Below are 72,089 nucleotides of genomic sequence, written 5' to 3'. Positions count from 1 at the left end.
ACATATATGAACTTGCTGTCAATAAGTAAGCCGTAGGAGAGGGATTACAAGTTTTTAATAATAATTGTGTGTTGTCAAGTCAGTTCTGACTTATGGTGAACCTTTTCAGGGTTTTCCAGATAGAGAACATATTCAGAAGTGGTTTATCATTCCCTTCTTCTGGAGGCACCCTTGGATTGTGCAGTTTGCCCAAGGCCACATAGGCTGGCTGTACTCCCAGGAGGCAGAGTGTGAAATCGAACTCCTAACCGCTGGCTGCACAGCCAGACACCTAAACCATTGAACTATCCAGCTAGCTTACACGTTTTTAGAATGGGAAAAAATCCATATGGAACCTTGGCGATCAGCAAACAATCTGTCTGGAGAAGGGTGTGTGAACATCTGGACACATCGAAGAGATGGACTGGGGCTCAGAGAGGGTCATATTTGGCTCCGGGGCCTAAGATTATCTGCCTCAGGATTAGAAGTTTACCCAAGCAGCTGTAGTGTTTAAAGAATTAAGGCTGTGATCCGATCTTATCACCTTCCTTTTGGGTAGGGCAGTGTTTATTTATTTTTAAAAGGGATCCACTAGTAGGAGAGATCCATCCTGTGATTTGCCACAGTTGTATTACATAAGCAGAAATGTCTCATTTAAATGCACGGTGAGTCATGCTTTATAGACAATCCCTGTCTGTGAACACATCTGAGAACGACGTAAGAAAGGCTTAGCTGTGTTTGAAGGAGCCTGGGAAAATCTGCAGGTGCTGGCAAAGGAAAAGACTGAATGATAGACGCTTCCTTTTCAGCGGGGTGGTGGTGGTGGTGGTTGGTGGGGGTTAGGGGTGGGGGGGTTGGATGTGTGCGTGGATGCTTCCCTCTCTTCTTCTTGGCAAATTCCAAATGTTGCACTTGGCGGTTTCTCTACAGGGGGAAGGGAGGGATCAACCAAATCTAATTAAAGCATCCTGGGATGAATGGCTGGTCTGTGTGATAACCCTTGCTTGCTCCTCTTCAGGTGCTTTCTCACTGCTCCTTTGCAGACGTTGATGCTTATCAACGGTGCTGGTGGGGACGGGGGGGGCAGCTGGAGCAGCTGGAGCCAGCCTGCCTTAGTGTCTGGCTAGCAAGTGCTTGCTGACATTTATTTCGTCATCCTCAGTTTGTTGGCCTCGGGTCAGACCCAGGCTCCCCTTGGGAACCATTGTAATAAAAAGGCCCTTCACGTCCTCCGTGCAGCTGTACAAACTGCAGCCACCTTAGCTGCTCTTGTCTCCTCTGGAATGCAGCTGGGATTCGGGAAGCTGTGTCTGAGCACAGCCTTTCGGATTTTGCCTTTCGAGAGAGGCCGGGTGATTCCTTTTAGTCTTGCTTATCTGATCTCTGCACAGGATTAGGTCTCCCCTTTCAGGTGGTGCGAAGCCCGGCGCAGACCTTCTGGCTTTAGGGGGTTGAATGGAGTCACTTCAGTACTTCTAATTTCTGCTGTTAATGGTGGGAAAGGGTGAGGCAGTCGCCTTCCTGGGCCCCCATTTGTTGCCTTGTGTGTCGCGCTACACCCGGGTCACATGGTGACCCACTGACAACAGCATGGGGGCTGAGTAGCCAAGCATCGCCCTCTCTTTTTGCCCTGAAAAGTCCTAATGTCAGAGATCCCACTTCCCATCCCCAGTTTTTGTTTTTATTTTGGCTTAACAATAGGAGGTGGCGGCAAGGGAAATGCAAGAGGGCTGGCCAAGTTATTTTGGTAGTTGAGGCAGAAAATCCCACAAGGCAGCAAAATTACTATCATAAGAAATAACCATGGTGCTGGTTTTCATGATACTTCCAATCTGGTGCCCTCAGCCTGTCTCACGGTAAGGCTGGCCATGCACTGGGTGTGGTGTCATACCAGAGAGTCATCTCTTTGCTTCTGAGGAAGAAGGCCCACCAGAAATAGATGGACTATACTTTTTAAAGAGCAATCCCTGAAGGCCTCTATACTAGCAGGCCTTCAGTGAAGAGAAAATGGAAAGACCTTGTGGGGGGGGGCAGAAACTAGGACGAGGCTGAGGGACAACCTGAGATGTTGTTCATATAGGGGCTGGAAGTTCTGGACATCAGCATTCAGACTCACACCAAGCTGTGAAGGTTCAGGCTTTATGTGCCACTGTTCGTTCCTTGACCGAAGCCCCTGGACAAATGGCCTTTGCCTTCCCAAACACAAATGCAAAACCCGGGTTACTTCGTCCAGGTCTTTCTAACAAACCTGGCCCAGATCAAAGAAGGAATCTGCCAGAAGTCTTAAGAGTATGAGCTAGGACAATCCTGACTCTTTTGCGGGCATGTATTCATGTTTCTTTAAAGACAGATGTACCTCTGTCTTCTAGGAAGTTTTCATCAACAACGGTGTAGTGAAGGTACCTGAATGCAGTGCTGTTTCCTACATCTAAGGAAATGGAGGCTATGAAACAGATCCAAGTGTCCCACAGGCCAAAGTGCTCAGGCTTAAGCTTAGTGTGTTCTTCTATGGTGGACTCCTGATACCCATCTATGCGAGACCACACCTTGGAAGCAACTCCCTTTACGAACATATTACTTTTCTAACAATTTACATTTTGTTGGAACAAAGTTACTTTTTTGCCTGCAATGACCATGAATGTAATTTGCTATTTTTTATGAGCACAATAATTATGTGGTTGCCAGTTACTGGGGAATTTACTGTTACTGGGGCCATAATTAACCATTGATAGCCAGACCTCCAGGATGAGAAGGGTGGGTTCTTGTTTGAGGCTACAGGCATATCCTATCATGCACACTATGAGTCACACACTGAATTCAGTGGGATTAGTTTCTATATGGACTTGATAGGATGCAACAAAGCATAAAGGCTCTCTTGCCCACAAAGTTGTCTGAAGTAAAGTCAGGTGTTTTGCTTAGTTGGCGATATTTGCTTGCCAAGAAGCATCTTGACATTTGCAAGAGAAGGCTGTGTCAGGAAAGGGCTGGTTTTATTTAATTTACTAATTTGTTGTATTATTTGTTAATGTTGCTAATATTGTATTTGTACCTTTTTACAGCTAGAGATGGAAAAGATGGTTACAGTGTTTTCTGGAGAGAAGCAAAGAGCATTCTTCTGCATTTTTCAGTGTTTCAACAACCACAACAATGTTAACACATTCATACAACAAGCAAAACAAGAGTGTTCTGCTCATATACTGTCCCATAGCGTTTAAAGCACTCTTGGGGTGACTTGCAATTTAATTATGCTGGCTACACATTGAGAGCTGAGTAGTTGGTTTACTGACTTCAGAAGGATGGAAGGCTGAGTCAATCTTGAGCCCAGGATTGAGTTCAAGTTAGGAGCAAAGTCTTCACTGGTGTACTGCAGTTTATCCACTGCACCATGAGGCTCCTGCAGTGCAACAGACTACATTTCCTGAATGGCAGTAACACTCACAAAAAGGTAAAGATCCAAAGCTTGAGCAAAATAATGAGTAGGACAATTAGGTCATCTCAGAAAGTTATATTTTTCTAATCACTATGTGAGACCAGTAAGGGAAACAGGGCTTGCTTATTCTTAGGGCAAACCCAGACATTAAGATAGTCTGTGATGGTTGGTGCAAGAGGTTTTCTTACCTCTGGGAATACATACATTTGCTTGTTTTGCTTGGTGACTGGATTCATCATGGATTCATTGAAAGTCTGATTTGCAAATTTGACAGACTCTCTCAGTCACTTGTCTCTGATACGCTTCCACCTCTAATTATGGGCTATCTACAGTATAATGTCTCTCCCTCTGGCTTTAGCTGCATGTTGGAGCAGGGGGTGGCACAAAGGAGCCTCCTGGTAAACCTTTGAGAGAATTGCTATAAATCCAGCCAGGGTTCCTGACTTCCTATTTGTTTAACAACATCAGCCGTTAAAATACTTTGGAGGAAAGCAGGCCGTCAAGCTTGAGAGAAAATGAGGAGGATATTTTTGTTTGAAGAGTCTGTGAGCCTAAATCTGGTACTGAAAACAATTTTTTGCTTTTGCTTTCAGCTGAAGAGACACTTAGAGGCATGTGGCACATTCGTTCTTAGCAGGCGCGGTCACCTGAACCACTGTTTTGCTCTAGTTATCAGACCACCGGGTTCTAGGAAAAGTAGAGATCCCACAAGATGGTTGTCCACCCCTCAGGGTGCTCTAGTTCTTCACTAGCAGGCTGTTTTGACCAAATGGACATAAAACTAACAGGTCAGAAATGGCTCAATAACCAGAAAGAGTCCATTTTAGTCTCTCACTCAGCCCACTACATCACAGACCTGAAGGCTGCCTTTCTCCAACAAAAGGATTTCAGTTTTCAGCATGAAACCACTGAACTCAGGAACTCAGATTTTCATTTGTTTGCTTTGGGCTTGAATGACAAGAATGCTTTCATATTCCAAAACAGTAGGTATTTACTGTTGCCAAAAAGCTAGCATGATTGTATCATCATCATCTGCAGCTGTTGTAAATGGTGACTTTGCATATATGTGTGTGTATACAGTATGTGTATATGTATATGAACATGTACCTTCCTATATGTCACAATAACACATCACCTATCAGATGGGGCCTATGAAAGCATCAACTGTAGTAAATCTGTTTGCCTTTGAAGTGGCACACAACGCTTGTTCTCACTGCAGGAAACTTAGGATCAAAAACAGGGCTATCACAAGAGCTTTGGTGTGGATGGATCACAAGCTAAGCAGCTTTACAAACCATCTTATAACAAGGAACCATCAGTTGTCCTAATCCTGCCTTTATAGCATAGCACCTTCAGAGATGTGTGTGTGTGTGTGTGTGTGTGTGTGTGTGTGTGTGTGTGTGTGTGTGTGTGTGAGAGAGAGAGAGAGAGAGAGAGAGAGAGAGAGAGAGAGAGAGAGAGAGAGAGAGAGAGAGAGAGAGAGAGGGCGAGAGAATGCAAGAATGCTGTAAAATGTGATGTGCTTTCTAGGAATGGCTAGCTAGGTGAGTTAGGTGTCTGGCTGTGGTGCCAGAGGTTGGGAGTTTGATTTCACACTGTGCCTCCTAGGAAAAGAGGCAGCCTTTATAACCTTGGGTAATCTGCGCAGTTCCAGAGCACCTCCAGAAGAAGGGAATGGTAAACCCCTTTTGAGTACTATACTGTATATACCTAGAAAACGCTGGAAAGGATCAGCATAAATTGGAATTGATCTGGTGGCACTCAATTACTATTCCTCCTCCTCCTCCTCCTCTGTGAATTGCATCAGTGAATTGTAATGTCAGATGTCATGGTATAACCGGCTGTTGGTGCTGGGGGCAGAATCCAGGAAGCTCGAGAGTCTTCTCCCATCACATCTGTGCCTTTTAGTGGACAACCCATGTCATGATGCAAGTGATAGAAGGCTGCTGCTTTTTGCCAGGGAAAATAGGGCCGTTTGCTTCCTGCATTCCTGACCTGGTAAGGAATGTCTACAAATGAATTCAAAGAATTTCTGGAAGAATTTAAAGTTGTCTTCACTTGAACAGCTGCACAGAAGTTTAATAGATGGTCACTGTCAAACACAAACTGTAAATTTTCCTACAGAACTGGGACTGAGAGTCTGAGCCATTTCCATTCTCTTTCAATTTGCCCTTTTTTGCTCAATTTTTAAAACATTTTTATTTCAGCAGAGTTGCTTAAAAATCAGCTAATGACTTAATTAGATATCTAAAGAGCCATATTTAGTAGATCTTTGATTTGTTTATATATTTATTTCATTTCCCCTACTTTTCTCCCGGTTCTGGGAGCTAAGGTGGCTTACGAGATAATATAAAGTCAAACATTAAAAAATGCACAATAAGTTATAAATGGACCCAGAAATAGCCAGTGGAACAGGGAAGCTATACACTTGCCATAACTGGCCCTGTGAACAGCTTGAGCGCAGCATTTTGGACCAGCTTAATTTCCTTAACGGTCTTCAAAGGCAGTGCCCCACAGAGTATCCTATGGTAAGCTAGGCTCTTTTCTCCGTTTCTTGTTTCCAGAAACAAATTTCCATCAGTTTTTCAAAATTCTGTTTTATGAATATTTGTGTCAAATATTCTCCATAGCCCTTTTGAACATAAAACATTTTCCACACATTGTCTGAATATTGACAATTTGTATTTGGTGTCCAGCTGTATTTGGTTTCTTAATCTGATGTCTGGTAGTTTGGTATTTTTCAGTATCTGAGAGATAACATACACTGCAGCATTTTGAATTTGGCACTACTGTTTGGCTTGAAGATAGTGCTTGTCTAATGCAGTACTATCTTGTACTCTGACTCCACAGAAACCTGTTTTGGTTAACAGTTTTATGAAAGTTTTACATGAGCCTTTCTTAACATGTCTTCATACTCAGCGGTAGGGCTCTGTTGTTTTCATTTGGAAGGAAGAGTAAAAGTCACATCTTTAGGTAGAGACTATAAACATCTCCCTCCCTCCCTCCCTGTTACTTGTTGGTAAGAAGTAAGGGAGAAGGAGGAGTCAGATAGGGCTGGTTAGTCAGAGAGAGAGGGGGTATACAATCAGTTGATAGCAAAAGGGGAAGAAAGTCACAAATCAAAGGCTTCTGTCCAAGAGGGTTTCAGGAATTTATATTGGCTCATAACCCTCTGAGAATCAGCACCCAAAGCAAGTTGGCACCACATGAGAAAAATACACTGATAGTGCAGTGCCCTTTTGCATTTCAGAGTGAGATCACTATGTACTGAGGGAACTGTGCCACCGATCACCAATTAATCATCTTTAAAGAGAATCACAAGATTCTTAGTAACATGGCAGTTTAGTTTAACAGGTTCCTCTTTCTTAAAGAGGCAGAGAATAGTTGACAAATATAGAGAGGAAAGAAGCAGAGACAGGCACCACCTAATCAAGAGGATGGGTGTTTCCTCCCCCCTTTTTTGGCAGTTTGAATCTTATTATTCTGATTCTTGTTTTTATATCTGTCAAAAAATGTGTAGGCATACAACAGGGTAGCAAATGTGGTTTCACAGAATTTGGTGTCAGAAGACATGGTACACTGCAGTCCCACCTTGACTTATATCCCTGGCTGCTTTCATAAAACTGGTGAACGGGCCAGGTTCTACCGCTAATGACATTTTAGAAACCAGCAACAGAGAGGGCTGCAATGGTAAAGTTGGAGCAGCAAAATCAAATGTGCCTTTCTCAGGAAAAGGAGGAGTCCTGAGGATTCACTTATGGGCTTACATCTCTTTGCACTTAGAAACACAGAAAGATTCTGTATGCCTCGAGATGAAAGCTAATATTGCCAGCAAACCTCTAGATGGTTTGTTCTTTAAGTTTGCAATCCCCATCTTGTAACTTTAGCTTAACTCGAGATCTGGAACCCTCAGTATTTAGACAGGATGGATTTGGGTTCTTCTGTTCCCCCTCCTGGCCTGATCTTAGAGGACGGGCAGGCTCATATGGAAGAAGGCGGTCCTTTAGGTAACCAGGTCCTAAGTCATTTAGGGCTTTATATCTGGGGCGTCATCATGTCCTGCTGGGGATCTTCTTTAACATCCACTCGGCTGTCCTGATAGAAGATGTCCCCACCAAGGAGGAGGACTTCAAGTGAGTTCCTGGTGCAGCTCTGGGTCCGGGACCTTCCTTCTGCTCCCTGGGGCAGAGCAGGGGGAGGTGTTTGAATAGTGCTGCTGGAGAGCCAGGGGTTCCCCCCTCTCCCTCTTCTCCCTGGGGCCGGCGCCATGTTCCCATGGGAATCCTGGCCCCTGGAAGGCAGCCCATCTAGGAGAAGGAAAACTCCGATTTCAAACCTCCACTGCCTTGTGGCTATATCCATTCATGGAAAAGGCTTCAGGAGTTAACCTAGAGGCAAAATCCGGAGCTGGAGTCCCGAAGGCAGTTTTTGTCGTTCTGCCAACTCCTGCGACGTTGCTGGAACCAGTTGTATTGGCTATTGCCTTTCCATTGGACCATTCCAGCAATGTGGAGAGGGGGGATCTGCTGCTTGGGTAACAGGCTATCCTCCATATTACTTTACCCAGGCTTCATGCTCTGGAGGGGACACTCCTCAATTCAAAGCATGTTACCATAGTCTTTCGAGACTGAAGGATGCCTATGTTCCCCCTCCAGACAGCTCTGCAATGTCCAGTCTGATAAAGCGTCTGGCATGAATTAAAAAGTTGCCTGTGGTGGTATTTTAGTGGATTGCCCCCTCAACCCTTCACTAGTGTGAGAGAGTGCCCCTGAGTGCCGCCGCCCTTTGTGCATATGCGTGAGAGTGCATGGGTGTGTGCACCTGAATGAGCGAGGGCCCACTCCTTTGCGCATTCGCATGAGTGCAGGGGGTGCCCCAATGTGACGATCGCCCACATCACTCATGCCATTCATATTCATGAGCTGATTTGTATGAACCTATGAGAGGACTGGAGAAGCGGAGCCAGCAGCTACATGAGGTTTGGCGGGAGAAGGAGGAGTCAGATAGGGCTGGTTAGTCAGAGAGAGAGGGAACAGATACTGACAGAGATAAAGCTGGTTAAGAAAATAGGTAGAGAAGGTGGTAATATAGCAAGAGAAAACAAGTATGTACTGAGAGAACTGTTGATCATTTGCTTGTGTATAATGTTTACCTGAGAAACCTCTGTTATTTTTCAATCTGCTTCACTTTAATAAATAAGTTCTGTTTCTGTTCACAAGTCAAGTGTTCAGACAAACATTATTTATATTGTAGATTGAGAATCCACTGGTGGCAGTGAGAGGAAAACGTGATGTGAGCCTTTGTGAGGGAAAGACCAGCAGGGGCCACAAGGGCGAACGCCACACCTGCTTTCCCCAACTGGTCCGTGGAGTTAAAACTGTTGGGGGCCACTGGTCTACAGGATACCCTCTTGTGTTCACTACCATTCACAAGCCAAGCAAGAGGAAATCCCAGAAACAGACTCATTTTTTCATCAATTAAGCACCAAGCAATTCTCACGGCTGTTTTTCAACAAGTGTGAATGGTAGTGAGCACAAGACAGTACCTTTTTTCAGATGGAATGAATTGATTTGCAAGACAGTGATAATCTCAGAAACATTTACATAGAAAATAGTCTGTTAGGTTTCTATTCTGGTCTACCAGATATATTTATCAACCTAAGGAAATTTGCTACAGGTATGTTTACAGTCTTTGGCACCACATATGTCTGTGAACAAACTTTTTCCAAGATGGACATTGTAAGATCCAAATGTCAATTAAGACTTATGGATAAACATTTATATGACTTTTTAAGGGTGTCTGTCACAAATCTTGACTTGGACATTAATGCCTTGACTAAGAGAAAACAGTGAGCTAGATAAAAGGAGCTGGATAAAATGAGGCCACAATAAAATAATGTTCCAAAATGAGTTACGTTCAAGTTAACATTGCCTCACTGACCTCTGAATTTTTATGTTTGATCTAAATCCAAAGGTTAATAATTGTTACATTTAGATTTATTATTTGTTATTTATTTATTAGATTATATGCGTTGCCTCCGACGGATTTTTGGCATCACCTGGCAGGACAAAGTTCCAAACAGAGGAGTCCTAGAACGAGCTGGAATATTCAACATGTATACATTACTGAAACAGCGACGTCTACGTTGGCTTGGGCACGTCGTGAGAATGGCTGATTGTCGGATTCCAAAGGATCTCCTGTATGGAGAATTAGTGCAGGGAAATCGCCCCAGAGGGAGACCACACCTGCGATACAAGGACATCTGCAAGCGAGATCTGAAGGCCTTAGGAATAGACCTCAACAGATGGGAAACCCTGACATCTGACCGTTCAGCCTGGAGGCAGGCGGTGCATCACAGCCTCTCCCAATTTGAAGAGACCCTTGTCCAGCAGGCCGAGGCAAAGAGGAAGTCACAAAAGCAGCAAAACCAGGGAGCTTGACAGGGGACAGATTGGATTTGTCTTCAGTGTGGAAGAGATTGTCACTCTCGAATTGGCCTCTTCAGCCACACTAGATGCTGTTCCAAGTCCTCCATACAGAGCACGTCACCATAGTCTTTTGAGACTGAAGGATGCCTAACTAACCCCGCCCATCTAGACCAAAGTCTACTCTGGGCGGCTAAGAATAAAAATGGAATAAAAACAATATAATAAAATAAAAAAATAGTAATATAGTTCAAGATGGGGAAAAGAAGAAGCTAATGTGATCCCCATGTTCCAGAAGGTTGGGGACCCTTGCCTTACAAAAATGTGTGCGAATTCCCCGGAGATACATGGCAAAATGTCCTCTTCTGGAGGACTGTCACTCCATTACTTCCCCCCCCCAGCAATCCTGTTTTGGTTTTGTGGGGTTTTTACTCTTTAAAGAAAGATTTTTCATTGCCTTAGAGCAGGGGTCTCAAACACGTGGCCCACAGGCCAATTGCACCCCGCCAGGCGATAGTTTGTGGCCCCTACTGAGCCAAATTCAAATCACTTTCACACCAAGAGCCAAAGATCAGTTTTCAAAAAAAAAAAAAAGGAAGGAAAGAAAGAAAGAAAGAAAAAAAGAAAAGAAAAAAAGCGGAGTGTGTGTGTGGGGGGGAGGAGGAGTGATGAGAAACTGAGCGAGTGAGTGAGAGACAGACCGAGACATAGGCGCAGCAGAGTCAAGGGGAAAATAGCTCTGCTGAGCTCAGTGGCCGCGCTGCTGCTGCTGCTTTGGCTCCGGCAGCTCCCATCATGGCTGCTCCTGTGGTGGCACCCCCGCCAGGCCCCTCAGCTGCTCAGGTCAGGTTACAGTCCTGGGGCTGCCGCCAGCGAGGAAAGAGGCGAGTCCTGCCCAGAGGTGGCTGAGAGGTCATGGCAGAGCAGCTGAGATGCCCACCTTGCCCTTTGTGGGTGACAGGAGGGAAAGGGGCAACTCGGGGAGTTGGCGGGAGCCCCGCGCGCAGAGCCGCTGCCGCCACCCCTGCCAAGGAGACTTGGCCCAGCACTGGCCGCTACCCGGCCACTGGCCAAGTGCCATAGCCTGAGCCCTGGTCCCTGCTCCTCCTCCTCCCTCTTCCCCCCACAACACACAGCCCGCAGTGGCAAGAGGCTCTGGGTTCCCCTCCCCCATCTTGCAAGGAGCCACAGCTTTAGCGGCAGCGGTGCCTGTCAGTCCCTCTGTGACAGACCATCATTGTCCCTCTCCTTGGCTCTCACTCTCAGCCACTCGCTCCATATCTCCCTCGCTGCCAGTCAACTTCATTCACTTCGCTGCATCCTCGGCTTGGAAATGGCAGGCCAAGCTGCAGCCAGCCAGCAAGAGGTGCCAACAGCCTGGCTTCAGCTGGAGGGGTTGGGGGTCCGGGGAGCCGCCAGAGCTGTCGCCCGGTCCTCTGGCATGCTTGCTCGGAAGTAAGAGTCCCACAGGGAAGGAGGGGGCTGAATCCTTCCAGGGGGCTTCCATGACCCAGGTAAGGAAGCCGGCGCCCCGGAAAATCTGCCATTGTGACATTGCATGACGGACAGACAGACGGACGGACGGACAGGGGCTGGCTTGGGCAGAGATTGTTGTTGTTGTTGTTGTTGTTGTTGTCATTGTCATTGTCATTGTCATTGTTATTACTGGTTTATTTATTTATTTTCTTATTAATTCTTAATTTGTTTATTTATTTTTTAATCTTATTTTGTGTTAAAATTAAAAATAAAGAGATTTGAGAACATTGAGATTTTTTAAATAAAGCTTTTCTTGTGGAAAACCTGATGCGGCCCAGCTTCACCCAGCTTCTGCCTCCAGTGGCCCCCAGGTAAATTGAGTTTGAGACCCCTGCCTTACAGCTTTCCTTGTCCATGAAGCTGGAACAATGTATCTATTTTGCAATCCTCTTACTGGTAAGTTTGTTCCATGCATGCTCAGTTTACAACCAAGTTTTCCAGCTTATCCCTTTTGGAAGGCCTTTTTCACTCAACCTTTGTGTTGTGTGTGACACTAAGCATGGAGAAAAGAGTGAAGTGTAAAGTGTTGTCTGTTGATTTGAGAGAAAAAATTGTGGAAAAACATTGACATTCTCAAGGCTACAAGTCCGTCTCCAGATATCTTAATGTTCCTGTGTCCACTGTGTGCAATATCATCAAGAGGTTTATAGCCCATGGCACTGTAGCTAACCTCCCTGGACGTGGATGGAAGAGCAAAATTAATGAAAAATTATAATGAAGGGTTGTTCGAATGGTGGATGCAGAACCCAGATTAACTTCCAAACAAATTCAAGCTGATCTGCAGACACAGGGTCCCACAGCGTCAGCTTGCACTATCCATCACCATCTGAAGGAAAAGGGACACTATGGTGGGTGACCCAGGAGGACACCACTGCTGACGGAAAAAAGCAAGACTGGAGTATACCAAAACTTATGTGACAAAACCACAATCCTGGGAGAATGTACTGTGGACGGATGAGACAAAAGTAGAGCTTTTTGTTCAAGGACATTATGGCACTGTTTACAGAAAAAGAAATAAGGTTTTCAAAGAAAAGAACACAGTCCCTACAGTCAAACATGGTGGAGGTTCAAAGATGTTTTGGGGTGCAACATAGTGGCCAGTGCCAGAAAGCTGCATCTCCACCAGAGGTCATGGGTCTTCCAGTAGGACAATGACTCGAAACACACTTCAGAAAGTACTCAGAAATCGTTACAAACAAAGCACAGGAGAGTTCTGAAATGAACAGCAATGAGTCCAGATCTGAATCCCATAGAACACCTGTGGAGAGATCTGAAAACAACAGTTTGGAGAAGGCATCCTTCAAATATGAAGGCCCTGGAGCTGTTTGCAAAAGGAGAGTGATCCAAAATTCCAGCAGAGAGGTGTAAGAAACTCATTCATGGTTACAGGAAGTGATTGGTTTCAGTTATTTTTTCCAAAGGGGGTGCTCCCAAATATTAAGTTAAGGGTGGCAATAATTTTGGCCAGTGCATTTTTGGGTTTCTGTGTGGGATTGTATCAGATTTGACTTTTCTTCTCTTTTTGTGTGTGTGTGTTGTACCAACGCAAACCAAAGAAATGAACATGTGAGTACCAAAACATGTTTAACTGCAACCATTTTCTGAGAGAAGGGTTGCATTTTCTGACAGAAGCAAGGGCGCCAATATTTTTGGCCATGACTGTATATTATTTTGTCACAAAGCACAAGTGCTTAGGTGCACTCCTTCCTTTCCCTGGTAGCCATTTAAATAACTAACATTTTCCCTGCCTGTTTATGACACCTGAAGTCTGCTGCCTGAGGTGACTGGATCGCTCTACCAAAAAGTGGGTCCAGTCGTGATGAACACACTAGGTGCCATACTATGCCAGTCTTGCTCTCTACCTTTGTTGTCTGCTTCCTGCTTAATGATTAAATAACCCAACTGCATTTTCTCTACTTCTTCCTTACTTAATTCTCCAAACTCATAAAGTTTCAGACCCCTAAAATGTTCAAATGCAGTTCTCCTGTATCTGCTCTGAAATGTCCCAACCATTTCAACCATCCTTCACAAAGGAGATTGCCTATTCCCTTGGCATTTTAATTATCTTCCCAGGATAGTAAATGTAAGTGGTATAATTTAAAGGACAGCAAATTATCATTGGTTTGGTTTAGTTTGTTGTAGGGAGGCATGGGGTGGCTTTTTTGCATTCCCTGCTTCAGACAGCAAAGTGTCTTGGGTTGTTTCTTCCTGATCTCTGGACTAGATCTTATAGCAAAGCTTAGACTCCCTAATGCTGGAAAGATACATCCATTTTTATCTGGTGGAGGCATGCAAGATGATATTGCAAACTTTCCAGTAGACCTCAGCAGATGTCCAGTTTTTCTTAAAGAACATGAGTATAATTAGGATGTGTTAGCTACAGAGACAGTTTTCTCGGGGCACCCACACAGACTGTGCATTCAAGGAAAAATACGCCGTGTACTTCTACATACATGAATGGTACTCTTTAGGAACAGTCTGGGCATTTTTCCTGCCAGCGCGGCTGTTCTGTCAATCGCAGCACTGAGCTTAAACCAGCTCAACATGACAAATAAAACAAACAAGGAGAAACAGCTCATCTGCGCTGGACACTCTATCACAGAGATCTTTCATGGACCAGCAGTCCTGAAATGGGGGAACATTGGCTTGCCCTCTTTTCCTTTCTTCTGTAGGTAGCTCAGAATTCTTTTGGGAAAGAAATTATGTGATAATTCCATTTGGAAAAAAACACACAGGAAAATAACAACCAAGTGCATGTCTTTCTGATTCAGGCTTTCAAAGCCACTGAATTCACTGAGAGGTAACACTGGCAACTGTGATGACAAGGTGAGAAGTGTCTGTTTATTCATCCTAACTGAGCATAACTGAGTGAACATTACTCTTAGCTTTTGATGGCACTTGATGCATTCATAAGCACACTTAAGAGCCCTAGTTGGGTTTCCACATTTCATGGAAGTGGATAAGTATCTCCACACAATTATCCAGACACATTGCAAATTGCAGATTACATTTTGCGTGCAGAGAAACTGAGCTGTTTGGTGAAGGTCTGACAACCACCTACAAAAATTGTGTGTGAGAAAAACATGGCCACTTTCCATATTTCAATGTTTTTAAAACTTTAAATTTCAGCAAGGAAAATGTTTGCCTACAAGGCATCATACTATTGACTAGAAAATTAGCAAACATGGAGCAGTTAAAGAACAAGAAATTATTGCAACAGAGATTTTCTTTCTTTTTAAATATTTGTAAACTATGCTATCAGTCACATTTTACTACAGTGGGGTCTCAACTTACGAACGGCTCGACATACGAACGTTTCGACTTACGAACCGCTCTCATAGGAATATATGGACTCGACTTACGAACTTAGATTCAAGTTACGAACTCTTTTTTTCCTTTTTTTAAAAGCTAAGTCATCTTAGGTTAAAAGGAAAAAAGAAAAATATCCCCCTCTAGTGGCAGAAGGCGGAATAGCAGCTTCCCATTAGTTTCTATGGACGAAAAGAGCAGATACGGATTAAATGATTTTCAATGCATTCCTATGGGAAATGCAGATTCGACTTAAGAACTTTTCGACCTGAGAACTGCCTTCCAATACGGATTAAGTTCGTAAGTCGAGACCCCACTGTACTGTTGAGCGTAACTCTCAAAAGAAATGGAAAAGGGTACATTAAATAAATACTGAAGGACTGTCACGTGGAGCATTTAATGCAACTGCACACCTGCTTAGAAGCCACTTCTTCTACTTAGACATCAATCCTACTGAATTCAGTGAGACTTACTCACAGGTAAATACGTATAGGACTGCAGTCTGAGAAAACCTTCCTTTATGGGAGGCAAAAACTAAACAAAAATGAAAAAATAAAGAGGCCAAAAATGTTGTGGCACCTTAAATATTAACTGCTATATTTTAATGCAAGTTTTAGTGGGCAAGTCTAAAGAAATGGACTTGTCCATGCAAGCTCACATTAAAATATTTAAGTTGTCATAACATTTTTGTCTTCTTTATTTTTTCACGTTTGTTTTGTTTTTGCCTGACATGCTAGCATAGGCTAACATGGCTACCTCTTCCTTTATGGGATCGCCTTCTCCACAAATACACTGTGGAGTGTTTTCATTTCAGCTTCGAGCTGATTTAGAGGAGGCCTGAACTGATTTATTCTTGGGTTTCTGCAGATATTTGTTTGTTTCTGTATGTTTCCCAATCTCAAAGAAAAATCCTGAAAATATGGGAAAGGAAGAGATATTACCAAGAATGTAAGGTGCTCTGTAGCACCATGAACTTTGGGAATGTGCTGGACCTTCAGTTTGTGGGCAAAACTCCTTCCTTCCTTCCTTCCTTCCTTCCTTCCTTCCTTCCTTCCTTCCTTCCTTCCTTCCTTCCTTCCTTCCTTCCTTCCTTCCTTCCTTCCTTCCTTCCTTCCTTCCTTCCTTCCTTCCTTCCTTCCTTCCTTCCTTCCTCCCTCCCTCCCTCCCTCCCTCCTTCCCTTCCTTCCTTCTGTCCCATTGCCCAGGGAGCTGTGCTTAAGGAAAATATGTATTAGGGGTATGGATGATGTCTCTTTAGTGTCTGCAACCAGCAGTCTGGTTTATCCAAGTGTGCCTATTCACTGCCCAGCCTGAATCTTCTACATTTGACACCCATAGTGGGGCAACCATGAGGGATATCCTTGGTATGAGCACTATAGGAGATGCTGTTACACACTATGGGGAAAAACAGCAGGCAAATAAGTTCAGGCACATGGTTCGTTGGTGGCACTCATGCAGGATGTGCCTCAAACAGTAAAGACAAATAATGAGGGTGACAAGAGTTTTACATGACATGTTCTTACAGGGTGACAGCTCTCAAACCGCCACGTATCTGCTCTGGCACTGTACAAAAATCCCTGTCTCATCTTGTTTGGACACTCCCCCCCCCCCCAATAGCTGGTGTACACCCTGCTGGTCACATTATAACACGACTGGTGCCTTGCTACAGCAATTTGCTATGATAGGTTGTGTAGTGTAACATAAATATGCATAAATCACCAACAGGATTTTGGCAGTTATTAAAATTAATGTGGCTTTAACTGGTTATGATTGATGTTGAATTCACTGTGTTCATTCTAAATGCGACTAAATTGGCATCCCAATCATAATTTATGATCTCAGGATTTCAGAAGCTTAGCTGCCAGCAATAATAATGGCAACATCTGTAGCATTTTTAAAATCAAACACAGAAAATCTGTTTTCTCCTCAGCAGCATTGCAGTGAACCACCCCTATCCCCAAATCTTTAGATGAAAACCTTCTTATTCTCAAATCTTGTGGCATCCTTACATAAGACTTATTTTCTTGTTCCAATTTGTGGTGTAAGAAGAAATCATGGATCACTTGAAGAGCTGCACTTGATCTTAAAGTTGCTTTTTTCCACTTTTGATCCAGGATTACCAAGACTGAGCAGTTCCAGCAGACAAGGCTTTCATTGTACAGTACTGTTGCTCTGCCTCATTCATTGAGTCTTATGAAGTGGGGTTGGAGATGGTCCTCTCAGGCTTTCCCACAGTTCCTTCTGCCTTTCCCCCCCCCCTTACTGAAGAAAAAGGTGCATCAGTGGGCACATGTTGCAGGGGTTATGGGGGTTAATCAGACAGACAGACAGACAAGACAAGACAAGAGAAGAGAAGACAATTCTGCTTGAGAAGAGGAGGTTAGAAAAATCACAATTTTCTCTGCAGCAAGAGTAGAGACTTCTGGCTTTCAGAAGGTGGTAGAATGAAAGACAGACTTATGTAAATTAAATAATAGTTATAATGAAATGATTGCCTACTCCTGCAAAAACTGGTCTCGCCCATTTGTTTCTAGAGAGGAGATTGCTCATTCATTTCCAGAAACTATATGGATAATGAGCCACCACATAGTAGCTCAACATAACTATAGTAATGTTATGAGCAGAAGTCAAAGAGTCACTCTTTAGCTTTTTATTTTCTGAGCCAAATTATTTGCACCTTTGACAAAATTTAAGTGACGATGTAATCATCATCAACAAACCCATTCACCAGAGTCCCTGTTTTTCCTCTCGTTAATAGAGAAAGCAGTTAATTCCCTGTGCCTCCCTCTTGTTGCTCCCTTAACCTAACACATTTTCTCTGGGGGGAAAAACCAGCAAGCCTGCTATCTCCAGGAGTAACTGTCACTTTATTTGTTTGTTTGTTTATTTGTTTATATCCCATCTTTTGCTTTAAAAAGGACACAAGGCAGCTTACATCATTAAAGAGACAGTATTTAAAAGCTAAAAACAGTAAGTACATAAATATTAAAATTAAACAAGTCTTATATTTAAAATGGTAAATAAAACCATAATAAAACACATTTAAAATAGCAGAACACAATGACCCATTTAAAAAGGCAAGTTAGAAAGGCTAAAAGGTGAGAGGAAGTTCTTTTCTCCCAAAAAACATTATTTATGGTGCTTACACATTTTGCTGTGTATCTTTCATTCTACTATGGCTAGGAGTCAGATTCAGTTCTTCAAAAAGCCTCCTGCTTATGAATGTGGGATATTCTGCTTCTGTATCCATGATCCAAAATACCAGGAAATGGACGTACAATATCATACCTAGGCAGCCAGTAGGGAAAAGGGTGGCAAGCTTTACATAGCAAAGGCTAGTCTGAATGTTGACAACATTGATGACAGCAGTCAAGATGGTCTGCAGGATACCCTCTTCTGCTCACTACCATTCACGCTTGTTGAAAAACAGCTAAGAGAATTGCTTTGTATTTGAGTGAGAAGTGGATAACTGATGGAAAAAGGAGACAGCTTCTGGGTTTTTCTCTTGGTTGGTGTCACTTTGTGAGTGGTCTCTTCCACCCAAAGAGAAAGGGAAGGGGAAAAAATCCCTCTGAGACTTGAAACAAGGGCAGTTCTGAAGAAGCAGGCAGTCTGATGGGATATTAGCTGATGGCTACCTGAGGAAAGGATGTTGTTGTTTAGTTGTTAAATCATGTCCGACTCGTTGTGACCCCATGGACCAGAGCACGCCAATCCCTCCTGCCTTCCACTGCCTCCTGGAGTTTGGTCAAATTCATGTTGGTAGCTTTGATGACATTATCCAACCATCTCATCCTCTGTCGTCCCCTTCTCCTCTTGCCCTCACACTTTCCCAACTTCAGGGGCTTTTCCAGGGAGTCTTCTCTTCTCATGAGAAGGCCAAAGTATTGGAGCCTCAGCTTCAGGATCTGTCCTTCCAGTGAGCACTCAGGGTTGATTTCCTTCAGAATGGATAGGTTTGATCACCTTGCAGTCCAGGGGACTCTCAAGAGTCTCCTCCAGCACCACAATTCAAAGGCATCAATTCTTTGATGGTCAGCCTTCTTTATGGTCCAGCTCTCACTTCCATACATTGCTACACAAAAAACCCGTAGCTTTGACTATGCTGACCTTTGTTGGCAAGGTGATGTCTCTGCTTTTTAAGATGTTGTCTAGGTTTGTCATCACTTTCCTCCCAAGAACCAGGAGTCTTTTAATTTCATGGTTGCTGTCACCATCTGCAGTGATCATGGAGCCTAGGAAAGTTAAATCTGTCACTACCTTCAGAAGGAAAGGTAGCCACCAGCTAATATCTCATCAGACTGCCTGCTCCTTCAGAACTGCCCTTGTTTCAAGTCTCAGAGGGAAAGTGGGACGTGTTGGTGCAGTGGGCTGAACTGCAGAAGCCTCTGTGCTGCAAGGTTGGAAGACCAGCAGTCGTAAGATCAAATCCACATGATGGAGTGAGCTCTTGTCACTTGTCCCAGCTCCTGCCAACCTAGCAGTTCAAAAGCATGTAAAATGCAAGCAGATAAATAGGTACCACCTCGGTGGGAAGGTAATGGCGTTCCATGTCTAGTCGCACTGGCCACATGACCACGGAAACTGTCTATGGACAAACGCTGGCTCTACGGCTTGGAAATGGGGAGCACCACCCCCTAGAGTTGGACACAACTGGATTAAATGTCAAGGGGAACTTTAACCTTTACCTTTACCTGAGGAAAGGGGTTAGTGGGAGTGATATGACAGAACTAATAGAGAGTGATCTGGGAGGGTGCCCGCAGGAAAGTTCTGGTGTCACAATCCCCTCACCCCATGGGGTGACATGACTTTACCAACGGACCTTACTGCAACATGATAGAGAAGAAATCCCGACATAAATTTTCCTGTGGTGACCAGTCAGTCTCAGTCAAGCATTTGGCCAAGAGAACAACAGAAGAGGTGCACAGCTTTTAAGTACAGGATATAAGCATGACATTCTTCTGAGTCTTTTGTCTCTGAAACATCCATATAAAAGGTAATAGTCCTGAGATCAGATAGCAGGGAGGACAGATAGTAGTGGCAGGATAATGTGGCAGCATCAGCAAGTTGTTTTAGTGTTCAGCTGTTCCTAATTTATGATTTTGCCCCCAAACCCCATATAGTCAGTTCAGCTGCACAGCACCTTACTGTCCTGGTCACCTGAGCTGTGCATCTGGGCTAGCCAAACAAACTGGAGTAAGCAGAATGAAAGGATTATTTTGCTGAAACCAAAATATTCCTTATGAGGACCTATTCCAAGAAGTTTTCATCTTCTTTATCACATAATAAGGACTTAAGTATTTTGCCTTGGCACCGAAAAAGTACAGCATGTATTTTATGTCAGACAAACCACAGAGTCTGAGAGATTAGGGCACTGCTTTGCTTTTGTGATGCCAAATGCAATGGTTTTTAATTAAGGAAAAACTCCTGTGGGCTTCAAGGGCAGTTTTCAGCCATGTTTTTTTTTCCATCCACTGTTACATTTTCAAAAGCTAAAACAATGGGATACAGAGATCAAGGCTCATTAATTTTATCAGTGAATACATTTTACAGGTCTTGCCTGGGTTACAAATGTGTTTTTGATCTGTCACATTTTCATAGCCACAGTTTTTCTTTCCCCCTCCAAGCTGAGGGAACTGTGTCTGATGCTTTAAACTGCCTGTTGCAAAGCCCAGAAATCCCAGTGCCACAGAACTACAGTTTTCAGACTGTGCGGAGAGACATGGATGATCATTAAACATACTTTGGACCTATCATGTGGACAGATGAGTTCTGTTTCAATCAGGGAGAATCTCAGATGAGGCTTTTCTCCCTTAGGCACTTAGAGAGCATTGTTCCTCCTTAACATATTTTATGAGGTAAGAAAAGATAAGGAGAAAAGCAGTGGGGAGAAAAAAAGTGGTTGTAAGATCATGTCATGTAAAGCTCTTGAAAAACTGAGCAAATGACCACCTTGAATTTCATCAGTTGATGTGGATTGCCGATGCATGCACAAAGTATCTAAAATTCTAAATTGCAGTATCTAAAATTCACCCAAAAATGTCATATCTCACCTTTGGCAGTAGTGCATCTTAAGGCTGAAGTAGAAGCGGAGCTCCCTCAGCAGGGAAAGACTGCATGTTTAATTTAATATCAGCTTAGTAACTTGCTTTTGTTTTATAATTAGTTAACTGGGGGATAGTATGACCTTGTTTTCATGTCTGTTTCTGAGCCATAATAGCTATGGTGCCTGGACAGATCGTGTTGTAAGAAAAGGAAGTATGCATTTGCCTTAATGTGTCATCTTACCTTTAGTACATTGGGTTCAAAAATTCACGTTCACACTGGAGCAATCTCCCAAGGAAACTTTGTTTAATACACAAGAAGAAGAAGAAATATATACAATAATCATTAGTTGGGAATCTGCACTACAGCTGTATGAATTTCTGAAGGCTGTTTAAAGTCTAGAGGTGATAGACAATAAGAAATATACCAAGCATGCAAGGCACAGAATGAAATGGACACAATACAAGGCCATTCGTTAGACTTCAGTATGGGGAATTGAATGTGTCTTCACCGTTTAAAATGAAGGCTGAAAAACCTGGCTGTGGTTCCACATGGCTGAAATTGGCTGGGAAAAGCTGAATTTCAGTATTTGGAAGGTCATATGAGTTGGGGCTTGGTAGTGAGAGCAGGTGGAAGAAGAAAAATATAGGGAACTATAGTTTTACACCTGAACTACTCAAGTGAAACATTGTGAATACTTTCTACACCCAATCTCAGTATCAGGAAGGCAGCAGCTGGTGCAATAGTGACGTCTGTGAGAAGTGCACATCAGCACATATCAGACAGAGATGGAGTTTTTGTGCCTTCTGTCTTGTCAGGTCCTTCTGAGTTTCGGCTCTAATCTGCTTTTCTTCCACTGCACTCTATTCCATAGGTGAACAAAATGTGGCACATGGGTTACCTGAAGGCCATCTCCATGGGAATTTCTGTGTCCCCTGAACCTCCACAGTATCTCCATGTCCTCACTTTTGGGGGAAGGAGATGGCAGGAGCCTTCCCCCAAAAGGGAAATGGAGCAGAAATGTGTTTTCTGCTCCTGAAGGCATCACACAAAACAAAGAGAGGCCCCACAAAGTGGGAGGCTTGGATGCTCATGTTTGCAGTTGCCAGGGTTTTCCTCTGCATTTGGTGATGCCATTGCCAGCTCTCTGCACTGAGACACATTGGGAAAAAAAACATGCATTTATCAAGACATCAGAGCACATGCATATAACTGGTGTGAGATCTCAGCAAAGCCCTTGGGAGGACAGCAGCTTGCCAGCGATGGCTGTGCATGGGATCCCTTGGAGGTACTGCAGTTACATTCATTGAAATGGAAGGGGCAGAGAATTATTCTAGATAACACAGAGACAGTAAGTTTCAGCTACTGATTTGGACTCCTCTGCCTGACAAAGAGTCTTCTCTGCTGCAGCTGTGCCACAAGAGCAAGGTTTTAGGGCAGAAGTATAGGGCACCGCTCAGCAGAATGCACTGGGGAACCCACGGACTCAGCAGGGCTAAGATGACACATTGTGATAGAAATGAAACATAAACTCCGTCCAAAAGCACTGACTTGCGGGTCTAAAATTACTTATGTACACCATGACTCTGAAGAGTGAAATTTTTTTCAGTGGAAGACATCATCATTTTTCCCATTTTGTTTCTTTTGGGGAGAAAAAAATGCTACTGATTACCCACAATTTATAGCTGAATGTATTGAAGACAGGTAACTTGTTAGGCTGTGCATAAATCCAGAAGGCCAATCTCTAAACAAACCAAGACAATCTGCATAATCCTGGAAGCAAGATAAGCTCAGGAGAAGAAACTCAGATGCTTATATTAGTTAAGAATTTCACTCTTCCAGTTACAGGCTGCCTCTAATGTCTCTTTCTTAGATGGATGTACCTGCAACAATCTCTGCCATAACACCAGATGTGGGTGCCCTCCAGTGGGCAGCTGAAGCCAGTGACAGAAGGCTGGGTTTAACCTTTTAATAAACTGGTAGAAGAAATGGAGGTAATAGATAAATACTAATAACAGAAATAATATATTATGATGTTAAAAGGCAAGGTTTTGCTGAACAAGTCGTCTCATCCTAGTAGTCTGTCACTGGAAAGTTATGAAATTTATCATGGTTGAGATCCAGATTCCATCCTATGCCCACGGAAGGCATGCTTTGAAAGCCATTTATTTCAGTTTTGTACAACAGACGACTGCCAATGGAACAATCCTGGTCCAGGTTCTGCTAATGTATTGCAGTGCTACAGTTCTATTTATATAACATTTTTTGGTGCTGCAAGCTGCAACCCTTCTGTAGACACATTCAGGAAGCCCAACATCTAAGTTTCAGTCTGTCCATTCTGTAGGGTTTGACCAATCAATCAATCAATGAATCAAGTAAGGAAATAAAATGTGCTTCTTCCTCAACACCAGCTATCACTGGAGGTTTCCCAGTGTGTTTGTGCATGCTCTGCCACAAGAACATGCTTACATCAAAAGTGGTTACATAAGAACATAAGAAGGGCCCTGCTGGATCAGGCCAAGGGCCCATCTAGTCCAGCTCCATGTATCTCACAGGGGCCCCTCGAAATGTCTCTGGGAGCATATGAGACAGTTAGATACTTGTCTCCTGAGACCCCTGCCCTGCATCTGGCATTTTGAGGTACCTTCCTTTGAAGCCTGGCGATTATACCATTCCCATCATGGTTTGTAACCTGCTATGAACTTTTCCTCCAGGAATCTGTCTAATCCCCTTTTAAAGGCATCTAGACCAGATGTCATCACCACATCCTGTGGCAAGGAGTTCCACAGACTAACAACACGCTGGGTAAATAAATATCTTCTTTTGTCTGTTCTCACTCTCCCAACATTCAGTTTGAGTGGTTGCATTGTGATTTGTGTGTATGTGTAGCATAGCCCACCATAGAGTCTCACACCACTGGCCATGCTAGATGGAGTTTCTGGGAGCTGAAGTTGGAGTAAAACCAGGAACTTGTTTGGGAACCATTGGTCTAGGCTGTTTCATTTTCATTCAGTCTAAATGTTTTATGCTTGTAGGTAACACAACACCAACAAATAAGTGCTTGCCAGGGCTACACTTCATGGGTCAGAGGGTATCTAACTTGGTGCATCAGATATATTTTGGACTACAAATACCAGAAGAATTAATCATTGGCCATAGTAGCTATGATTTCTGGGAACTGAAGTTGAAGAAATAATTGGTACTCCATGTTTCTATATGCTTTAGGACCTACGTATTTGAAGGAGTGCCTCTCCTTATGTAAACCTGTCCAATCTGCTGGGGAGACCTTCCTCTGCATCCCACCGTTGAGAACAGTTCATTATGTGGAGACATAAAGGAGGGCTTTTTCTGACATAGCACCCCAACCCCTGGAGACACAGCCGCCAATGGCATTGCCATCATTTCGGTGCACTGAACCCTACTTTTCCTGTTTGAAAACAGCTGAAAATGGATACCTAATGCTGCATGGCAAGAAGACTCCTTCTGTTCTGCTCTTCTGTATGAGGACATGCATTACTGACATCATGCTCTACCCCGGTTTTACCACTGGAAGTCTTCCAGGCAAAGAACAGGAGATAAAGCAACCTGATAACAAAATAGGAAATATACCTCCATGAGCGAGGAGATGTCTCTTTGGCTTTGAAAGCATGTGCCCCCTTCCTTCCTGCAAAAGTCTATTTTCATAACTCTTATGAGACTCCATAGATGTCTCTCTCAACTGCCTTGGATCATGTACAGGGAATTTGTTTTCTAGTCCTCTTGTACACTTTGCAAAAAGGAATTTGTCAAGGCTTAATCCTCTATAAACCTGCTTTTAAGGGCTGTGTCTTGAAATCAGCTGGCCTTTTATTTGATGGACATCCTGGAGAATGATTTTTATAGCCTAGAGATCATCCTGGGTTCTTTAATTAGCACCAACTGCATCACACTGTTGCTTTTCAAATGATATCATCCGCTCACAGGGGTCTCTGGAGTGACGCCGGCTTATTTCTATTGAAGTTCTATTTTTATAAATAATATATTTGTGTGCCTCTTGTTAGTTCTGTGAAAAGCTACCTAGTGCCTGAAACATCACATATCTATTCCATTATATGTTATGTATATAACCAACCATACAAAGTATCAATAAACAGACAGCATGATAGTGCTTCTGTACCACAGGGATAGGGAAGCGATGGCCCTCCACGTGCTGTTGGACTCTGGTTCACATCAGCCACAGCCTAACCAAAGATAAGGCACGGTGGCAGTTATATTTCAACAACATCTGGAGTGGAGCAGGTATTCCCATCCATCATGCAGCATTTTATACATTCAATTAGTTATAATGTGCATTTATACTGGCAATATTGTTTGGATTGATCATCACCATCACTATCATTAGCATCAATCAATAACTTAAGTGGCACTTGTGTATAATTTATTTTGGTCAAGGTTATCATAGGCAAGATCCCGCCACATCCATCCAATGTATGAAGTTAACAAAGAAAGTCTTGTATTCAAACATCGCTAATCAATAGGAGAGGTTTACGCAAGGCGAGACCAAAAGTTGCACTCAGTATACAAGAATCACTATGCTGACAATAACAAAGTCCAATCACTGGGCACCAGAAAAGTGCTAAAAACCATAGGCTCAGTTGCAGCCAGTCTCTATGGGGCTGAGTTCAATTTGGTCAATGCTACATATAGAACACTGTACTTACTGTTTGTGGTAACCCAGTCAAATGGAAGCCAAAAGATATGGTGCCAAACCTGTCAGCAAGTGTTAACATTGCAACATTCATTCTCAGCTGTTTGCTTTAAGTATAGTGCAGTCAGAAGTCAAATGACAACAGTGATGCAATGCTTTGCAGAAGACCAGAAATGGTTTAAATCTCTTTACAAACAGTTTAATATACTGTAGTATTAAAGTAATATTAAATTACAGTAAAATATTATTAAAGAGTTTTCGCAAAACAGTGTCTAGAATCTTACCGTAATGTTTGTGTAACATGGTGAAGCTCATTGATAAAGTGCCTGGTCAGACACCTAGCTACACAAAAAAGATGCACCCTGGCATCCAATCAATTAGCTGCAGTTAGCCAGAGCAAGTTATACAAAGATCAGTAGGGTTCCAACCAGTAACTTTCACATAGTCCCTACCAGCTCTGCAGTTCTAAGGCGATGTTGATGCTTACCATTACTATTATTCAAAAATATTCAGCAATATTAGGAACAATCAATCAAAATTATAAAACCATTGTCTGGTATTATATAACAGATACAGGTTTTAACCAAAAACCCAAGTATCTGTTAAATATCGGTGCAATATGTATACTATTCCTAATACTGTGTTTTTGGGTTTTTTTATTTTTTGTAGCTTTGATGGTGCTATTTCTGAGATCTGCAGCTGCTTATAATATTGTGTGAAATGTTTTTGATATAGTTCCCAACACCCCAATGACGATGGGGGCCACTGAGAGTGAGACATTTCATTTGTCAGATCTATGTATTTTGTTAGTTTTTCCAATTATATATTTTCAACTCTGACATCCCCTGGAATTGCAATGTGAGTGATCCAGACATTTCATTATTCTATTAAAACTTTGCCTGCTGTGTTAAGTTCAAGGTGTCTATCAGTTAGGATCACAGAAACCCCATTTCATCATTTTCTGACACCTTCTTTACCTGATGTTCCCATGGGTTTTTGAAGGCTGGCAAGATACGTATATCTTTTTCATAGTGTGCTAATTTTGCCACTCTGTCAAGTCTAATTTTGTAATCTGGGCAATCTTTGGAAATTCACAGTTGAGGTGTGAAACAGTTTCATCTTTTTCTTGGCAGAGTAGATATTTGCTATTAGCACTACTACTATTCCTACTACTATTCCTACTACTATTCCTAGTACTATTCCTACTCCTACTCCTACTACTACTACTACTACAGTGGTTTTTCTCAGGGACTGGAGGTGACTATGTATAAGTAACAAAATCTAAATACAGTAGGACGCCCGTATGCACGGGATCAGTATCCATGGTTTCACTTATCTGCAATCTGAAAATATTAAAAATATTAAAAGAGAAATTACTGAGGCAACAAATAATTGAACTGCTACTCACAGTGTTATCTCTCAATTTAAACAAGTAGCACCTAAGTTATTTAGGTGTAACAAATAACAAGTAGCAATCTTCCCAAGTTACTTTTAAATGGCATTTAAAAGCATCTCTATCAACATTTATACAGGAATTTTTCAGGTTTTGTGTCATTCCCTTTACTGACCCCAAGAGCAAGAGATGGACTCTCTAGAGTGGTGGATAGCACACTAGAGTAGGACTCAGGCTTTAAATCCTGCCATGGAAACCCACTGAGGATTGGCATTGGTAAAAGGATGCCTTAAATATCTCACATACCTTGGAAACCCTACTAGGTTTGCCATACATCAGAATGGACTTGAAAACATGTAATGCAAGTCTTTCCAGGGCATAACATCAGAATCAGCCACTAGAGGGATCTAGAGAGTATGTCATAGTATGTTATGGCCCAAATAATGTAACTATTGATTGATTGATTGATTGATTGATTGATTGATTGATTGATTGATTGATTGATTGATTGATTGATTGATTGATTGATTGATTGATTGATCGATCGATCGATCGATCGATTTGATTTGATTTGATTTGATTTTTATACTGCCCATATGGCAGCCAAGGCCACTCTGGGCAGTTGAATAACAGTAACAGCAATGAAAAGTTGGCAGCCAGAAAGTAATGAGTCATGCAGTTAATTCCTTCTGAAATGTAATAAGCTTAACCTGGGTTTCTTTTTGCTGACCCTTTTGATGCCCAGTTTGTGCCCAAGTACATACTGAAATACAGGCTGGCCAAACTACTTTACACAGGAGAGTCCTCAGTTTGAAGAGTTGTCTGGTACAAGGCCTGTTTCAAGATTCAGTATCCTAAGAAGGGAGAACACCACCCTGGAAGTTGCCCATTAACGGTTCTCACTGCTGGTTGACCAAATAGGCAAACAAAGGATGTGGTTGCCATCATACGTACTATGGTGATCTGTATTGTATTTCCATTAACATTATAAGTTAATGGAAATAAATAAATAATTTATAAATTAAATAGTAAATATAAATAAATAAATAAATAAATAAATAAATAAATAAATAAATAAATAAATAAATAAATAAATAAATAAATAAATAAATAAATCCTATTGAACACTGGGTCATGCAAGCACACAGTGGACTATTGTGCAAACTACCCATGAGCATGGCATGAGTACATTCTTGCACAATGGTGCTGTTGTGCTATGCTTCTGCAACGTAGAATATGAAAACATGGAGATACTGGATATCTCCGAGCATGAGCCTACACAAATCGCTACTGGGAGTCATGCAAGCATAGTGGTGGAACTGGATCCTGGCCACTGTAATTGTCTCTGAAGTTCTACCTATGTATTTAAACCAGCATACTTTATGCAAATATTCTGATTTTAAGAGATATGAGTGGGGGCAATATGAGTGGCTAACCTATGGAATGAAAACGTCTTGTGTAGGCTGCAGAAGAACAGGAAAGGTAGCAATGGTACTATATTCCTATGGGGAGAATTATTGGTAAATTAATTCTTGGATATTAGTCCTGTAAAAAACACTGACTAGTAAGAACAGATTTGGTACTCCTAGTATCTGGGAATATATTTAGAATTTTCTAGGTAATGACTGCTGCCACTGCCTCTTAGCTTCCAGAGCTAGAATAAACTTTTACTTTTGTAGGTGGAGGGCAGATGATCCCACAAACTAGGGCTCCATAAACACTCCCAGCATTTCAAAGGCAAAAAGGTAGGTGACCCCTTAATTCGACCACTAAAAATGGTGGCTAAGAAGGAAGCCTGAGTGTTAAAAGAAGGCAAAGGGAAGGGGGAAATGTTGAACAGCTGGCATCCCTTTGTTTAACGAGTTGGGAGAGATAATCCAACCAACAGCTACCAAGGGTAGAATTTCAGACCTACTGACTTGTGGTTGCAGCCTACTTTGTGGAACTCACTGTTAAGAAATGGAGCTGGCACAGATGTCTGCCATCACCTTTGGGAACTTTCATATTTTGGTGACATATTTGATTGCCACACTCTGGTGATCTCGAAGATTGATTACTGTAATGCTCTCTACATGGGATTGCCCTTGAGGCTGGCACAGAAATTGCATCAGGTCCAGAATGTAGCAGCCAGACTGTTGTCAGGTGTGAGCAAATTCAGGCCCATTTTGCCAGCGCCAGCTCCAAGTTGTTTTCTGCGCCCGATTCAAGGTGCTAGTCCAAGTAATATAAAGTCCTTAATGATTTCAGTACCTGTTGGAGAATCATTCCCTCAGAACATCAGTCCGTGCCACTCACTCTTCACAGGCCTTACTTTGCCAGTTGCCATGCTGAGAGAGGCTAAGAAGATGGTCGCCCAGAATTATGCCTTCTCAGCTGTGGCTCCCACCTTGTGAAATGGGCTCACTGGGCAGTTTGTCAGGCCTCCTCCCTCCCATCATCTAAAAGGGAGAGATTAAGACTCTAATGTTTTGGGAAGCTTCTAAGATCATCCTTGCGAAAGTCATTTCTATCAACAAATAACAAATAAGGTTTTCCCGTAGTCCATCATCACTTGGGGTTTATTTAGTGTTCTTAAAATAGGTTTGTTGTTGTTTGGGTTATTGTTTCTATGTGTAAACCACTTACAATAGTGTTGGATACGAAGTAAGTGGTGTAAACAAACAAACAAACAAATTTTGAAAAAAGGTTTTGGCACGTGCCCAGCCTGACAAAGACTTGTATCGGTCAAACGCTAGCATTGTATGTTTTTTGTAAGAGAGTGATTGTTTTAGTGGTCCAATCAAAGTATCATCTACCCTTGTCTTTAGATTATGTAAGGACCACAGTTCCCCCGCCCCCAGCATTTGTTTCTCATTATTTAATCAGATCTGAGTTTTGTATTTTCAAGATGTTTTGGAAGCAAACTTGCATATTGACATTTGGCTTACCATTCTGGGAGATTCGCGAGTATCTATTGCAGGATACATAAAGAGAAGATACTGGGTCCGAAGGTGTATCCATTCTGATTGTATGCAGATGGCAAATACACCCCCAGGCCCTGAGCTCACTGTTTCTTATGAGAGTGGGACAGCTGAACATTCTCACATGTTCCATTAAGTGGATCAGATTCTTGGAGCAACAGGAGGCTGGGAAGTCTCAGTGAAACAGCTCCCTAGGCCCAGCCCCCTCCTGAGACCTAACATCATGCCAAACATAGCTGAGATCCTCGTGATGAAACCCAATATCGGGACAGATCAAGTGGTGTTCGTTGCATGGAGCAAACGTCTCCCTGGACTGACAGTCCTGGTATGCTCAGCAATGGGCCAAGCTAAGCTGTTAACCACATCAGCTCCAAGAGGAGGGCAGGACAGCTGGTGAGGGGGAATCAGGGATGTGCTGAGCCAACTTGGCCTATAAATGGTCCAGACTTTAGAGTTACCTCATGGTTTTGGAAACCAACACAGGGCAGCATGATGTCACCCATGTTACGGTTTTCCTACCACTTAACAACATAATATTCACCCTAGAAAATTTCCAGAGATCTTTGTCATCTATTCTATCATCCTGTAATTAAGAGCCTATGAATCTCAAAAGATTTATTTAAAAAAACCCTTCCATTTTGTGACTCCAAACTGTCATAAAAAGGTGAACTCTAGTCACGTTTGAATGGACAGCCACATCCATCCAGAGCATTCACAAGAGAACTGTAAATGCCTATAAGGTTCCCAGTTCCATAACACTGCTTCCAGGAATCCCAGCAAGTATGTGTTCTGAAATATCATTTGTAAAATCACAGAATCAATCCATAGAAACATATTATCACAATGTGTAATTTATCAGTTATGGCTGGAAGTTTCTCATTAGGCAAAGTATATAGGAAGCCATTCTTGAGGTCGTTTACAACGTGGGTATTGACTGTCAGAACCTGATTAGGTTAACTGACTTCCTCAAGATTCCCACAAAGTTTCACGGACCTCCCAGGAAAAGAGAACAGATTTTATAATTTGTCATAGCCGACATTATCCCAATAAATAGTTAACACCAGAATAAAATCAGCAACCAGTAACAAGTATCTCCAAACTCTTTTCATCTGGATATCTCATTCCAGAGGACACAGAGGCTTTCTGACTCACAGTGAATGTGTTTAGTAATGTGTGTTGCATTTGTGCAGTGCTGGCACTTTAAGAAGCCAAGGAGGAGACTCAAGAGAGGAGTGCTGGGTGCCTGCGCTTGGGCTCAATGTGCTATTTGCCAGGGTGTGGAGCACCAGCGTTTTGACTTGTGAGGCTTCTTGTTGCAGCCTAGCAGCAGCACAGGGCTTAGAAAGATCTCTTACATGGCTGGTAGGAGCTCTAGCAGCAGAATAGATTCTGGAAAAATATGTAATGCTTTACTTGAGCAATAGGCAAAGGCATATATGATGTGAGCCACTTTAGCTGGTGGGTGCCAAATGTTAAAGTTGTTTTTCCAAGCTCTAGGTTACCATACCACTAGCTCAGATGGTGTGTGTGTAAATTCTAGGCCTATTTTCACAGATTCCCCTTCTGCCTGTTCTCAAATCAGCTGTCCAGAAGGCAATTTTGGCCCTCTCCCAACCCTTGCATGCTTTGCCTTTATGACATCACAGGGACCCCCAAAGCATAAATGCTGTGTGAAGCATTTTCCCCCCTTAAATACAGTATTTGGGATGTGGGGATGCTAGGAGTCTTACTTGGACCCCTGGAGAGGTACAGGCAGTCTGTAGGCAACACAGCCTAGCTGAATTAAACAGTGTTGTAATGATCTCCATAGACTGTCTAAACTCTAGCTCTAATTCATGAGGAATGCTAGTTATTTTGCCCTTCAAATATTTTTTAGGTATGTGTATCACTGATAGTTTACTGCAGTGTTAAAAAAAAAATCACTACCTCTGCTCCTCCATGGAGGAAGTGTTCAACTGGCCAAGAGCCTGAAGTGGCTCACTTATTAAGCCACTTCATGATATCAGAAATTCAAACTGGAAGGAGCCTTGACTACTGGGAAGGTTCACTTTTGGTCACTTCCCAGCAACTACACATACTTGAAATGGATCAAACCAGAGCAACCCTATCCGCATCAAAAAACAGGGTCTCAGAAAGATGCAAGTAGGAACACTCCAAGAATTATCTGGGTCTCTCCAGCAATCACATTGTGTGATTGCCATAAAGAACCAATCTGTCACCACAGCAGATTAAACAGCAGGCTAAATGCCCATCTGATCACAACTTTAGCCTTTCAAGTAGAAGCTAAAATGACTGAACCAAGGCTGTTGTATGTTGAGCATAGTGGATGATATCCAGTAGAAAGTCACAAGTAGACCCATTAAATCAATGGAGATATGGTGACTCAGCTCCTCCATAAGTTCCACTGATTCAATGGGCCTACCCTAGTTGTGACTTACTGTTGGGTTTCACCCAATATGAGAGAACAAGATCATTGGAGAAGAAAACAATGGAAAGCAGAAATGGAAAGCTGGAGGAAAAGAGAAAACTGAGATGAGCTATGGTCTTGAGTTTGCAAGACTGGGCCTGTTGTTGACAAGACCTTTCGATGGTCATATATCGAAAGCAATTTGACACCGTGCCAGTTGAAAGCTCCTCATTAAAATTAACATTGGCTAAAACATCCTTATTTTTGCTCCTGTGGGTATCCAGGAGCAGCAGTTTTGCTTTGCTTTTTACTTAAAAAAATAAAACCATAAGTTCCTATCCGTACATGTCCCATTTATTTTTTTTAAAAAAATAAAAAAGACTGGAAAAAAAGCAGATAGGGGAGAGGCTGGGAGAAAAAATGGCCCCAGTTCCCTCCCTCTCTCTGGGTTTCCCACATCTATCATAGAGAGACTGCCACCAGCCACTTTCATCAGCTCTTCCAATGCCAGTAGCAGTAAGTCTTCCCATTCCCACCAGGAAGAGAGTGGGCAGCAGAAAGGGGTGGGAGCCCAACAAAACCCTTCATCTGTCCTGTACAAGCACTCTCAAATACACAGTCATAGACAAGGAATCTAGAGAAGGGGAAGGAGGAAAAGAGGATGCTTAAGCATTATAGCAATTTGCTGTCCCTGGCCCTGGGATCTAAGCAGGTCATGTCCTTAGATAACCTACCTTTAGATGGCCACATCCAGCTTTGATCTGGGACAATTCCAAAGCCTGCTTCCAAAAATATGGAAGGTATGGGTGCCGATAGAATCCTAGATTTTATTCCATTACAGACAAGCATGATATTGATCTAAAACTGATGTCTGCTTTCAGTTACTACAGAGTTAATTTTTTTCCATAGAAAACTGGGGTTAAAATGGATGTACTTATTAATGTTCATTAGAGACCCCCTCCAAGAATTCCATTATTCCCCTGTCCTTAGTATTTCGAACCTCTCTTTTTCCATCCACTTTAACCACTGATGGTAATAAGCAGTTTCAGAGGAACAGGGCTTGAAAACTAGATGAGAAAGGAACCTTTACCTTTCCACTGTCAAATCCTGGAATTAAAACTCATTAAACAGCTATATCTGGATTGGAAAAAAATTATATTTCTGGATTTCAAAGCAGCAAACAAATGATTCTACTGCAAAGGATTGATCCTGAATCAAGAATGTAAAACAGCCAGTCCCTCCACCCAGAAAAACAATCCCCACTGCCCAGTCACTTCCAAGACCACATTTTATTTCCAAAGGTGGAGAATCATGTTAAATTGTTCTCTGCAGCAACCTCAATTTCCAGCATTTAAAAATTAAAAATAACTTTCCAGCTGATATACTGGAAGGCCAATAGTGGTAAAGTGCTAAAACATCACCATAGTTCAATATCCGACTAACAAAACACTCTCCAGCCTGGTGGTCTCCAGATGCTTTGTTGCCTGAAGGGTTCTGGGAGTTGTAGCGCAACACATCTGGAGGGCAACAAGTTGGGGAAGGCCACACTGACCTGGGGTTTTTTATCACACAGTTACTGTATGTCGGATGTCATAGCTAGAACTTGGAAAGCTGCTTTTTAAAAGTAATATGTTCCTCTTTGTTATAGTAGCTGGCTATATAGCTCGGTGAATTGTAGTACCAAGGTGTAGAGTCAGGGACTAGGAGAAAGTCTGATTTTCCACTGTGCCTCCTAGGAGAAAAGCCAACCTGTGAAGCACTGGGCAGGCTATACAGTCCCAGGTCACCTTAGAAGAAAGGAATGGTCACTTTTCAGTACTTTATAACTTGGAAACCCAGCCATGAACAGTACAGTAAATCTCAACGGTACAAATTTATTTATTTATTTATTAATAGTGTTTCAAAAGTTACTATTATTTCTCTTTATTGCATTGAAAAAAAAACTTCTGCCCCTTGTTACATTGCTCATTCCTTTTCAGTTATTTTCCATTACTGGTGAGAATTTTCTGACTGAGAGAGAACGGCACAGCTAACATTTTTACCTCTAAAATTGTCTTGAATGCTCTTGAAAAATAACTTTTGAAGGTAATTAGAATGCATCACCCCTTATACCAACAAAGTAACATCACTGCTAGTTGTTACATTACATTCCTTCTTAAATATAACTACACCTTCAATACATTAAGAAGTAACTAGCTACAGATAACTGATACTTGTAAATCATGACTTCTAAGCTTTGCTTATGGGCAGGTCAAGGTTAAATTATTTCCAGCCCAGTCATAAATACTGTATGTTCCTTTGGAAATCTCATGGCATCAATGTGACTTATTCCCAAGTAAGAATGCACAGGATTTCAGCCACAGCCAGTCTGGAAGTTTTCCTTTTTGGTACAAGTAGACCATAAAATTTTGCCGACATTATCTGCCACTCCCTGATCAAAAGGAACATTTTGAAGTGGAAAATCAGGCTTAGCAGCAAAATGAGATGCTATTTTAAATGGAGAAATAACAATTTCATCTAATAAAACACTCAAAGGCTTCAGAACCTCAAGGACTCCATGAAACTTTATGACTTATGCCTGACTACTCCCTTTTACACAGGAGCAGAATATAACTCTCTTCGCCGTGATGATAATGAGTGTGTAAATTCCAGTATTAATAATACTGGGGTTTGGCAAGGAGTTTTGTCATCTGCTAAAAGGCTTTGAAATGTGATGTTTATTTCTGGATAGGATACTGATTGGCATCATGCAGGAATGGAACCACTTCTGTCCATCTAGCCCTGTGGGTTCATTTGGTAATGTTTCACTCCAGTCCGGAGAGATGTGACCAGAGGACCTTTTTTTTAAAACTGATCTAGCTCAGCAGAGGCTTAAATGTACATTGCTTGCAGAATTCAGGATCAACCTGAGACAAAGGATAGGATGCTGACCCCTTCCAATTACAGAAGCTGACTGGACTAGCAAATCATGGAGTGTCATCTCCCGCCATACCGAAGCCAGCAAACTATTTGAGGGGATTCAGGACGAGCCTGAAAGCTGATACTCCTTTGCCCTCCAGCAAAAGGGAACACCTAAAGAACTCCTGGAGAGTTCAGGGGAGGAGTCTACCGCTGCCACCTCATCATCTGGTGCCTGAGATAGTTGTCTCAGTATGCCTCATGATAGGACCGGCCCTGGCAGAATTCCCACTCAGCTGGCCTCTTGTTCCAAAATGAGTGTTTTAGGTCAAAATATATTTAGAAACAAATCTATCAATTCTAAAGGAAATCAACCCTGAGTGCTCACTGGAAGGACAGATCCTGAAGCTGAGGCTCCAATACTTTGGCCATCTCATGAGAAAAAAAGACTCCTTGGAAAATACCTTGATGTTAGGAAAGTGTGACGGCAAGAGAAAGGGACGACAGAGGATGAGATGGCTGGACAGTGCCATTGAAGCAACCAACATGAATTTGACACAACTCCGGGAGGCAGTGGAAGATAGGAGGGCCTGGCGTGCTCTGGTCCATGGGGTCACAAAGAGTCGGACACGACTAAATGACTAAACGAACGAACGATATTTAGAAATGCATACTTTGTTAGAAAAATGCTTGTAGAATCACACTGCTGCAGAGCTGAAAGGGACCCAAAGGGTCAAGGAGTCAAAATGCTTAGTGAAGTAGCAAATCCACAACTGACAGATGGCCATCCCAACCCCTTTCATAAACCTCAGTGGGAAGATTGTGCACCACGTTTCAAGACAGTCTAGTCTATGGCTGAACAACTCTTGCTCTTCCTACAGTCAAATTTTATTTCCTTATAATTTAGATCCATTAGTTTAGGTATTACTTCTCTGAAGCCAAAGAAAAAAGCGTGTTCCATCTTCCATGTGACAGTCCTTCAAATATATAAAAATGACTCACCGCTTGATCTTCTTTTCTCCAAACTAAATATGTTCACTTCTTTCAAGGTGTCCTCATAGGGTTTGGTTTCTAGACTCCTCACCATCTTGGTCACGCTGGATAAGTTCCAGTTTGACATCATTTTTAAACTGTGGTGCCTAAAGCTGGCGACTGTATTCCAGGTGAGTTCTGATGAAATACAACAGAGTGGTGTTCTTACCCCTCTTGATCCAAATACTATATTTCTGTTGACGCAGCCTAGTATTGCATTAGGGTTTGGTGTGTGGGTTTTTTTTTAATATATATATATTATATATATTGCCGTGTGTGGGTTTGAAAGTGGCCTCACTTGGTTTCGACAGAGATACCGGAGGTTCTTGTTGTGCAAAATCAAAACTAGGCTTTATTGAAACATGAAACATTAAGTCATCGGATTCTAACTCAACTCCAACTTTATTGCTCATGACCAATGGGTCCCACGAGGGCATCCAAACATCCTTATTAAACGGGTTGTAATCAAAGTCATTCCAAGGTCCTTTGGTAAAGGGGTTACTGCCATCTAAATCAAAGGGTTCCGTCCCCGGTTCTAGTATTGGGATTGTCTCCTCATCTCTCCCCTCTGGATCATAGGGGTCTTCTTCTCCTCGAAGAGGGGCCCACAGTCCATCAGGAACCCTCTCCTCTGGGCTTCCTCCAGACGCCTTTCTCTCTCTTCTCCCTCGACTGCCTCCTTCTCTTCCTGGAGTCTCCGACGCCACTCCCGTGCCTCTGACTATCCCCTGTACAAAGTCGAGGGGGAAGCCCCTTTCTTCCCCAATAATCAGCCTCTTCCTGTGGAACCCAGATCTTTTCCCATCTCCCGGTCCAGGGGTCCTCAATCCAAATCATCTCCCAATCCCCCAGTATCACGTCTACCCCTCCTTTTATTTATTTATTAAATTTATACCCCGCCCATCTAGACCGAAGTCTACTCTGGGCAGCTAAAAATTAAAAATGGTATAAAAACAATATAATTAAATTAAGAACAATAGTAATATAGTTCAAGATGGGGTGGGGGAATTCCAGTGATGACAGGAGGGAAAGCCTGCCTAAAGAGCCAGTTCTTTAGTTTGCTCTTAAAAACATCCGCTGAGGGAGCCAGACAGATCTCTGCGGGCAGAGCGTTCCAATGGCAAGGGGCCACTGCCAAGAAGGCCTGGTTTCTTGTTCTTTCTCTCTGGGCCTCCCTCAGCATTAGGCCCCTCAGCCACCCTTCCTGGCTAGAATGAGTGGTTTGGGTAGATCTAGGTGGGAGGAGGCGTTCCACTAGATTTCGAGGTCCTAAACCATTTAGGGCTTTATATGTCATCATTAACACTTTGAAATCAATGCGGAAATGAACCGGCAGCCAATGCAAGGCAGCCACAGTGAGGCAAATGTGCTGATATTTTCTCATCCCACTGAGAAGTCTGGCCAACGCATTCTACATCATTTCCTGCCTCCACGATGGTTCTTCCCCTTTCCTCTCTTCCCACCATTTCTCTCTCTGTCTGAATGGCTACTGTCACTTTAGACAGTCCCCGTTCTAGCTCACGGGTATCCACTCCCCATTGTATCATTGCGATGGGTGGTGTAAGTGGGTCTGTTTGTGCCTCCTGTTCTTTCCTGAGGGAGGACGACAGTCCTGCGAGGGCTTTTACCCTCTCGCCTCGTGTCTCACATGCTGCCATACCACAGTGTTGATTCATGTTTAACTTGTGGTTTACTAAGACCCCTGTATCCTTTTCACATGTCCAAATCAGGTATCCCCAGTCCTACATTTTTGCATGTGATCTATCCTATCTAAATGCAATTTTTATGTTTTTTTCCTATTGAAACTAATTTTGTTTGTTACTGCCCAGTTCTCCAGTTTGTCAAGATCACTTTGAATTCCAGTTCTATTGTTCAATGTATGAGCTGCCTTTTCAATGTATGAGAATCCTCCAGCACCCCACTTGTCACTTCTGTTCAGAATGCTGAGGACCCACTGGTGAACCCTACAACCCATGTGCCAGCTACAAATGCAGCTTACGAGTGGCATTATATAGCCTACATTTTTGCAGGTTGACCTATAAAGAATATCATGGGGGACTTTGTTGAAAATCTTGCTGAAATGGAGATATAGTACATCCATGGCATGCCCCTGATCTACAAAATTTGTAATTCTGTTTAAAAAGAGAGAGAGAGAGATGATTATTCTGGTATGACATTTATGCTGGTTCTTAGTAGACACCACATTCTTTCCCAAGCACTTGCAAACTGACTGTTTAATTATCCATTTTCTGGTATTGATAACAATCTGGCTGGTTGGTGGTTGACTTGGCCGTCCCCCTGCTTTGTCACCTCCAGACTTCAAGAATCTAAGTTGTTTTCCAGGAATTCTAGTAGTGTTAAGTAGAACAGTTTTCCTTTTGGGAAAAAACAGATGCAAAAATGTTAGACTTTCTCTTCATCATTAGCTAGCATTTCTACATCCTTTGCATACAGCAGGTCTACTGCTTCCTTGTTCTTCCTTTTGCTCCATGCGCAGCTGAACTGTGGCCTTTTGTTATTTTTAACCTCTCCTGCAAGTCTGAGCTCATTCTGAACTTCATCCCTCCTGACCTTCTCTCAATGAATACTGGCTACTTCTTAGTACGCTTGTTTATAGAGTCCCCCCCCATCTCTTTCCAGAGATGCCCCTTTTAAATCTCAGCTCACCTGAAGGCTCCTTTATGCAGTCATTTAGATGATTTCCTCCCCCTCCCAGGAGCTGTTTGCAATTGTGCTTTCAGAGTATCTCACTTTTAAGAAAATCCCATCCATCAAACCTGTAACAAACTTGTTCCTTCCAAATCCTATGTAATGCAACCCATCCCTTGCCAAGAATCTTTCTTCATGGAAGTGTAGACTGTAACCTAAGGAGCCAAACCTTTCTCACAATAACATCTGCCCCACCAGTTGTTCACTTCCAGTACTCCCCTCTTTCTTCTGGGGTCACAATCGTCAACAGCAAGAAACAATGAATAAACCACCTGTGCTCCAAGGTCCTTTGCCTTCCTACCCAGAACCTCACAGTGACTTGCATGTCGATGACAATTTTTGGCAGCATTATTTGTTTCTCTATGGAACAGAAGGAAAGGTTGGGGTCAATAGGTCTGGTGAGTCTTTGCAAGGTCTCTGTCACAGGTTGGATCTTTCCACCAGGAAGAGGCCCATCTCCCGACACATCCTGTGAGATCCACAAGCTGCTGCTTCTGTCTCGCTTAGCAGGAAGTCACCAGCAGCCACCATGTCTGCTCACCTGGGAAGTGGCAGAAATCTTTCCCTCCACAGAACCCTCCACAGCCACTTCTATTCTCCTTGCTGCCCCTGTTCCAATGTTCTGAACCACCATTTGGGAGGGAACACCCATAATAGTTGCACACTCTGCTCTGCACTTGTCAAACTGCATTTGGAGTACAGTGCTAGGTTCTGAGCATCATGTTTAAGAAGGATATTGACAGTCTGGAGCATGCGAGAAGAGTACATGCATGATGAGGGGTTTGAAATGGAAACCAAGTTCTATGACAAATTGTCGAAAGAGCTGTGTACATTTAGGTGGAAAAGAGGAGAATGAGGGGAAGAATGAGAACTTTGTCCGAAAACCTGAAAAGCTCCCTTTCAGAAGGTGGAATAGATTTGTTCTCTGTTTCTCAAGGAGGCAGAACTAGAATTAGTTGGAGCAAACTGAAGAAAAGCTGCTTATATTTATTAGTTTATTAGTGTTTATTTGTTGTTTAAATTGAATTAAATTGATTATTGAATCTTCATGATATTATAACCTGCAAAGAATAATGGCCTGACCATTAGGTGGACAGGGTGAATGAATGAATGAATGAATATTTTAACAATAAGAACACTTCAACATGAGAAGAAACTGCGTTGGGAAACAGTGGCTCACATTCACATGAGGTATAGTATTTCACAAGAGGCTGAATGGCTGCCTGTCCAAGATGATATTAAACCACTTCTAAGCCACCTTCCATGAGTTTGGTTATTTTATTAGAAGATTGACCCATAGCCTGTCTTTCAAGATAAAACTGCTATAGGAAATTCTAAAGTAACCTACAACTTATTTTTTTAAAATCAGTTTTCATTATTTATTTATTTATTTATTTATTTACAATATTTTTTAGCCGCACCATTGCCAGTGGCTTCATTAGAAGGAAAGTCCATGCTTTTGGATTTTTGACCACAGTTCCCATAATTGTTGTGGCCAATTCCGCCTTTTACCAGCTGTGGCGGATCACACACCACCACCCCTATCTTGACAGGAAATCCCTCTCAACTTTGGGCCATGAGCTTATAATCTCAAAAAACGACTATTGCAATACTCTCTACATGGGGCTATCCTTGAAGGCAGTTTGGAAGCTGCTTCTGGTGTAGAATGCAGCTGCCAGGTTGATCTCTGGAACATCTTTATACAACTATATAACTCCTGTACTGGCCCATCTACACTGGCTGCCTGTATGCTTCCAAGCCAAATTCAAGGTGCTTAAGTTGGCATTTAAAGCCCTTCACCATTTAGGACCTTGTTACCTATCTGAGTGCCTCTCCCTCAAAACATCTGCCCACCCCACCCACACAGCCGGGGGGGGTCTTGGAAGTCTGCCACTCATAACCAGGCTTCTCTGTGGAGGCCACCGCTCTGGAATTCCCTTCCACCAGAGGTGAGTTTACCCCCATTCCTCCTTGGTTTTAGGAGGCAACTTATGACCTGGCTGTTCTCCCAAGCCCCTCTGTTGCTTGTTCTAAAATAATGCAGTGTATCCCTCTTGGCCCACCAACCACAGATATTTCTTTCTCAGCCTTCATGTCTCTCTTGTCCATCGCAACCTAGGACCATGCTTCTCATGGTCCCAGAATTTGGATTTCTTTCCTTTTGATTTTTTTATTGTTGTTAATAAAATATTATAATATAATATAATATAATATAATATAATATAATATAATATAATATAATATAATATAATATAATATAATATAATATAATATAATATAATATTATTATATTATAAAATATTATAATGTTTTGTTGTGTCTGCTACCCAGTGTAGTAGTTTTGCTACTAGTTGGATGGGATTTTAAAAACAGACAGGCAGGCAGGCAGGCAGGCAGGCAGGCAGGCAGGCAGGCAGGCAGAATGGGTTGTTCCCATTCTTGGAGAATAACACTTGGAAAATGTACTTGCTTTGGACTGAAATGCCCAAATTTCCCAGTCAGCCCCATTGGGCAAATGATGGGAAATGCAGTTCCCCTAGCTGAAGGATTCTTGGGAGTTGTAGTCCAACATTTTTAACTTTTCTGAGCTCTGCCCAACAGCATTGTTGTTGGTCCACTAGAAGGAAGAAGCAAAACAAAATCCAAAATCCGGGGGAAGCTAGGTAAAATCTGTAAGTGTGTAAAAACATTAAAGAGTTCTGGAGAACTTGGGAGCCTGCACTCTCCTGTGGACTTTTACTTGTCCTAATAAGCCTATTTTGTTCAAGAAGAGTGACAGAATTGTCAACGTTCTGTATATCCAGAAGGAAATTATATATTGTCAGCACTATCCTTTCTTCCACGACTAGGGTGGAAGGCTTTTGAATGACACTCACCACCTGGATTTTGCTTTGTATTGTATTGGCTGAAAGGAGCTAGAAGAACCTTTTTGCTGCCACCTACTGGTTGGAGTATTGCAAGACATCTAATTTGCTGTTGCCAGCAGCTTAAAAGGGCATCTATTAGGGATGGGACTTCCATGTTTCAACCAAAGGATAAAAACACAATAAAGGCTCTTTTTTCATGTTTGTGTTCTTTCATGGTTTCCCTAAAGACAGCCTCTAGAATACAAATGGTTTGTATTAATGAAGAAAGGATACATGAATATCTTATGTTCTCATAAGCTTCCCTCTTTTGGTTGTTGTGGGTTTTTTGGGCTCTTTGGCCGTGTTCTGACAGCACTGTCCTCTGAAGATGCCGGCCACAGAGACTGGCAAAACGTTAGGAAGAACAGGCGTCAGAATACAGCCAAAGAGCCCGAAAAACCCAGAACAACCATTAGATCCTGGCCATGAAAGCCTTCGCGAATACATTTCCCTCTTTTGTTTAATCTTTCTTTCACCCTTTGTCAAATTGCTTGAGAAATGTTTCATTCAACAACATTGTGAGGGCTGCTGTCAACAGCCAATCAGAATGTCTGAGGGTGGTGGGAATTTTGAATATGTAAAAGGACTTGGATTGGTTGGAACCCAATGACGAGTGCTCTTTCTTTCCTTCAGCCATTCCTTATGGGTGTGCATGCTCCTCGCACCTTCCATCTTGGATTGTGCTGCCTGGCTCTGTGCCTCCATCCTGGAATCTTTTCTTTTCTGCTTTTTCCTTTCATTTTGGGGAGGATTTTCTCCCCTTTCTTTGCATTGTTTTTGCTGCTGCCAACAGCTGGCCTGCTTGTGCCACCTTGCCTCTTGGGATTATTTTTTGGACACCACCTTCTGATTTCTTTCAGGATTTTTCTCCTTCTTTTTCCTGGTCTTCCTAATGGACTCAAGAAACAGCAGATAAGTGGTGAGGAGAGAGAAATCTCCCCATATTTTAGTAATTTTGGTTCAGGGAGACTTTGATTATATTATTTACCCTTAATTGCCAGCTTTCTTTTCTTATTCTTTGGTTGGGGATCTCTGCATGTGAGTTTTGTTTTGCTATTTTTGCCTGTATATGCATGAGGGTGCTTTATCTATTCAACTGTTTCTTTAAAAATTGTTATTTGGTTAATTTATTCTGTATTCTGTTAAAAATGCATATTCTGATGTAGTTTTGTTGTTGCTGTTTTGACTGTTTGTTTGGTCATTGTTATTGCTGGTTGTACTTTTGCCTGTTCTTGGACTAAACTAACTCTCCCTTGCTTTCCACCTGATTTTTTCTTTCTTCTTCTTTTAGGTTTTACAGATTCTTCAAGGCTTTTGGACTACAAATTCCAGAAAACCCAAACGGAGGAGGAATGAAACCATGACTTGAAAGAAGTTGTTTCTTTCATGTTAAACAAGAAGACCAATGCACAAAAATATGAAAAAGGAAGAGGTACCCCTTAGAATCTGAAATTAAACAAATGTGATAATTTTTTGCAGTACACACCCCTAATATCTATTAGTTACATTTACATCCTGTTTTTCCTCATGAGCTCAAGAGAGCACATGGCTTTCCTTCTCCCCAATTAATCCCCAAAGCATGTCTGTGAGGTAGATCAGACTAAGAAAGAGTGACTAACTGAAGGCCACCCAGTGAGTCGCATGAGCTCAGTAGCAACTTGAACCTGGTTATGTCAGAAACGTGCATTCAATATTTTTATAAATGACTTGGATGAGGGTGTGGGCAGGATGCTCATCAAATCTGCAAATGACTGCAAATGTGAAAGGGTAGCTAATACTTCAGAAGACAGAATCAGAATTCAAAAAGGCCTTAAAAGATTGGACAATTAGGCAAAGAAGAAAAATATAAACTCCTGCACTTCAGCAGTAAAAATGGGATGTAAGCAGTAGTAGTTATGAAAAGGGTCTAGATATGATGTGGCCGGAGGGGGGTGGGTGGGAAGCCTGATGCTATACTAAGTGGCATCAATACAAGAATAGCACTTGTATGTTCTGCTATCTCTCTCTCTCTCTCTCTTTTATTTAAAACTAGTAACACTTCTATTAGTTGAGGGATCTCTTGGGAATGTCAAGGGAAGCAATAGTACCACTCTACTCCGGTCAGCCCTGACCTGGAATACACACCCCAGTTCTGTGTACCACCATTTAAGGAGGACATTGAGAAGCTGGAATGTGCCTGTGAGGATAACAAAAACTTTGGAAATTAAGCGCTATCAAGAACAGTTGAGAGAACTGGGCATGTTTAGCTTGGAGAAGAGAAGACTGAGAGAGAATATGATAGCACTTAATCTTCAAGTATCTTCAAATATCTGAAGGGCTATCACAAAGGAAAGATTGAGCAAGTACAGTACCTTTTTTTGCAGTTCCAGAAGGGACGATACAAGGCAATAGACTGAAATTGTGAGAAGATTTCACCTACGTTTTAGGAGGAACTTCTTAAGCGTAAGAGCTCTTAAGCAGTGCCATGGACAGCCTTGGAGGGTAGTGGATCCTCTTTCCTTTTTAAAAAAACAGCAGGGATCTCAGGGATGCTTTAGCTATGGATTTCCTGCTTGAACAGGGAGTTGGACTTAATGATCCTGCAGGCGCCTTCCAGCTCTACAGTTCTGCAAGTCTACCATGCAGGCATCTACTACTTATACCTGGGAATGCCTCTATGACAGCTGCCCAAATCTATTGGGTTGCCATCCCAACTTCCCTGTTTGACACATTATCCAATTCTTTCTACCAATTCCAGGGCTATAATATCTGTCCTCTCCTGTCCTGACCCACCATTGGAAGGTGCCAGCCTTACTTGGCTATTCTTTCCCTCCATCCCACACTCTTTATACTTCAGCAAGTAATCTACCATGAAACCCCTCCCCTCTAATTCTTTTTAAAATTGCTCCTCCCCCAAAAAACATTCCTCCTTATCTATTCCATATAAAAAATCCCCACTTCCTTGCTGATAAGAACATCAGGCCAAGGGCCCATCTAGTCCAGCTTCCTGTATCTCACAATGGCCCCACCAGATGCCTCTGGGAGCACATGAGACAACTGGATACCTGTCTCTTGATTCCCCTCCCCTGCATCTGACATTTGGAGGTATCTTCCTTCTGAGCCTGAAGATTATACATCCCCGTCATGCTTGTAACCTGCAATGGACTTTTCCTCCAGGAATCTGTCCAATCCCCTTTTAAAGGCATCTAGGTCAGATGCCATTACCACATCCTGTGGCAAGGAGTTCCACAAACTAACACTGGGTAAAGAAATAGTTTTTTTGTCTGTGTGGACTTGAGATGTCCCCTGGTTCTGGTACTGCATGAGAGGGAAAAGAGTTTCCCTCTATCCATTCCCTGCATAATTTTATGCATCTCAATCATGTCCCCCCTCAGGCGCCTTTTCTCTTGACTAAAGAGCCCCAAATGCTGTAGCCATTCCCCATAAGGGTGGTGTCCCAGCCCAGTCATCATTTTAGTCATTCTCTTCTGCACCTTTTCCAGTTCCACTATGTCTTTTTTTTTAAGGTGTGGTGACCAGAACTGTACGCATTACTCCAGGTGTGGTCTTACTAGCGTTTTGTAAAATGGCATTATAATGATGGCTGTTCTATTTTCAATCCCCTTTTAAATGATACCTAGCATGGAATTGACCTTCTTCACTGCCGCCACACACTTCTAAAAACTACTAACTTCCACCAGAGTATTCATGCTGGCTAGATTTAATGCACTACTGTCGGCCATTCTATTTGGAAGATTTTACAGAACCCCACAAACCTCAGACGATGCCCGTGTAGCCAAGGAGCCATTGAAACAGTCTCCCATGTCCTTTTGAACTGTTCTTTCTATAGTAGCCTTTGAGCAAGATTTCTTGATCCATTCCTCTCTAATCCTCAAGATCTCTCCGACAATGCCAAGGTTCACCTTTTAGTCCACAGGGAAAACAACTATGTTACTACTCAGGTTGCTTGTTTTTTTACAAACTGCGATCCAAATTAGAGAGGCTATTTCCCAGGCATAGACCGTGTCTGTATTAATTCCCCCCCCCCCATTTCAATTTGGTTTTAAAAGTTGTACCATATAGTTTACTTTTGGGCTAAAGTATACTGTTCTTTTTCAATGCCAATAAAGGTCCGTATGTATGTATGTATGTATGTATGTATGTATGTATGTATGTATGTATGTATGTATGTATGTATGTATGTATGTATGTATGTATGTATGTATGTATGTATGTATGTATGTATGTATGTATTCCCAACTTCCAGAAATAGTATATTATTGTCAACCTATTGTCACTGGTCTATGCTGAGTTCACCTTATGTTTCAGATACCACTGCCAGGAGGCTACATATCATTGGGGTAGAGGGCGAGGGCTGGCCCTACCATTAGGCAGATTGAGGCAGGCAGGCAAACTCAAGAAGCAGACCCCGAGGGAGACCAGCACTGTGACCACCACATGATCTGCCGTGCATCCTTTATTTCAGACTAAAACACTCCCTTACTCTGCCTAATGGTAGGCCGTCATGGCTTTTTGTTGCCAGTGTTGAAGAAAGATTCATCTGTCAGTCTAGTACAGTAGATGTTTCATATGGAATGTTGCCAGGGAGGTTGTGGCAGCTCTATCTTATCTTTGGCCTTGGCCAGCAAAATGCCTTCTGTTGTCCTTGCCTAGACCAATAATATACAGGCCTCATGTCAATCTTGGAGATGTAGAGGAGACAATTTTTGCTATACAGAGATAACTGAACAGGTGTTTGGCAGTTTCCAGCCCCGCCTCCTCCAGTGGGCACCCACTCAGAGGCAGTGCCCAGAGGAGGTGGGCAGGGAAGCTAGGGCACAGCTTCTAAATGGGTGCCTGCCAGAGGTGGTAGAGCTAGAAACCACTAAAGACCTGTTTGGCTGGTAAACAAACAGGCATGAACCTCTGCACTGCTGGTTCATCCCCATCTCTCTCTATATCCATATATATAGCAACTTCTGACCCTTTGGGAAATCAAAGGTTGTTACACTGGCTGTTTGGAGCAACATAAACATGTGAAACAGTTGTGGATTTGGGAGGTATGAAGCAAGCTGAATTACCGTATTTTTCGCACCATAAGACGCACTTTTTTCCCACAAAACAGGGGGGTGGAAAGTCTGTGCGTCTTATGGAGCGAAGAAAACAGATTATATTTTCCTGTTTTCTTCTCCTAAAAAATTGGTGCGTCTTATGGAAAGGTGCGTCTTATGGAGCGAAAAATACGGGTAAGTTCTGGGAAACTGTATCCCTCTTCCCAGGGAAAAGTATACAGGATAGCAGTTAACGCTGTATGCTGTCAAGTCGGTACTGACTTCTAGAGACCCTAATAAGGCTTTCAAGTTAAATGAGATATTTAGTAATAGTTTTACAAGTGCTACCTTTCCTTAGTTTCCATAACTGAGTGGAGATTCAAACCCAGATCTCCCAAGTCCTAGTCTGCACCACATTGGATATTTTTAGGCTCAAATACCACAGAAAGAAAGAAAAAGGTCTGCAAGGTAAGGCCAAATCTCTTCATGGCCATAGACTTATTCCTCTCTCCAGCTGTGGTGCAAAGAAAATCTTTGGGCAGAAATTTCCTTTGTTGGCTTTAGTATGCATAAGACCCTTGGCTATCCCAATTTCCTTGTTATCTTCTGCCTTCTCGATCCTCCCCTTCTATAAAAAGCATTCATTCTGAGCCCAACATTCGATGTCTAGAAGGTCTTTTATCCTCTGTGGCAGTGGTTCCCAACCAGGGTAACCCAGGTGTTCTTGGACTACAATTCCCCAAAGCTTTCACCACCAGCTGTGCCAGATGTGGATTTCCAGGAGTTGCAATCCATGAACACCTGGGTTACCCAAGGTTGGGAACCACTGCTTTACGGCTAATTTAGGCTGCATTTGCACTTACCATACATAGCACATTCAGGAATAAGAATAATCCCCTCATAGACAAGCATGGGTCAGCTACTTCAGAGATAAATGCAGGTTTATACACAATATGAAATGGGGAAGATCAAGTGATATCTCCCTCTTATGGCTGGTTGTAGTACAACTGCTCACAGGTACAGCAGTTCCTTAAGCCTCACAATCGGAGGATGCATCATTGGTGCAAGAAGATTTTTGTGGGTTTTTTTTTAAGAAAAGAAAAATGATGCAAGGATTAGATAGATGTAACAAGAGAAAAAAAACTGAAATGTCAGGAAGAAAAATTGTACTGCTGTCTCTGTATTAATTTCTCACAACAAACAGCTGCAATGTTTTCTTACCACAGTGAAGCAGTATCCCTTTGATATAAAAGATTGAAACTGCTGCCCAGAATAGAAAGATGAAACCTGTAATCCTCCAGGTTTTGTTCAATGTCAGCTTCCCAACCCTTGCCATAGGGACTGTTAGTGAACAACCCTAACATAAAATGCTATTATGAAAAATCAGATAGGCTCTAAGTAGTGAGCCTCGTAGCAGCTACTTGAAAGGCCACCACAATATATCAAGCATTTTTGTATGACCTCAGACTAAATTTCTGACTAATGTCTACCTGCCATTGCAGCCATCCACTTTCCACCTCCCAGTGTTCCTGGAAGCCTTTGGAAAGCTTCATATTTTTTTGTCTTGCATGATGGTCTCTGAAGTATGTTCCTGCAAGATTCCTTTAGGGTTTTACCAGGTGATAAGACCAGTGAAGGAAGACAGCTTGGTGGTGCACAGCCATAAGATAGCATGAGCTGTGTTCTAGGATATGCTCTCAGTTCAGCCAAAGCAATGATGAGGCTTAATAATTCTCAGCAAACTGGAACCTAACCTAAAATCTTCTACAGTGCTCTAAGGGGAGGTTGTTAATTCAGAGCTGGAGAGATACATAGCATGTAGATGCTCCCAGGGTACATATTTGCTCCTCAAGTTAAAAGCTTCAGGTAGCAGGTGATAGGAAAGATATCCTGAGAACTCTGGACAGCTGTTGCCACTCTGAGGACAACATACTGGGTTGGATGGAACAAAAACCACAGCTATGATTGCAGGGTCATGAACTCTACGTAGGAATAGCTAGCTGGAGAGGATGAGGTGGAACTGAAGTGAATACATGTTGGTTACAGAAGAGAAGAGCATGTCTCCAGCATACCTCTCTCCACATACCCAATCTTGTCTGTGGAAAGCTAAGCAGGGTTGGTTCTGGTTAGTCCTTGGATGGGAGACTACCAAGGAATAACATGGATCTTCTGGTAGGCCTAAACCCTGGAGCTTCATTGCTGCCAGTCAGTATAAAGTGACTTCTTATGTGTCTCATGAGGTAAAGACACTCAGGTTAGTTACAACAGACAGCTGAGGAGAGAGGAACAGGTGGTGATAAGAAGTTTTGGAAAGATGGGAGCTGCCACGTTAATTCTACTTTGAACTTTTAGCATCTGTTAAAATTGTGTTCTTACATTAGGTTCCCTTCACATTTGGTATCTGACCCAAATATTTCAATCCTACTACTTGTAAACTAAACCTAATTCTTGCTTTAGAGAAGAGTGTAGGAATTCACTGTTTTTCAGAAAGAACCAACAATGTGGGGATTTGAATATCCCCCTTGCCTTGGAAGAAATATTTTATTAGCAGTTTCTTGTGTTACACTAGGTTTCTCAGCAGACAAGTCACTGTGGAAAACAGTGCCTCAGAAGTTAGGAAACCATTATTCTTCCTTGAATCCACAGGTGGAATTCAAAATAAGAACTTTTCCTTCCCAATATGTTCTATATGTTTTATTTCAAATAAGCATTCTGCAAGAATAAGAGAGTCCCAACCACCAAGGCTTAAAATAACATGAGAATATAAGAGATTATCTTGCCATTAACTACATTCCATAATTCTGCAATACTGTAGAGTATACGAATATCCCCACACAGGTGCGTTAATGAGGGTCCAGCCCCATGGGACCAGACAGTCCACTCACTGATCCGCCACAGACACAGACGGCGCGATTCTACGTATAGCTCTGCAGTGCGCAATCCACTTGCTACTCCTGGCAGGAGGTGGGAGGACAAGCCTCACTGCAAGGTCGAAGAGTGGCGAGCAGATCGCGTGCTGCAGAGCCATTCATAGAATTGTGCCGTCTATGTCCGATCAGTGAGTGGACCGTCCAGCACCATGGGGCAGGACCCTCGGTAACACCACCTGTGCGGGGATATTCGTACTCGTATATGAATACCTCCATCTCTGCTCTGGAGACTACATCTTCAAATGAGTTCCCTTCCCTCCACTATCTGCAATTTTAAAGCTCCTTCTATGTCCCCTCACATCTAATCTTTTAATATTTACCTTGGCTAGATTTCAAGTTGCTGCTTTCAGAGGTCCATGATTAGCTGCAGAAAGCTGCACATGTATAGTTGACAACTGAAATAGCCTCCAGGGAGCAAGCAATCTTGAATTAACTGGAGCCTGAAACAGCTAGGAGACATACATTATTAAAAACTACCAACTTCTGGATCTCCAGCTCAGCAAAAAAGCCACAAAAAATGTGGGTCAAATGCTTGGAGTCCAGCTGACTCATTTCTTAAGGCGACAGCCTTGCCAGGAGAGCCAGCTGGAGAAAGTTAATTAGCATAACCCACCAGCTATCACTGTGACACCCTTGACCAAAGTGTGACCCACAAGAGGCTGTTAGAATGTGCATCCCAGCAGCTGAGCTGAGGCTGCAGCTGAGTCAGCACAAGCACATGTACGGGCTTTTCCCACATGACCAAAGGCCCAGCATTTGGAAATTATTCCTAGTTTTACATTCAATGCACGATGCCCTGCCCTTACATAGGAACAGCTTTATTGTAAAACATAGGGAAACAGTTGCTTAGGTAGCAAACTGGGTAATGTTTCTTTGCATCCAGCCTGTGTATGGTTGAAAGCGAGAATGGAGAGCCGTCACTTTTGACTTTTTGCTTAGGGATGAAACTGTGTCAGGCTAACGTTGTGCCTGAAGAAAGGCCTCGGCAATAGGCTGCAGCACAGTTCAATCCCTACGTCAGATACTTCAGCATCAAACCCTCATACCACATACTCCTCAGTAGCTGCCAAAAATGAGATGAAAACTTTATTGTCCCTCTCATCCATCTCCTTTTGCCTCAAATCCTATTTTATCCATTTGCCAGTAATGCTATTGATATAGTGTTCCAAATCTCTATCACACACACACACACGCACACAATCTTACTAAACTTCTTAACTACAGCACAACACCATATGTCAGTATTCTCATCTCCCCAACTGCATGTTGGTTCAAAACAGCTGGGGTCAGACTAGGCAATATCTTTGGCAAGGTTTTAGATGAGACACTCCCTCAAGGGATGGATGACATATGTTTCTCATGTAATGAGTTTTCCCTTACCTATATATTGCCTTGCGTTTTGTGTGCTTTGCTTAGTGATTGGTTATCCAAAGGTAAACACTACCTTAATTTGCAAACGGACTGCTGAAGCACTGCTTTGTGAGGAAGTACCATTTTGGGAGAGAACATGTGTTAACAGCAGAGCAAGGACCATTCAACTTGAATGGCATGCTTTAAAAGGCATGGGACCTGGCCTCATAAAACTAGTGGTCAACTGGTAAATCGAAGATTCACACTTCTCGCTTCCCTCTTGGAACATCAAGGAAAAAGGACTAGGAACAGATGCTTCCATACACAACTTTTATCTAAAAGGACTCTGCCAGCTTATGGCTGTAAAATGATGGGCCTGGGGAGATTAGCTCCCATCTTTCTCAGACTTAAGCAGATTAAGGCAGCAGGCCAGAAAAAAGTGGTTTGTGGTTTTTTTGGTCAAACTCTGGTATCATGATGTCTTTTATTCTACAGGATAATCCAAGTGGATTAAGAGCTATTAAGAAATGACCCATCAACTGTTTAAAGGAAACTTGGGAAAGTGCTTTGTCTCACTCTTGGAGAGGGTGATTCCAGGCAAGACTTCCCCTGCACAGGAATTCCCTCCCTGATTACTGAGGAAAATTTTGCAATTCTGTGAAGGTGTACCAGATTTTAGACTCATAGAGGAAAATCCAGAACCACGCATTTGTAGGCATCCTTCAGTCTCGAGAGACTATGGTAACGTGCTCTGAACAGAGGTCTTGGAACAGCATCTAGTGTAGCTGAGAAGGCCAATTTGAGAGTGACAATCCCTTCCACACTGAAGACAAATACAATCTGAAGACAAATACAATCTGTCCCCTTTCCAGCTCCCTGATTTTGCTGGTTTCGGGACTACCTCTTTGCCTCAGCTGCTGAACAAGTGCCTCTTCAAATTGGGAGAGGCCATGCTGCACCGCCTGCCTCTAGGCTGATGTCAAAGTTTCCCATCTGTTGAGGTCCATTCCTAAGGCCTTCAGATCCTTCTTGCAGATACCCTTGTATCACAACTGTGTTCTCCCTCTTGGGCACTTTCCCTGCACTAATTCTCCATAAAGATCTTTTGGAACAAATCAGCCATTCTCACGACATGCCCAAGCCAACGTAGACGTCGCTGCTTCAGTAATGCATACATGCTAAAAATTCCAGCTCCTTCTAGAACTACTCTATTGGGAACTTTGTCCTGTCAGGTGATACCAAAAATGCATCAGAGACAATGCATATGGAACGTGTTCAGCTTCCTCTCCTGCCATGCACAAAGGGTCCTGGACTCACTGCAGTACAGGAGTGTACTCAGGACACAGGCTCTATAGACCTGGATCTTGGTATATGCCTTCAGCTTCTTATTAAGCCATACTCTCTGTGAGTCAAGAGAACATGGTAGCTGCTTTGCCAATGCATTTATCCAGCTCAACATTTAGGGAGAGAGTGTTTTCTTCAGGCTGCTTGTTAATCCAAAATCTTGGCTGGCCTTTCTAAAACGATTCATGAGTTGTTGGAGCTCTTCAGCAGAATGGGCAAGAACAGCTGCATCATTGGCAAAGAGGAAGTCCTGTGTGCATTTTAGCTGGACCTTGGTCTTCGCTTTCAATCTAGAAAGATTAAAAAGCTTTCCATCTGATGTAGTCCGGAGGTAGACACCTTCTGTTGCAGCTCCAAAAGCATGACAGCAAAAAAGATCCGAAACTGAGTCTGTGCAAGAACGCAGCCCTGTTTCACTCCGCTTTGGATGGAATCACCCATGTCACTGCTTAGGTAGATTAGGATAAGTAGCTTTATATTTTGTTGTTTTCTGGTGCTTCTGTTTTGTATCCTGTAATCCTGAACCCACAGTTATTTTGGACCTGAAACTGTTTCCCTATTTTTAAAATTATTCTTACACTTTCCTGCTTTTCTTTTTTCTTTCAAATAAACTTCACAAATCTTTCTGAGCCTGTGTCTGGAAAGGGTCATGTAGTACTAATTTTTCCAAGTCTTTGTTTTGGATGAGCTACTGAATTCTTAATATCAACATCAATGGGAGTTGGTGGTAGCCTATCATAGTTTAAAGTGCTGAACAATTTCAATCATGAGTCTAGACTCTACTATGCTTCTAAGTAAGAAACAATTCTAGTTAAGAACCCCACTCCCCAGTTAGTGGCCACTTACTCACCAACAAAAAAGACATGTTTCACCTAGACAGGGGGCAAGGCCAGCCACTGAGTTACATAAAATAGCATTTGCCAATGTATACATACAGATGATATATTAAGACATGATTTTTCAGAATTTAAACAGAATTACAATGCATTTCACTCTAATAGGGAAGCGTGTGATTAAAAGACGTTTCTACTTGCTCTCCTATTTTTCACTGTGAATGGACAACTGCAAGGTCCCTGATCTCTTCTCTTTTGGTTCTTCACCTTTAAATAACACTGGACAGCTCTTCAAATGGGGGACATTTCGAAAAGGAGGACTTGGAACTAATAGTATAACTGCATTAGAACTAATAGTATAACTGCATTTTTATATGTTATTTTAACATGTTTTAACTGATGTAAGCCGCCCCGAGTAGACGTTTTCTAGAGGGGCGGGGTAAAAATTGAATTAATTAAATAAATAAATAAATAAATAAATAAATAAATAAATAAATAAATAAATACATACATACATACATACATACATACATACATACATATATATACATACATACATACATACAGTCCTCCAGCAGTCCTTCAAATACAGGACTTTCCTCCATAAAAAGCCATCTTGAAATAGTTACACATTTTTATATTTGAAATGTATTCTTTATCAGTGGGATGAAAGCATTATATCAATCTAGAGTATAGAGTATATTTCCCTTTATTCCTTCTCTGAAAGAAAAATATTTAAGGCTTGCAAATGGATTGCAGCAGAGTTCATTTGAGGATAGAAAAGCATAGGGCATATTTAGTGTTCCCATAACCTTGAAATGTACACTACTATCACTTGCCGCATTTAACATTTGAAGGAGGCAAAGTACCAAAATGTTTCCCAAAATAAGGATGGAGGGGGAAAGACACAGTTTCAGTGAAACCCATATTCTGTCTCTGCTGAAAACCTTCTAGCAAAAGTAATGACTTAGCAGGCTTTAAAATCAACCATTGTTTGAGTGCAGATAAACCCACTGAAAGAATTCTGCTGGTTTTCAAAAATACAATTCCTGCTCCCCAGCCAGGGCTTCTGAAAAAAATTAATCACAGCTGGTCTCCTGTGACTAGGCAGGTTAATACATATGGCCAAGATAGGAGAAAGCTGAGAAGGCAGAAAATCTCTTAAGCCTGTTCACATTATGAATGTATCAGATGAAAAAATGCAGCAATTTCCTGAGCCCTATTAAAGGCATTAGCATACTCTTCTGAGTTAGCACATTCAAGGTATTATATGACGGCTTGAAGAAATAGGAACCATTTCAATTAGAAGCTATGAAATATTCTGGAAAGAAAAGAGTCCATTTAATCTTCTGGACCCACATCTTAATACATCTGTCTGCTCCTCAGACACATTTTCCAAAGAAATCAACTAATTACTGCTTGAGTAACACCTTTGATAAGACCTACATTTTAGTAGACAAGCTACAGTGCTCCTACAGCTTATTCTCTTGAACACAGGCCACTGAGAAAAGTCAGTCACACAAAACAAGCAGCAGATTCAGCAGATTCTTGGGTATGACCTGGAAAAGGGAAACCTCTTCCTATTCCCGAGTTGTAAACCAGTTGTTCACAACCAGACTAAAACTCCCAGAAGCCTTCACCACTAGCCGGTGCTGGCCAGGATTTCTGGGAGTTGCTGTCCAAAGACATCTGGGGACCCAAGGTGGGGAAATCTGGGGTGAAAAAAAGCCACCGAACATCAGAAGATGTATGCAGTCCTGCCAATTGTCACGCTACTATGCTCCATTAGCTCAGCCATAGTATAACTCTCCTGCCCAGAACTTTCACGCAATGATTTTATATACTGTGTAGATTCTAGCACACTTAGATAGAAATCCAACAAAATCAGTGGGATTTACTTCCAAATATGCTTTGCTTAGGAGCTGGAATTCATTCAGTGTGACAGTTATCTAACAGAATCTTGACAATCCTACTCTGTGCAATGGTTCATGGTTAAGAAAGAAGTCAATATTAAACTTTTAAAACAATTGGAAAGATCCTTGAAATCTTTCCATCATGATTCACAAGAGGTCACTGCATTCCTGCCAGAGAACAAAACAAGATGCAATTGCCAAGGCGCTTAGATTCACCAAAGTCAGCTGTAAGATTACCATTGACTTTCAGGTCCCAGAGCTTGATAAGCTTGCAATCCACAGCATTCCCAAGCCTGAAATCTCAGGGCTTCAGTGCCTTTTATCCTTTTCAAGGATACCTATGTATCCGTTTCTTCCCATGAGAGCCAGAAAAAAAAGTATATCACCCCTGCACATTTTGAAACCTCCTCAAATGCTGGAAGAGGCTCTAAAATAACCTAGAGAAGTTAGCACATAAGCAAGCTGCACCTTAACCCCGAATTAGTTTGTTTTAAATGAACGTGTCCTAACAGCTGCTTACAGTGGGGCCACTTAGACAAGCAACATAGTCCATGAAATCTCTGTGGGACTAAGACTGCAAGTGCTTCATGTGATATAAGGCAGATCACCAGCTGGAAAACCACAGAACAGGACAAGGACAGAGAGCAGGGCATCAAGAGGCATTGTATGAAACAGCTCAACCTGGATTAGGCTCAGAGCAATCCACATCCTTCATGTCTCTGCTAAGATAGACTCTTCATAAGCAAGTGTCAGTTGGCCTCAGCTCTCAAAAACAGTATGACAGGCCTTTCTGCACGACAGTTCTGCGCATGGAGTTCAGCTTATTCACTAAATAAAGTGAGAACAGGATGCCCTGGAAACGCACATGCAAGAGTTTTAAGGACATGTGCCTCCCAATGCTGTTAACATTTAACTAGTGTTCTGGGGTACTTGCAGAAAAGTCTGCTGTATTAAATGTGATGTTCTCTACAGGGTAGATTTCAGCTGTGGGGCACCTGCACAAACACACTGCAGTACATAAATAGTAGCTCACTAATACTGTATACCACAAGATCATGCACAATCGCCTCCCCTACTCAGCTCTTCCCTAAACTCACTGCATGAATAAAAAGCTAGGTAACTTGATCTCTAGTTAAATGTGCTGAAGTAGGAGGCTATGCAAGACAGCTCCTTTGGTTACTTTTCTTCCAACACTGGAAGCCTTTATTTGCTCATTTCCTTAGAGACAATGTTATGCAGTGTCAGAATTTTTAGATGATCTCACCTTTCCCATTAAGAGCTGAAGTAAATAACCCAAGTGTTTGTGTGAGCACAGACCAATTCCACGTAGGGTTGGAAAAAGATTCCCTGTCTGAAACTCTGGAGACCAGAAGTGAGGAACATTTGGTTCTTCACAAGTTTTGGATTAAAGCTCCAACATGCCTTTACCATTGACCAAGCTAGTTGGGGTTTTTGGGAGCTGAACTCTAAAACATCAGGGTATGAACAAAGGGAAAAAGATGGCCTTCAGAAGAATGGGAAAGCAGTGGAGGTTCAAGATTTGAATATCCTGTTGAAGGGTGCACAGGTCAGTGAAAGGGCTTAGCAAATTACTGTGGCTCTTCACAATATGTCGGAAGTTTGCCAAGAACACACAGAAATATTCACATTATGTATTCAGCAGTATTGCTGAGATAGATTTCATCAACTGTAAATTCAGAGTTGTTTAAGCAGATATTTCAATCTGGCAAAAAAAAAAACCTAGGTAGCTAAAAATAGGAAACAGTAGAAATCTTTTTAAAATACTGAAGTGGGATTCTGGTACTACAGCAATACTTTCTTATTTTAAACTAACCTAGTTTTGAACAAATAGAACTCTGTATTTCCATTCTCAAATGAAATCCAGAGATCTCCATTAGAGCTAAACAGCACTTTTTTGTACACAAGGGAACAGATATGGAAAAGTCCTGACTTTCAGAGTCAATATGTACTCCATGGTAAGAACATTATAGACTAGACTTTTCTAACTTGGTGCCTCCAGCTATGGTGGACTACAACTCCCAACAGCCCCATGGGCTATGCTAGCTGGATGAGGTGAGTTGTGGTCCAACACATCTAGAGGACACCATGTTTAGGAAGGCTGACAGATACAGTGGTGCCTCGCATAGCGAGGTTAATCCGTTCCAGATTAACTCTCGCTATGGGAAACATCGCTGTGCGGAAATAAAAAAGCCATAGAAACGCATTGAACTTCGTTCAATGCGTTCCTATGGCTTGAAAACTCACCGTTGTGCAAAGTTCTTCCATAGCGCCGCCATTTTTGGGGCAGGGCGCGAAAATGCGGCGGGGACCTTCCGGCGGCCATTTTGGAACCGCCAATCAGCTGTTCTCCCCCGCTTCATTATGCGATATTCGCTAAGCGAATCGCTTAGCGAACATCGCAATGCGAAAAACCTCCATAGGGGCCATCGCTGAGCGAATGCTCCAGCGATGGTCCAGAGCCCCTCGTTAAGCGATTTAATCGCTCTACGGGGCGCTCGTTATGCGAGGCACCACTGTATACCGCTTAACCCTAATTTCAAATGCTAGTCCAGTATAACACTAGTTTTGCACTACATGAATAAGTCTGAGGCTTTTATACTCCCAGAGTAGTTTACTGTTACTAAGCCAGCAAGCTATGGTTTGCACTTGCTGAGAAAACCAGGGTCAAGTTTAGTTTACAGGGTAAGCTCAAAAGCTACATGTAAGGAAATGATTTTAATTAACCCCTCTGCACCTCCAAAGCGTCATATAACAGGAAAAAAGGTGTGAAATAATTACAAAACCCCAAATATAAATATTTAATATTTTAAAACCCAGAAAGGTGAGAACTAAACAAAAATATCCAGCAATGGTTCATATATAAACATTCATAAACTGAAATATGTTATGCATGATGAATTTATCCAAATTCTGCTGTAACACATTAAACATGTTTCAACCCAATGTGTCTTATTCAACAATACATTAACCAACAATGCATACCCAAAGGCATCTCCAGCTAACATGCTTAGGAAACAATTTGGAAAAAAAACATACACACTTGCAGCTGTGCTGAATTGCTGGTTGACAAGTATCGAGTCACAATTTGCCAGTCTTGATGCAAAGATGCATCATGGCTTGCAGCAAGCTAGGGAGGTAAGAACTTAGACGGCTATTCTAAGCTCTTTCATGTACCAGCAACTCACTCTATGATATGACATCCGAATGCATACCTAACAACTTCTTTTTTCACTGGAAAGAGCAGACATGGTCTCCTTTGCAAATTCTGTTGAAGCTGCTCAGATTCTGTATTCTACACAGGTTAATGCTGAGAGGATCTTCTTGTAACTAAGGCAAAAGGCCAGCTTTAAAGAGACAAAATCCTGTTGAGTAAATTATCCCTGAGTAAGACGATGATACCATTGGAAGGAAGAGAATGCCAGTAATTAAAGAGTTTCTGCTTTGATTTCAGGGCTCATCCATGACAAGACTGAGTGTAGGGAAATTGTGGGATGGGACCCAGGATCGAAGCAGGAACTCTTTATTTACCACCAACCTTTCCCTGTCAATGACATAATCACTCTTACACAGGTGTAATTTTCTCAACATGATTTTGACTGGATTAACAATTAAGGTATCATGAAGTCAATTTCTGAAGCTGTTCAATCTGACAAACTCCTAAGAAATGTAAAATGGGCAGTGCATTTCATTAAATATCCCAAATGTATGCACTCTTTGTTTGAAATGTGTCACGTAGTTCACAAGACACTTTCTCAGACAACTAATATTTTCTATTATTTTTGTTATACAAAAACACCTGGCGAATTGCTAGTCAAACTCTTAAAATGCAAATGCCTCCTTGCGAACTTCTCTGACTCTAATGTATCTTTCTAATGGGCGCATGAAGAATTTCAAAACCAAAAGAATCTTCTTAGCGCTCCAATCTGCTTCCCTGATCAGCCAGAGAAGCAAGCCAAGCTGCAAGATTTGTCAAGACACCACTTTTGGAACCTTGATTTTAGATATATCCAGAAAATTAATGATGAATAGGTTTTGCAGCTATTATCAGATGTGTACAGGCACTGTTGAGTGAATTATTACTGAATTCAAGTATGCATTTAGTAGTCAGTGATCCTTTGCTGTTGTCAATTTCATGCTTGTTTATACGCCGATGCTCCCCAGTCTAGACCTGTCTACAAGGCTCTCTTGCATACAATGGCTTCCCAGGAAATTAAGCATACCCAGAATGCCTTTTTCCCCTCTGGCTACACCCCCATACACCATCAATTTTACTAATATCACATGAGAAGTTCTTTTCCCAAGTGGCTCCCTGCAAAGAGGCAACCCATCCTGCACATACACAATTAGAAAAACAGATGCTACTTCTGCCCATAATAACATGTTTTCATATTTAGCCTGTTCCTTTACACCACACTTGTGCCTTTTGTCAGCACTTCACCCTCAAATCATGGCTGGTTGGTATTAGCTGACAAACTGCACTCCTTCAGATCTGTAGCCCACTGCCAATCAGATTCAGCCTGGGTTTTGCAACTGTAGCCACTCGAAAATCACAAATGCACTGCAGAAAAATGAGAGAGAAAACAGACTTGTTACTTTAAACATACCTACTGGTTGATTATAAAGTTGCTTATATCATTCAGAATTGCTGCTTTTCAAAAATCAAAACTGTCATGGTGTTTTGCATGATCAAGCAGACCAAAGACACTAAATACAGGAAGTGAAATGATTTTTAAAAAAATGCAAACTCTATATCTAATGTCAAGTTCCCAACTAGAAAAGACTTGTTGAGTAAGTACGATTAGGTTAGAGTTGTCTTAACATTGAACAAATGACTCAAGGGGCCATCTAGAATCACAAAATCATGAAGATGGAAGGGCCAGAGTCTAATACCCTGATCAATGTAGGAATAAAAATCAAGGGATATCTGCCAGTTGGTGGTCTAAATTTCTCTTGAATTCCTCCAGCGCTAGAGCCCTCACCACCTCTTGAGGTAATTGACTCTATTGCCGTCCTTCTCTAACAGTTAGGACGTTTTTCCTGATATTCAACTGAAATCTGGCTTCCTGTAACTTAAGCCCACTGTTGCATGTCCTACACTCTGGGATGATTGAGAAGAGATCTTGCCCATCCTCTGTATGACAGCCTTTCAAGTATTTGAAAAATGCTATCAAATCACCCTTCAATCTTCTTTTCTCAAAGCTAAACATGCCCAGTTCTTTCAGTCTTTCCTCACAAGGCTTGGTTTCCAGCTCCCCGACCATCCTTGTTGGTCTCCTCTGAACTTGTTCCAATTTGTTAGCATCCTTCTTGAAGTGTGGTGTCCAGAACAGGACACAGTACTCAAGTTGCCAGTGCTGAATAGAGGGAAAAGAGTACCTCACAGGATTTGGAGACTATATTTCTGTTAATCCAGCCTAAAATAGCATTTGCCTTTTTGTAGCCACATTGCACTATTGGCTCATATTCAGTTTGTGATCTACAACAAGATCCTTCTCACTTGTAGTATTGATGAGTCAGGTATCCCCTATCATTTAACTGTATGTTTGGTTTCTTTTTCTTTGGTCCAGTACTTTGCACTTATCCCTGTTGAATTTCAGTCAGCTGTTGTCAGCCCAACTGTCAAGCCTATCTAGATAATTTTGAATTTTGTTTGTATCTTCCAGGGTACTAGCTATTTCACCCAATTTTGTGTCATCCGCAAATTTGATTAGCATCCCCTACACCCTCTGATACAGGTGATTAATAAAAACGTTGAAGAGCACAGGGCGATGGAAGTGGGGTACCCCACTTGTTACCTTCTCTCAGTTTGAAAAGAAGCAATTAAACAGCACCGTCTGAGTAAGATTCTGTAGCCAACTGTATATCCACCAGTTGTTCTATCCAGCCCACACCTAGTTAGCCTGCCCAACAGAATATCATGGGGCACTTTATCAAAAGTTTTGCTTTTGTCCAGATATACAGTGTCTATAGAATTCTCTCAGGGAGATTACCCAATAAAAATGAGATCAGGTTAGTCTAACAGGATTTGTTCTTGATTAATTCATGTGGGCTTCTAGTTATTATTGCATTGTTTTCTAAGTGTTTGCATAGTGGCCACTTTATAATCTGCTACAGAATTTCCCCTGGCATTGATATCAGGTTGACTGGTCTGTAGTTCCCAGGTTCCTCCCTTTTGCCCTTTTTGAAGACAGGGAAAAAGAGAGGAACCTGGGAACTACAGATCAATCAAGCCTGATATCAATCTAGTCAAAACGGACTTGAGCTAATGTGCCTTGAATCTACCTCAGATCTGGTTGCTCACTCTGTCTGCAGCTAGATCCAATGCATTACTGTAGAGCCAAATGAACTTCCCACTATTGCAACAATGGCAGTCCCTTGCAGGCTGTGGCTCTCCAAAATGTGTGGTTATTACTGTACTGAGGATGTACTCTGATCCTCAGTGTTGTACTGAGCTTAGCAGACATATGAAGCAGGAAAATGCACAGCTTCAAAGTACCTCCAGAACACACTGTGATGTTAAAGAAAATCACCATTCTAGAAAAAGGTGAGAAGTCTATGACCACAACTTCTTTCCTCTAGTAGTACTTTTGGCATTAGCTCAGGACTGAGCACCTTGTCCTAGCTTTGGGCAAGTCTGTGCTCCTCGGATGAGTCATGACACAAAAGGATTATATGGTCTTGCAAAAGGAAGAGGTACTGCAATGCCAGACCTTACGAGGCATCTTGCGATGGAGCAGGAGGATCTTGACTCTCTGGTTCTGGGGGAGGAGCTGGCACAGATTCCTCTTTCTTGTGCGCAGCCAGGAAATCATGAATTGCTTTTTCTATCTGTGGCCTGAAGATGTGGTTTAGTTTTGGATCAACCACTTGAGAAATAATTCTGTCCACTCCAGCTTCCAGCATCCCCGACCTGGCAAAGACAAAAGAGCCACTGAGCATCTCAAAAAACCATCCCTCATGCCCCCATGGAACCTCTCCAGAGTCATCATGTCAGCTGCAATTAGCATGAATATTGTGCAATCTGACAGCTCCCCACAGTCAGCTTTTGAAAGAGGGAGGCATTTCACCCACTGCAAAGAAAACCCAGCAGGTTTTGAACCTGCCACCTTTTAGGGCTTCTTCTGAACTCGCAGCAGACATCTGGTTAGCACACTGCTTGAACAGTACAGTACTCTGGATTGAAGGCTGTTGATGGTGCACAAAGTAACCAATAAAAGGTGTCTTGGCACAAACAGAAGGAAAAATATACATGCCCTGGAGAAGATAGGCACAAGATGAGGGGAGGCCAGCCTCCTAGCTGGGACACTGACAATGAAAAAGCAAAAAGGTAGCTTTTGCCCCAGGACCCACTGCCATCACCTGCTCCCCACATCTGCCAGTCTAGACACACAGGCACTTCTTACTAGACAAACAAAAACAAACACATGCAGCCCAAGACAAAGAGCTTTTTGGGGGGGAACAGAGTGTGTCAGAAACTAAAAAAATTTTAAAATGACTTATTACTTCAAGGCTGTGTTGAATCAAGGGAGCAGGGTTGTCTGGCGGGGTTAAGTCATGTCTGAAGCAAACTAGGGGAGGGAAAAACAGAGACACCGCCTAGTACTTGGAAAAGCAGCTACAAGTTGAACGTGAGCTTGCTTGGCCAGAAAACTAACAGTACACAGTGTTTCAAGACTTAAGCAAGATCTGTATTCTTAGACTCTTGGACTTTATGTGCTTGCTGAGCTGATTCACTGGTCAGATCTGCTCTGATGCCTTCCCAGCTCCTACAGTTCGTGCACTGTGTCACATACAGGGGTGACAGCTACGTGCAATGCAGACAGGGCTATATTCCTGCCATTCTGGTATGCCAGTCCTTTGAAGTGACACAGCTGCTTCCAGTACAGGGGTTGCTTTAAGAAGTCGAAGCACCAATGTGGACACTTTTGAGGACAAATGCAAGTAAAAAAGAATTCCAATGGTTTTGTACATCTTACCTTCTTTTGCAAGCCAAAAGATCAAGAAAAGGGAGAGGATCAAGATTCAGTGAGCCCACAACAAGATGCGAACCCACAAAAAAAACAAGCAGGGCCTTTATAATGTGTTTGCTTCCAATGGAAACAGTTTTCACTAAGCTTACTCACTATGAGCAATCGAGCGCAATGCGCAAATATCTTTCCATTTCACAGCTCTGCCGTCCCACACTTACTTCGATTTGGCTTTGAATTTGTCAAGGGGTGACCCATCCAGATTAGCACTGGTCACTTCAGCAAAGGTAAATGTGAAATGCATCCTGAAATGCTACAATACTGATTTATTTTGATTGCCTTTGCAAACAAGACAAAAGCTTGCCTTTTAATCCACCACATGCTGATGGAGGTCACACAGGCTCAACTGCATTATATCTTAACTAGTGGTATTTATAGTTCATTGAGAACGCTGGAGAATGCTACCTTTGTTTTGTTTGCAACTTGTGGAGTCAAGTATCATGGTCACCATCCAGTGTAACTAGGGGAGAGATATAATGTTAAAAAATAATTTCTCCAAATTTTGCTTTCATAAACCAGTCACAGGTTTCTCCATTTAAAAAAAAGCAGGGCTTTCACTGAAATCATCCAAAGGGTGCACTGACTCCCAAATGGAACTGAGGAGGATGGAGGAGCCTCGTGGTGGTGGTTAAACTGCAGTACTGCAATGAAGATTTTGCTCATGACCGAGTTCAATTCTGAGTTCAAGTTTAAAGCTGATTCAACCTTCCATTCTTCTGAGGTTGGTAAACTGCATACCCAGCTCACGGGGGAGAGGGGCAATGTGTAGCCTGCATAAATAAATTGCAAACTGCCCAGAGAGTGCTTTGAGCACTATGGGGCAGTACATAAGCAGCACACTTTGCTTTTTTGAAACCTGATGTCAATCCTCATCAGCTTTACACAGGCTTGGCTAGATCAGGTTAACATATGACAACAGGATGTAGCATGAAGTGCCAGATGAGTCTTTCCTAGAAAACACATGCCTGGTGAGACACGTTGGCTGTGGTCAACCAAAACTGAATTACTGTAACATCCACTACATAAGACTACCCTTCAAAATGTTCCGAAACTTCAGCTAGTACAAAATATAATGGACAAAATGTTGGCTGGGACCAATTTTATGAAGTATATTGCTCTGGTGTTGTGAAATGGATTGAATTCTGCTTTCAGTCATCTGGAGGACCAGGTTATTTGAAGAACAACCTCCTGTAATGAGTCTGACTACCCTCTGCAATCATCACTAGAGGCCTTAATTTGTGCCCCTTTGTCTTCAGGCACAGTGGTAGTCAGCACATGATACAGGGTCTTGTAAAAGTAGCACCAAGGTTATGAGATGGCCCTCTGCTGAACACAACTACTTCACTTTCCTTCAGATTTAAAGAAAATCACCAAGCCATTCTTATGTGATTTTAAAATTTGCATCTGGATGCTGCAGATTGTTTTTAAAGTTGCTCTCTGTTTTAATGCTCAGTTTTTCTGAATTTTATTGTAATACAATTTTATTAAATTAAAAATAAATATGTTTGTAACTTGAAGAAACAAAACAATCTTCTAAATAAATAAGAATAATTTAAAGGCATATGTGTGCCGGAGCAGAGTGTGTCTTATGCACACCTAGAGAGAAGAAAGATCCAATGCAGACAGAAATTTACTTTTGAATACAGTTACAGGATTATTCTGTAAACTCTTCAGGTTTAAAAAAAAAGCCCACTTCCCTTGTTTGAGACCAGTCAGATGAGAAGGCACGAGTGCACATTCCAAATACTCTCCAATTCATTACAAAGAAAATCTTACTTATTTTATTATGTCTACAGATATGAAGTGGAATCTATTGCTTCCTTAGCTTGCATCTGCAATCCCCAGCACTTAGCTCCTCTTTCCTTTTCCTAGCTTGGGAGGAGAGAAGAAGGCCAATCCCAGATTATGGGCAATGTATATATGTGTGGGGGTATCCATTCAATATGTTGGCCAAACGAGACATGATCCTGATGTCATCTGGCATTGTATACATACTCTGAAGACCAGAATACTGTCTTCCCTTGGACTAGTTATTGTGCTAACACTCTATGGGAAAGTTGTAGAAACTATATTGTATAAACTTTGTCTATTGCTCCCAGAAATTGTCCTCAATATTATTTTATATTTCATTGTGTTTTATTCATAAATTCAATGAATTTGATACAGTACACAGAATATCTAGCAAGCTTGGCCTTCCACAAAATTAGGGAACAGTTCCTACCAATCTGAAGACAGTACACACTGTACTGAATTTATCAGCAGGAATCATTTAGGGGGCTAAGTGTCTCATCACTGCACTCTGCTGGACAAAAAAACCCCACAACTTCATGAAACAGAGGTCAGTATAACATTGCACTTCACACTGAAGACAAATTAAAGCCAAATGCTATAAAGTTCACAAAATGTTCAACCTTTTTCAAATCTTGAGTTTCTTGTAACTGTTCATCAACCTGCCACAAGTCCCACTTGAGAGAAATCTGAGACCTAGTGAAGCTCTTAATTCCCATAGGTGAGTGGTTCCCAACCTTGGGTCCCCAGATGTTCCTGGATTGGAACTCCCAGAAATACTGGCCAGCACAGCTAGTAGTGATGGCTTCTAGGAGTTCTGGTCCAAGAACATGCAGGGACCCAAAGTTGGAAACAGGGTGGATTTGACAATTGAAGTATTAAAATTAAATTTTTTAAATTTTAAATTTTCATTTAAATCAATTTGATTTTTTTTAAAAAAAGCATTGATTTTTGGGAACCACTGCCATAGATGACTAGAATTGCATTAGTGAGAGGTTGCACTGAATAGAACCACTCCATTATGTCCCTTTACATGGTCCTCTACCATATATACTGGTTAAGTACTCTACCTTTATAGGGTCTTTGTAAGATATAGAACCAAAGCTTTAACATTGGGCAACTCCAGATGTTTATGCACAACCACTCCCACTTTTATTTAAGCAGCTGATACTGAATCCCCTCGTTAAACATCTCAAGAGCCACAGTTCCTCACCACATTCTAAATTGTGTGGGGAACCTATATGAGGCTCATTTCTGGAGGTGCTCACCCTCCAATTGGCAGAGGCCACTCCAACTAGATGTGACCTCTGGCAATTTTGGGACTTCAGCTCCCGTATCCATACGGGACACGGAAGCTGAAGTCCCAAAAAGGACTACAGTGTTGACTACCGATGGGATTTTAACACTTCATTATATGAAGGGTCACAATCTATGAGGAATTTCTCATTTAAAAAAACCTAGTAATTTTAGAGATCCCATGCAAAGCTATTTTTCTCCCTCAAGAGTTCAAAAATGATTCATTATTGCCACTTTTATTTAAGCAGCTATTACTTACTGAATCACACTCTGCCTGAGGCCATTCCGCAGCTGGTTTTTGTTCATTGCCGGGTTCCAATCTTGCTTATCCAGATGGGTAGACACAAAGTTGTCCACTTTCTGTCTCAAATTCTGGTAGGCTGGCTAAACAAAATAGCCCAATCAATATAAGATTAAAGGGTTTCTTGGGAACTCCCCCCTTTACATGCCCCTGAAACAGAGTCTTCTATGCTAACCTTAAACTTTGAATAGCAAGAACAATGCATGGCTGGACAATATACCTTAAGATGGAGAAAAAGGAAACTCAAAGCAAAAAAGGAAGAAAATACTTTCAGCTACATATATTAGTGGTTTTCAGAGAGCCTGACCTCAAAGAAACTTTAATGCAAGGGATTGGGAACATGCAGCTTTCAAGACAATATAAAACTTCCAACTTTCATCAAATCCAGCCAGCACAGTAAAGGATTAGGACTGATGGGAACTGTATTTCCACATGATTTGGAAGGCAACAGTAAAGCCCAGCTTCAATGTTTGGTTTAGGAATAACCTGTTGAATTACTCATTTTATAGAAAGCAAATGTCTTACACTTAAGGTTAGAGAAATTCTAAGAAGCCTTTCTTTTCTTACTTGTAAATTGTATCAGTGATCATTTACAAGCCCCAATATGTGCAGAAGTCCATATCATTAATAACGACCAGAATCGTATTGTTAGTTATGCTGGCATGAATACAAGGGAGCAAATCACAGTGGCAAACTGTCATTAGTTAACAAGCTGTCACTTGCAACCTTTGTCAAGAACCAACTCATGTTATTGCTGTGTAATGAATTATACACTGTTAACTAGTAGCAATTTACCACTGCAATTAATGCCATGACATTATGATGTAACTAGTCAAAAGGATTGGGGCCATTCCACTACATCATCTTGTAGAATGAGCAAGAAAGGCCACAGAGATTGTGCTTGTTCTACATCCTGCAGAAAGAAATCCAGTGCAGGAAATTAAGAGTAGTTTTGTAATACTGCAGTAGTATTGAACAAACTGAAACTTACACATGGCTTTCATGAAGGATGACCTAGGAACTCCGCCAGGCCTTCTAAGGTATGTGCAACTGTTAAGGCAGGTGTGCCTCTGTGCAAAAGCAGAGTACGTTTCCACAATGATATCACAAGAGTAATCTAATTTACTGGACTGACAGTTCCTTGTTTCTTCCAACAACCAGCTTTGGTTTTAAGCTTCTTAAAAACCAAATTGTATTTTTAATGTTACTTGGAAATCGTGTACCCAGAAGAGACGTAGAGTTGTACCTTAGAATTCATTGAGAGTGCTTAGACAAGAACACCGAGAACATTTACAGAAAAAGCCCTGTTATAAATTACAACTTTATGGGAAAGGAAGGTTAGTCATTTTTGAGAAATTGTTCACTGAATTAATATATTTAAAATCCCCTATTAAACATGCCTCTTCAACATGCCTCTTTAATCCCCTATTAAACATACACTAACTGGCACTAAATGACCACGAAATCTCTGAGTAAATACCTTGAAAGACTCCCTGAAGTTTTAATTGCATTGGAAATCCCCATACTGGAACTACCAGGTTTGCAGGGATAGAGATGTATATCGGGAAGTTTCTGGACAGGTTTTAAGGAGAATCAGATAATCATGAATTTGAAAAAAGCCTCTATAAGGCCATCAAGTCCAACCCCCTGCTAGATGCAGGAATACAAATCAAAAGATTTCTGCCAGGTGGTTCTCGAAGTCTCTCTTGATTACCTCCGGCGTTGGAGCCCTCAGCACCTCTCGAGGCAACGGGTTCAACAGGCAGGGACTGCACACACACCTCGGGTGGGGAACCTGCATCCCTCAGCCTGATTTCATGAAGGAGGGGCTGAGAGAAGAGCCTCTAATGACAGAGAAGGCCGAGGAGGGAAGGCAGGGGAGAAGGCCGGAAGGAGAGAGGTCAGTTCGGGTTTGGGAGGCGACAGGGAGGAGGAGGAGGAAAAGGGAGCTGCTGCTCGGGGCAGGCCGGCCGGCGAGTGCGGGGCAAGCGAAGAGAGGCGATACCTTCGTGTCCACGTCGGCCAGGCAGTCCCTGCGGAAGGCGTCGAAGAGGCCGCGGCTCTTGAGCTGCCCCACGATCAGGGCGATGAGCTGCGCGTCGCCGGGGGGCAGCGAGGCCGGGTCGGTCACGGCGGAGCCCGTGGAGCTCCCTCCGGTGCCGCCCATGCCCGAGGATGCGCTGCCCGGCTCCGCCATCCCCCTCCGAAGGATCTCTTCGGCAACCGCTTCCCCGGCCGCTGGCGATAGCAAGAGCTCCTAGAAGAAGCGCCGTCGCAAGGCATTTGCGTCACTCCTTCTCACTGCATTCTGGGAAAGCAATCCCCACCCACCCACCCTGGCAAAATCCTTTAAAACACTCGCCTTCCCAGCATGCTTTGTGGGAGGGTTTCGGCCAGGCAGGTTCCGGTGGGCGGTTTGGTAGGAAAATGTCTTGGGTCTTGTAGAATCGGGAGTGGGATGATTGCAGAGACAATGGTGCATTGAGCAGGTGGTGTGAGCCACTCTCCAGACTCACAGCTGCAGGTTTGGGTGTGGGATTAAAATGGTTGTGGGTGCTTTTAGAGGATGACCTCTAGGAGCTGGACAGGAGGGCTGTGAGCCTCTTTAACAAGGCAGTCGTTGCTGTATCATCGGCAAGGAGGGCAAAAATCCCTTTAAAATGGTGTCTACAATTTTTCTGCGCTATCAATAAGGAAGTGTACTTAGCCTGAGAAAGTGGATTTCATCCACGAAAACTTGCTATTTGTTCAATTTTTTTAGTGGTCCCATAAAAGGCATCGCCCACTCTTGCATGCGTGTAATCTTGGGGAACCACGTGGCCTTTTCCTTGTTCTTAAAAAAGTAAGTTTATCGTCAGAAAATTAACATAGGCGGCTATGTTAATATTAAATTAACATAGTTAATATTAAATTAACATAGGTTAATTTTTTTAACATAACTCATTTTTTCTTAAATTACAGTAATTGTAATTATCACAAGATTTGTATTAACTGACTTAAATTAACACAGGTTAATTTAAGTCAGTTATTACAGATCTTGTGATAATTACAATTACTGTAGTTTAAGGAAAAATGAATATGAGGTGGCACTTTGAGAACAGTGGGAAGACAGCATTAAGGACTTTCATAACAGTATCATTAATAGCCATTTATGTATATTTCAGTTTTCCAGCTGTAGAAACCTAGCATTTAGGGAAATAAATACATGTATTTTCAAAGTTCTAACCCCTGTCCTTTGAAGATGCCGGCCACAGAGACTGGCGAAATGTTAGGAAGAACGTTACAAACAGCCCGGACAACCTACAACAACCAAATAATTAAATGGTAGCCTTTTACAGCTGGAAAGCTGAAACAGATGTGATGATACAGCAATGAAGAGAATGTTTCCCTCAAAGCATCCACCCGCATTACCCATTCATCTCAGGCCATGCTCCTGGAGCAGGCGGGGGCACACTGAGAAAGGCCAGAAAGTCATCAAACAGAAGTAAGGCTTTCTTGGTTATGTCCCCTTCTGTTTGGAATGGGCTTCCAGTGGAGCTACACCTGGCTTCCTCTCTAACTGTATTTAAGTGCATGCTCAAAACAATGCTGTTTACTGAAGCCTTTGAGAGCATTTTGTCTTCATGTGGTATTGTTACCAGTCACACATACTAAAATTGGAATGATACAGAGAAGATTATCTATGAGTGCCCATTTATGATTTTGGGGGTATTATTGATTGATTTGACAGTTTGTTTTATATATATCTTACTTTGCATGTAAACTGCCCAGAGTAGTGTTTATTGCTAATTGCTGAGAAAGAGTGGAGGACAAGTACAAGAGCTAATGAAGTGTTTGGGCCAAAGCCGAAAGGACACTCAGCTGTGGACGCGCCTGGAAGTGAAAGGAAAATCCAATGCTGCACAGAAAAATACTGCATAGGAACCTGGAATGTAAGATCTATGAACCTTGGGAAGCTGGAGGTGGTCAAACAGGAGATGGCAAGAATAAACATCGACATCCTGGGCATCAGTGAACTAAAATGGACAGGAATGGGCGAATTCAGCTCAGATGATTATCAGATCTACTATTGTGGGCAAGAATCCCGTAGAAGGAATGGAGTGGCCCTCATAGTCAACAAAAGAGTGGGAAAAGCTGTAATGGGATACAATCTCAAAAATGATAGAATGATGTCAATACGAATCCAAGGCAGACCTTTCAACATCACAATAATCCAAGTTTATGCACCAACCACCACTGCTGAGGAGACTGAAATTGAACAGTTTTATGATGATTTACAACACCTAGAACTGACACCAAAGAAAGATGTTCTCATTCTAGGGGACTGGAGTGCTAAAGTAGGGAGCCAAGAGATAAAAGGAACAACAGGGAAGTTTGGCCTTGGAGTTCAGAACGAAGCAGGACAAAGGCTAATAGAGTTCTGTCAAGAGAATAAGCTGGTCATCACAAACACAAGAGGCGACTCTATACATGGAAATCACCAGATGGGCAATATCGAAATCAGATTGATTATATTCTCTGCAGCCAAAGATGGAGAAGCTCTATACAGTCAGGAAAAACAAGACCTGGAGCTGATTGTGGCTCTGATCATCAGCTTCTCATAGCAAAATTCAAGCTTAGACTGAAGAGAGTAGGAAAAGCCACTGGGCCACTCAGGTATAATCTAAACCAAATCCCCTATGAGTACACAGTGGAAGCAAAGAACAGATTTAAGGAACTAGATTTGGTGGACAGAGTGCCTGAAGAACTTTGGATAGAGGCTCGTAACATTGTCCAGGAGGCAGCAACAAAAACCATCCCAAAGAAAAGGAAATGCAAGAAAGCAAAATGGCTGTCCAACGAGGCCTTAGAAATAGCAGAGAGGAGAAGGGAAGCAAAATGCAAGGGAAATAGGGAAAGTTACAGAAAGTTGAATGCAGACTTCCAAAGAATAGCAAGGAGAGACAAGAGGGCCTTCTTAAATGAACAATGCAAAGAAATAGAGGAAAATAACAGAAAAGGAAAAACCAGAGATCTGTTCAGGAAAATTGGAGATATTAGAGGAATATTTCGCGCAAAGATGGACATGATAAAGGACAAAAATGGGAGGGACCTAACAGAAGCAGAAGACATCAAGAAGAGGTGGCAAGAATACACAGAGGAATTATATCAGAAAGATGTGGATATCCCGGACAACGCAGACAATGTAGTTGCTGCCCTAGAGCCAGACATCCTGGAGAGTGAAGTCAAGTGGGCCTTAGAAAGCCTGTCTAACAACAAGGCCAGTGGAGGTGATGACATTCCAGTTGAACTATTTAAAATCTTGAAAGATGATGCTGTTAAGGTGCTACATTCAATATGCCAGCAAGTTTGGAAAACCCAACAGTGGCCAGAGGATTGGAAAAGATCAGTCTATATCCCAATCCCAAAGAAAGGCAGTGCCAAAGAATGCTCCAACTACCGCACAATTGCACTCATTTCACACGCTAGCAAGGTTATGCTCAAAATCCTCCAAGGTAGGATTCAGCAGTATGTGGACCGAGAACTCCCAGAAGTACAAG

General features: G+C 42.2%; 1 protein-coding gene across 5 annotated transcripts; it reads right to left on the bottom strand.

The window, feature by feature from the left end:
• Positions 1 to 35,675: 35,675 nt before the first annotated feature.
• BOD1 (biorientation of chromosomes in cell division 1) lies at positions 35,676 to 69,946 on the bottom strand. 5 transcript variants are annotated; one of them, XM_078385782.1, is made up of 5 exons: positions 68,555 to 69,946; positions 66,508 to 66,632; positions 61,853 to 62,047; positions 39,083 to 39,170; positions 38,259 to 38,476 (listed from the first exon to the last, which is right to left on the bottom strand). In XM_078385782.1, the coding sequence occupies exons 1-5, from the start codon at positions 68,744 to 68,746 to the stop codon at positions 38,459 to 38,461; spliced, it is 618 nt and encodes a 205-aa protein (XP_078241908.1). In that variant the 5' UTR covers positions 68,747 to 69,946; the 3' UTR covers positions 38,259 to 38,458. The 5 variants fall into 5 exon arrangements, with proteins under 5 accessions (XP_072846330.2, XP_078241908.1, XP_078241907.1 ...); XM_078385783.1 differs by lacking the exons at positions 38,259 to 38,476; positions 39,083 to 39,170 and adding exons at positions 41,275 to 49,335; positions 49,997 to 50,125; XM_072990229.2 differs by lacking the exon at positions 39,083 to 39,170 and having other exon boundaries at positions 35,676 to 38,476.
• Between the last annotated feature and the right edge of the window lie 2,143 nt (positions 69,947 to 72,089).

This window comes from Pogona vitticeps, chromosome 2 (genome assembly GCF_051106095.1).
Source record: "Pogona vitticeps strain Pit_001003342236 chromosome 2, PviZW2.1, whole genome shotgun sequence".
Taxonomy (NCBI): domain Eukaryota; kingdom Metazoa; phylum Chordata; class Lepidosauria; order Squamata; family Agamidae; genus Pogona; species Pogona vitticeps.
This window is presented reverse-complemented; position numbering and strand designations above follow the sequence as displayed.

Bases quoted from the DNA above. Each gene is read 5' to 3' on its own strand.
- BOD1 (XM_072990229.2), bottom strand. From the start codon at position 68,746: ATGGCGGAGCCGGGCAGCGCATCCTCGGGCATGGGCGGCACCGGAGGG. The intron at 66,633-68,554 runs GTATCGCCTCTC...TATTTTGTTTAG, and splicing joins TGGCCGACGTGGACACGAAG to CCAGCCTACCAGAATTTGAG. The intron at 38,477-61,852 runs GTAAGGTCTGGC...TTTTCCCAAAAG, and splicing joins GCTCCATCGCAAGATGCCTC to GAAAACTGTTCTACTTAACA.